The following is a 72,089-nucleotide window of genomic DNA, read 5'->3' as shown; positions in this document are numbered from 1 at the left end:
TCAAAGAAAACTGACACGTTATAATTCTTGAGTTACAAAATACAAAGATAAGTGTACAAACTAAGATTTGCAATTCCTTGGATGGGAATGACAGCATTTTCATTTAAAAAAAGAAAATTCCTGTTTTTAATTAAGGAAAAGTAATATAATTACATAATGCAACAATGATTTTGCACAGTGTTGTATTGTTGTGTGACTTTCCCTGTTCGCTGAATTTCTGAAAATGGTATTTAAAATTTGCTTGCTTGTTGTTTAAAGGGGCGTAATATCTAAGGTCATCGACCCTATTTTAAAATTTAACAGGTGTCCGGTGATAATAGGTAGCCTCTAAATAGCGAGAGGGAGTTTCATCACGAGTGAGGACATAGACATTTACTATCCAAGATTAAAGTACAACAACAACAACAACAACAACAACAACGTAAATGTATGTACCAGGTAGATATATAGTATGCGTTTAAATAAATAACCTCATTGATTTTATTCCCGGTAAGCATGATTGGATTGTTGGTGGGTATATCAGATAATTTAAATCCTAGCAACCACAAGCCACAGCTTATCCATCTTAACACCGTATTAGACCTGTTTCTAAAGCACTTCTTAAATTATAATAGTGAAATTTGTAGTTCATTACGTACATTATAAAAATATTTGTGCTCTTTATTGTATCCGGGCAAAAGACATGAACTTCAATAAACATAAATAACGTATTCCTTACAAAGTCAATTGAGAATGACGTGGATTTCCGTCCTCTTTCTTTCATTGTTTTCTGCCTCCATTTCTAACTCGTGTATCGCCGCAGTGGTCGAGAGTGACTGGGAGAACTTTGCCCAACCTTCACGGCCTGTGACGTAGCCACGTCACTGTGATTGAACAGCAAACGCTGCGCTCATCGCCTGCCAGTCCGCACACTTGCAGTGCTGGGCGCCCGCGGGATGGATCTTCCCTAGGAAATGCTACATCATCTGTAACCTCAGCGCTCTATATTCATCGCACGATGTATCACACTATTCAAAATTACTACGGAATACTTTATGTTGCAATAACTTGTCAAATTTGTCGTTTAATCAAGCAATCACGATGTATCACATAATTTAAAACTAATACCTGATGTTGAAGTAACTTGTCCAATTTGTCAGTTGATCAAGATTATTTCTCTTCTCCTTTATAATCATTTTGTCACATATGATTGATAACGGTTGAGTTCAAAACAATGAGAAATTTTCTATCGATATGCCACAAAGGAATTTTTCTACTGTATGGGCTGATAGATTCCTGCATTTATAGTTTATAAAAGGAACTCGATTTAGCGTTCCTCAAAACATCGGCTTCTTCGCTGTGTGGTCAGTGTACTGGTCTTCATTTTAGTGAGCCCCAGGTTCGGTTCCAAACCAGCTGGATATTTTAAATGATTATAGTTAATTCATGAAACCTTCGTGGCTCAGGCGGCAGTGCGTCGGCCTCTCACCGCTGGGTTCCGTGCTTCAAATCCCGGTCACTCCATGTGAAATGTGTGCTGGACAAAGCGGAGGTGGGACAGGATTTTCTCCGGGTACTCCGGTTTTCCCTGTCATCTTTCATTCCGGCAACACTCTCCATTATCATTTCATTTCATTCATCAGTCATTAATCATTACACCAGAAGAATGCGACAGGCCTCGGCAACCGGTACAATTCCTGTCCTCGGCGGTAGATGGGGGCTTCATTCATTCCATCTCTGACCCGGTCAATGACTGGTGAACAGGTTGTAGGTTTTATAGTTAATTCGTGTGGCTCCGGCTCTTTGGCTGAATGATCAGCATAGCGATCTTCGGCTCGTAGGGAGCCGGGCTCGATTCCTAGCTGCACCGGGGATCTTAACCATGTTTGATGAATGGGTGATTTGATTGTGCCTGTTTTATCACACACCTTCATTTACACACAACATATCACACCACCCGAACACGCAAAAGTGATTATATCGCTCCATATACAGTAGACTACGGTACACGTCAGGAAAGACATCTGGCCGCAGAACTAGGTTTAATGCACGTAAGTGCCAACCCCAGCTAGCTGGAAAAAATGCCAGGGAAGAAGAACGGGTCGGGGACTGGGTGTTAGTCTTCATCTTAATACATTTATCTTCTCTACCTACCAACCACGACACAGACATCTTCTCATAGGGTGGCGTCAGGAAGGGCATCCGGCCATAAAATGGGACAAATCCACAACAAGTATCGACCCCAATAAATTGGAAAGAGGCCAGTATGAAGAAGAATGATGATAATAGATGTTTCAGGATTATATGGATTGCAAAATTTTCAATTTTTATACATTTCTTGGAGCGGGCTGCCTAGCCGTTGCTATCGCGTGTTCCATTCACTCGGGAGGTTATTCAATTCCCCGTCAAGAATTCGCAAAGTTTATAAATGTCACTTCACTTCTGAATAACCACACGTCTTTGTGGTTCACTCAGACTACAATAGAAATGAGTACTAGGTTAATTCTTGGGGCCAAGGCAGCCAGACATAGAACTAGCCACTCTATTCTACTTATTTCTGAGGTTACCTTCCACTCCTCCAAGGGCCTGTAAAGTCTATACTGAGTGTTTGAGAGATAAATACAAATAATAATCTTAAGGAAGGTAGGAATATCTTCAGTTCTTAAAATATGATTTTAAATTTAGCAATGGTTTGTCCGAGGGAGGAGCTGTAGTAGAGTGCGATGTTTGTGTGTTAGGCAGTAACTTCGTTTTGCCCCTCGGCTTATACCACCCACCATACTGTACTTGCTTCAGGCAATATGCATGCGTAATATTGTGTAAGCAGCAATAAATAGGCCTACATCACTGCACTACAGCTGTATTACTCGCGCAACTTTTACTGATACCTGGGCTCCCTAGTGCTGAATCGGTAAACCTCGTTTATCTTCAAGATTCGTATTGGCAACCTTTGAAACACAAACTATGAATCGGTTATGCATCGCCGTGAGGCATCTGGCATACACTTTACGAACTAGTACTGTTGTTGTTTACACAGCAAAGCCAAACTGTAGAATTCATGCTAGGAACAGGATTTGCTTCGAGAAATGTTATATAATGGTATATAATGTGTGTGTGTGACACAGTTGTTGTCTTAAGGTAATAAAGGTTTAGAAAATTCATATCGATCATATCATCGATTCAATTCAGATTTCATTTCCATTCAGTTGGCAGTGTTACCGGAACCGGGAGAGCTTCCTCCTTCCTCCTCACTCCCACCTGGTATCACTAAAAGTTGCGCGAGTAATACACATCACGGCAGCTTCATGGCATATTCTGTCTGCTTACTTACTTATGGTTTGGCTTTTAGTGCCGAGAGTGTCCGAGGACATGTTCGGCTCGTCTGTTGCATATCTTTCTATTTGACACCTATGGACGACGTGCGCGCCTGGATATGGGATGATGACGACGACAATGAGGTAAAGAGAGTGTCGGCACGTAGCCTGCTCCTGTCGAATAACACCAAGAGATCTGCTCAAAGCTGTATGTCTCCATCCGACGGACTATCACCATCAATAACGTTATATTCCGTCACTCCATATGAACACTGTGGAAATGAAATGGCGTATGGCTTTTTGTGCCGGGAGTGTCCGGGAACAAGTTCGGCTCGCCAGATGCAGGGCTTTTCATTTGACGCCCATAGTCGACCTGCGCGTCGTGATGAGGATGAAATGATGATTAAGACGACACATATACCCAGCCCCCGTGTCAGCGAAATTAACCAATTATGGTCAAAATTCTCGACCCTGCCGGGAATTGAACCCGGGACCCCTGTGAACAAAGGCTAGCATGTTAACCAGTTAGCCATGGAGCCGGACGACACTGTGGAGAGGTTTGGAATTGAATGCAGACTTTTGGTACGCAATCAAGTGATTGTACACCACCACCTCTCCTGCCCGCCAACATTCACATAGTGAATTTTTTTTACCAGTGGCTCACCACGATATCAGACCATGTGGACTTGACGTCCTAATGATCATGGCCACCAGGCTGGCTTCTTCTTACGTAATGCGTAGTAATAATAATAATAATAATAGTGGCGTGTGGCCTCCGGAGGGGCCTGGTGCAAGTTTTACGAATTGACGCCATATAGGTGACCTGCACTTATGTGAGGGTGGAGCCCTACCTAGGATGAATTCTATTTATGACGAAACAAATACCGAGTCCCCGAGCCATAGGAATTAACTAATGAAAGTTGAAATTCCCGACTCTTGACGGGAATCGAACCCGGGTTCCCTTGAACCAAAGGCCGGCATGATAAGCATTTATCCATCGAGCCGAGCACGTAACGAGTAAGAAGCAATTTTAAGTAGACCACTGCACTGCAGATGCAGGTAGTATGTTAAATAATAATGTTACTGGGTTTACGTCTCACTAACTACTTTTAAGCTTTTCGGAGACGACGAGGTGCCGGAATATAGTCCAGCAGGAGTTCTTTTACGTGCCAGTAGATCTACCAACACGAGGCTGACGTATTTAAGCACCTTCAAATACCATCGGACTGAGCCAGGATCGAACTTGCCAAGTTGGGATCAGAAGGCCAGCACCTCAACCATCTGAGCCACTCAGCCCGGGAGATACTGTAGTATGTATGCGTAAGTTGTATGAAAACATTCTACGTACAAGAAGCGAACGTTTTCACACTGGAAAATATTGCAATGTACTATATGTCAGCAAAGCCGTAAGGCGTTCATCATTAAGTACTATCTGAGCGATAAGAATTTCATACTGGTCCGTATTGAACTGAGATTACATTAAAATTAAGTATAGTTTATGGTTCCACCTTTTCAATACTAATTATTTTGTAAGGTGAGTTACACAGGTACTAGTTTCGACTCCAGATCTGGGTCAACATCAGCCGATAACACAAATAGTACAAGGTACTAAAAATTACAAAACCAATGTACAAACACATAACAAGAAACATGGGAGAAATAAAATGCTTAGTTAAAAAGATAAGCTTGTCTGTGATGTAAGTTCAAAGTGATGCTAAAACTTTCGAACATACGTATAATACAATAGAATGTGGCATTTAAAAGCCATACAAATGTTTGTGGGATTTATTTATCTTGGTGCGAAGAGAATTGAAATAAATCGCCAGTATCTATAATAATAAAAGGAAGTGATGAATAAAAAGGAGTGGAGTTCTGCAATAGATATCAATACAGTTGACATTCGACAGTGTCTTTGACATTTATGTTGAAGTGCTGGCGGAGTTTTCATGTGAAGGTCAAAATGTTCTAAAACATAGAGCCTCACTGTACGTCAAGCTTTTCATTTCACTGCGCATGGTCAACCATGGTTCCGCATTGAACTAGGAACTTACGCCATCTATGTATTTGTATTGAACAGGTAGAACCATAAAATACACTTTATTTTAATGTACTACCTGAGCTACAAACATACAATTTTCAACAATTTGTACATTTTCAGCATTTCATGTAAGAATAAGAATTTAAAAGTTTTTATAAAATCTGTGCATATAAGTAACATGAGGTACAATGTATATTAATACATACAGAGTAGTTTTGTATTGAATCAACTTATCTACTATCTCCTATGTGCTATCTAGTATCTTATCTACTATCTACTTCACCTGACACTTATTCGTCTACTGATGTCGTTCAACGCCATCTCTCCACTGAGAGAGCGGAACATACCACTTAGTCGAGCAGCTCTTCTCTTTTTTCCCAAGTCTTCCCTGGGATCTATTATGAGTTCACCTGAATGACCCAAAACACTGTTCATTTCTTTTTTCCCTGCCTTCCTAAGATTCTCTATGACTGTCCAGAAAGGTTTCCCTGCTGCTTGACCTAGCCTTTCCATATTATTACCAAAATATTCCCACGACTTCTTTCTGGATTCAACAACTATTTGTTTCACTCTGTTTCTTTCATATATCCACAATTCCCTGTCTGCATCAGCCCTTGTTGGGAGCCAATTCTGATAAGCCTTCTTTTTAAGTTTACAAGCTGCTCTCACTTCATCATTCCACCAAGATGTTCGCTTTTCGCCATCTTTACACACAGTTGTTCCTAGGCATTCCCTTGCTGTTGCTACTACAGCATCCCTATACGCCACCCATTCTCTTTCTGTGTCCTGAACCTGCTTACTGTCCACTGTTCGGAACTTCTCACTAATTATACCCATGTGCTTCTGACTAATTTCCTCGTCCTGGAAATTTTCTACCCTTATTCGTTTGCAGAAAGATTTCACTTTCTCTACCCTAGGCCTAGAGATACTTAGTTCACTACAGATCAGATAGTGGTCTGTATCATCGAAAAATCCCCGAAAAACCCGTACATTCCTAACAGATTTCCTGAATTCAAAGTCGGTTAAGATATAGTCCATTATAGATCTAGTACCCCTACCCTTCCACGTGTAGCAGTGAATAGCTTTATGCTTGAAGAATGTATTCGTAACTGCTAAACCCATACTAGCACAGACGTCAAGCAGACGCTTCCCATTCCTATTAGCTTCCATATCTTCCCCATATTTACCAATAACATTTTCGTACCCTTCAGTTCTGTTTCCAACTCTCGCATTAAAATCGCCCATTAGCACTATCCTACTCTTGCTGTTGACCCAGCTGAGCTGAGTAATAATAATAATAGTAATAATAATAATAATAATAATAATAATAATAATAATAATAATAATAATCGTATGGCCTCAGCTACCGTGTGCAGACATTTCAATTTGACGCCATCTGGCTGTCTGCTCGTCAATTTCGACGTTCCGTTTTACTCTAGGCCCCCACTAGATGGCAGACCGAGTAAACCGAAACTCTCTTGGGCGTCTATGGCTGAGATTTAATGAATTTTGTCGGGTAAACACCAAATGTGTCACCAGAGATCTTTTACATGCCAACATCGTACGACATGGTGTGTCGAATGGACTTTTTTCCGCCCTTCAAAAATCCGACTACCTCTGCCGGGTTTGAACCCGCTATCTTGGGATCCGGAGGCCGACACTCTACCGCTGATCCACAGAGGCAGCTGAGTGGCTCAGACGGTTGAGGCGTTGCACTTCTGATCCCAACTTGGCAGGTTCGATCCTCGCTCAGTCCGGTGGTATTTGAAAGTGCTCAAATACGTCAGTCTCGTGTCGGTAGACTTATTGGCACGCAAAATAACTCCTGCGGGACTAAATTCCGGCACCTCGGTGTCTCCGTAAACCGTAAAAGTAGTTAGTGTGACGTAAATCCAATAACATTATTATTATTATTATTATTATTATTATTATTATTATTATTATTATTATTATTATTATTATTATTATTATTATTATTATTATTATTATTATTGTTATTATTGCTGTTGACCCTGACTGCGATGTCACTTAATGCTTTATCCTCATCTGTACCCTCACATGGTGAATACACTGAGACAATTCTCGTCCTAATTCCTCCAACGGCCAAATCTACCCACATCATTCGCTCGTTTACGTGCCAAAGAGAAACCATGTTGCGTGCAATAGTATTCCTGATGAACAGTCCTATCCCAGACTCTGCCCTTCCCTTTTTAACACCCTTCAAGTTCACTTTATAATCTCCTATCTCTTCCTCGTTATCTCCCCTTGCCCGAATATCACTTACTCACCCGAATATCACTTACTCCTAGCACATCCAGATGCATCCTCTTTGCTGACTCAGCCAGTTCTACTTTCTTTCTTCCACAAGCCCCATTAATATGAAATATGATTAAAAATAATACAATATGAATAAAGTGAAATAATTGCCTCACACTTGGGAGTCATTTGTAGTGTATATGATATGTGAATAAATAAAATATCTCAAATAACTCAATAAAATAATTAATCGAAATATCCGTAATATGGGCACTAGAGTTCACATAAGTTGATCCCTCGAATTTTAATGCAGCATGATAGATCTTTCTCTCAGGTCGTGTACATAAAGCTGCGTACCTGTACATCTACTTCAGGCTTTACCCGACCTTCTGAAAACGACTCAGTAGGTAGGAACTTCACCTAGGTTCATCAATAACTCCACTGTTTCTAAAATAACTATGTTCTGAATAACATCCGTGCATGAGCACTGCATCAACACACCAAAATATACAAAAAAATACACTCAAACAATACTACTGGAAGACTCCATATTTACAGAATTATCGAACAACAAGAACAAACCAGTGGGAAACCGGAAACGAGGAGCAAGCTACCATTTGTGGTTAGCCCGATGGGCACTAATTACAAAACACACACATATATATAGGGCCGATGGATAAATACCCTTCACTGTCTCTGTGTATCAATACAACCTGCAGATGCTCATCATTGGCACTTGTTATATGGCATCGATACTATACCTTTATACTGTAATTCTGGTTCACTTGGTTTAAAGAAACTTTCATTTGAGCAACACGCGCTTGTTTTTCCAGACCACAAATTATGGAAAGTCTGAAATACAGTACGCCATTGCTTTTACCAACATATAAGACACTAAGCCGCCACAAGTGATGTAATACCAAGTGCCTAAGCACTCCGCAATTTGTACGTCAGCACCACACTTCACATTGCACAAAAAATTCAAGTCAACCACATTCCACAAAAGTTTTAAGTCAAGTCACCTGCAGTTTTCTCACATGCCTATATGGACCTCAGCTTCCTTCCACTCTCTCCTGGTACGTCTATGTTGGTCCTGAATGTCATCCAATCAGGAGTTGAAGATCCTCTTGCCATTCCAAGACCACGCCCCGAATCTATTCCGGGTCCCAAGACAGTAACAACAAGGCCACGTCATCGAACTCTGGGCTATTCCATATGACTCACGGAAACTTTCCGAGTTGTAAATAGCACTGTTTTCCCATCCGCTTGTACAAAACAAATTTCTCATATCACATATCCAATCCTTTCAGTTTAAAATATGAAGAATAAATATACAAATTAAATAATAGTAATAATAATGGGAATAATGACAAAAATAATATCTCTTAGTTGTGAATACAGTGCGAAGGTGTGATATATGAACTATCATAACTATTTGTTCATTACACACTTACCTTAAAATGGCTAATTCCAACCTATACAGAATTTAGTCACAAAGATACCAGACAATGTTTCACCAACAATTTTATATGCCATATGAGTCCTTTCCATTTCCTTTATCTTTTGCCTAACAATAATTTAGACGAGTAGATAAACTACTCTACTCTAAACTGCTGTAGTTTTTGCTTGATGATGGAAAAGACAGACAGACAGACAGACAGACAGACAGACAGACAGACAGACAGACAGACAGACAGACAGACAGACAGACAGACAGACAGACAGACAGACAGACAGACAGACAGACAGACAGACAGACAGACAGATTGACAAGAAACTCATCTTGTGAGACAGATTTAAGGCTACACTCCCCTTCGACGGTATTCGACAGACCGCTCCCGAGGTCAGCGAACATTTCTCAGGGGGTTCCCCTCCAGAAGAGGAGTTAATATCGGAACTATCACCAAAGTGTTCTCAATTATGTAAAGCGCAGCTAATTCATTCATGGATTTGTTTTTACTGTAGTAGGGGGCACTTCAGGCAGAAATTCCCGTGAGAGATCAAAGAAGCACCACTTTCACTTATGTAGAACAAGTCGATCTCACACACTAGGTATGAGAACTCTTTCAAAACGCAAAGAACAATATGTTGTCGTAAATTATATTTTAACCTTTTCTTTCTTTCACATTTCTCGTTAAATCCAATATTAGGGGAGTTAGGCTATATACAATTTATAATTTCGTATTTCCTTATAACTGCTTTAATCCTTCTAGTATTTTTTTTTGCTAGGGGCTTTACGTCGCACCGCCTTCTAGTATTAAAGGGCAGCCTGGCTCTAAAGAAAATTAAAATAATTTCAGTAATTTTTGCTTGATGGTGGAACAGACAGACAGACAGACAGACAGACAGACAGACAAAAATGAATAAATGTTATGTGGCTATCTTCCCTAAATGTACATAAAACGTGTCTGTTGTACAATTGTAAGGCTGCATTCCCAAGAGGATTTACTTGGCTTTTAATACCGAAGATAAGTTAGTATTTATGGCTATGAAACCAGATCAGTCCATGTAGTGGTCACTTATAACATTAAATGTGAGAGAATAGACGATTAATGCATTCAGATTAAGGACTTCCCGGTAATCCCTCCGCTATTATCCTCGTTATCAGTGATGTCATTATTTGACCACTTGAGAGAGCTAATTATGTTCTGATATTAAAGTATAAGTACAGGTCGTGGTACAATGGACTGCATATTGTTAGCGCGTCAACATGGGTGAGTACTGTTTTAGATCACTTCCGTGTTATTGACTCTTGTTCTTCATTCCCACGTGTTCAAATGAGAGAAGTCTATCAGCTTGCATCGATGTACTTAGCATTCTAGATGAAAAGGAGAGAGAGATGCAGAAGAGGAACGTATCATATTCATTTCAGCTAATGATCTTTAATTTGGATGTTTTAATGAACACAAGCAATATTCAGTATTGCATTATGTCATGGATTCACGTTTCCAGAAAAATGTAAATGGCGTTGGGAGGATATTCACTATACATTCTGTCATGGCTTTTTCCCTAAAGAAGGCGAAGGCTGCACGGGAGATATTTTCTATATATTTAATCACGCTTTGAAGTTTTCGTAAAAATACATAGGGTGTATGGAAAATATTCTCTACACACGGTATTCTATTCTTTACGGTTTTCGTAAAAAGGCGAATAATAATAATAATAATAATAATAATAATAATAATAATAATAATAATAATAATAATAATAATAATAATTTCGTGTGGATATTTCTAGCCAAGTGCAGCACTTGTAAGCCAGACCCTCCGATGAGGGTGGGCGGCATCTGCCATGTGTAGGTAACTGCGTGTTATTGTGGTGGAGGATAGTGTTATGTGTGGTGTGTGAGTTGCAGGGATGTTGGGGACAGCACAAACACCCATCCCCCGGGCCACTGGAATTAACCAATGCAGGTTAAAATCCCCGATCCGGCCGGGAATCGAACCCGGGACCCTCTGAACCGAAGGCCAGTACGCTGACCATTCAGCCAACGAGTCGGACAGGGCGAATGATGCAGGAAGGATACTCATTCAATCACGGCTTAAAGTTTTCTTTTACCGAGCTCGATAGCTCCAGTCGCTTAATTGCGGCCAGTGTCCAGTATTCGGGAGATAGTAGGTTCGAACCCCACTATCGACAGCCCTGAAAATGGTTTTCCGTGGTTTCCCATTTTCACACCAGGCAAATGCTGGGGCTGTACCTTAATTAAGGCCACGGCCGATTCCTTCCCACTCCTAGCCCTATCCTGTCCCATCGTCGCCATAAGACCTATCTGAGTCGGTGCGACGTAAAGCAAAAAAAAAAAAAAGTTTTTTTATGGTTCAAAGATTTTGTAAAAAGGCAAAGTGTGCTGGGAGGATATTCATGACATATTCAGTCAAGTTTTCATAAAAAGGTGAAGGGTGTAAGGAGGATATTATCTATATATTATGTCATGGTTTAAGGTTTCCTCAAAAAGACGGAAGCTGGAAGAAGGATATTCAACATATATTCCTAAAAAGGCGAAGGCTGCACGTACGATATTCAACATATATTTTGTCATGTTTTAAAGTTTTCGCATTTTATTTTATTCTTGCTGTTGGTTTTACGTCGCACCAAAAAAAAAGACAGGTCTCATGGCGACGATGGTGTGGGAAAAGACTAGGATTGGGAAGGAAGTGACCGTGACCTAAATTAAGATTCCTGGGTGAAAATGTGAAACCACGGAAATCCATCTTCAGACTGCCGATGATGGGGTTCGAACCCTCCATCTCCCGCATGCTAAGTGGGTCAAACTACGCGACCAACTCGCTCGCTAGTTTTCGTAAAAGGGTGAAAGGGTGCAAATAGGGTGTTCATTGTACATAATGCCATGGTTTAAATTTTCCAAAAGACTATGACAGATTCTAAATGGACAATCACCAAATCTTTCACAAAATATGAATGATATAAATAGGTCATGTCTTCGTCAGGTATCATCATTCAGTAACGCATGTAATTTTATAAGATGCTCCTTCTGGGGGCTATGATCTCGAAGTCATGCCTCTTGAAACAACAATAATGATTATGTAATGATTAGAGCTAGGTATAGTTTCTATATTTCTATATTTATTTTCCTGGCATGTTGAAAGAACCTTCTGTCATTTCACGGCAGATAAATTAGTTGTATGAAATTACTGAAATCCGTTTTGTGATATGTACTCTTGTTTGCAATTCAATTGCAATTCATTAGGGGAAATATTCCGTGGCTCAGACGGCACCGCTGGATACCATGGTTCAAATCCCGGTCACTCCATGTGAGATTTGTTCTGGACAAAGCGGAGGCGGGACAAGTTTTTCTCCGGGTACTCCGGTTTTCCCTGTCATCTTTCATTCCAGGAACACTCTCCATTCTCATTTCAGAGCATCTATCAGTCATTAATAAATCACTTTGGGAGTAGGGACTCCATCGTACTAATAGCCTATGTATGCTTCATTCATTACAGCCCTGACCCCGTCAATGACTGGAAAACAGGTTGTAGGTTTTTATTTTTTCTTAGGGGAAATATATAGTTGTGCATCGCTCTTGATATGAACGACTGCACATGTGACAAATTAAAACCAGTTTTCTTTCTTCTTCTTCTTAATCTGTTTACCCTCCAGGCTTGGTTTTTCCCTCGGACTCAGCGAGGGATCCCACCTCTACCGCCTCAAGGGCAGTGTCCTGGAGCTTCAGACTCTGGGTCGGGGGATACAACTGGGGAGAATGACCAGTACCTCGCCCAGGCGGCCTCGCCTGCTATGCTCAACAGGGGCCTTGTGGAGGGATGGGTAGATTGGATGGGACAGATAAGGAAGAGGGAAGGAAGTGGCCGTGGCCTTAAGTTAGGTACCATCCCGGCATTTGCCTGGAGGAGAAGTGGGAAATCACGGAAAACCACTTCTAGGATGGTTGAGGTGGGAATCAAACCAACCTCCCGAGGCTGAGTGGATCCCGTTCTAGCCCTCGTACCACTTTTCAAATTTCTTGGCAGAGCTCGGAATCGAACCCGGACCCCTGGGGGTGGGAGCTAATAACACTAACCACTACACCACAGAGGCGGACACCAGTTTTCTTTCTTAAGTAAAATGCGTGTATTTATGTTTGTACAGTAGTCACAAAACATTGATCTCATACTGTCGATGAAACTAGATTCACCTGTCGGGTAATAATAATAATTTTGTGTAGCTATTTCTAGCCGAGTGCAGCCCTTGTAAGGCAGACTCTCCGATGAGGGTGGGCGGCATCTGCCATATGTAGGTAACTGCGTGTTATTGTGGTGGAAGATAGTGTTATGTGTGGTGTGCGAATTGCAATGATGTTGGGGACAGCACAAACACCCAGCCCCAGGGTCACTGGAATTAACCAATGAAGGTTAAAATTCCCGACCCGGCCGGGAATCGAACCCGGGACCCTCTGAACCGATGGCCAGTACGTGCCTTCAGCCAACGAGTCGGACACCTGTCGGGTGATAGAGTACGATTTCCTGCTCTCGTACTTCTGTTTAAAATAATTATTGTATAGATATATCCCACGGGGGAGATAATTCCTTACAGTAGTTTTTCTAACTAGTGGCAGTCGAAGTCGGAGGTCTGTGGTATTTGACTATCTGGACGGTGTGTTACCAGGTAGAATGCTAGTAGCATTCGAGCTCATACAGTTTATATGTGGTGCTCCTTCCAGCCAGCTTGCTCGCACAACACTGACATCACTAAACCATATGACAAGGCTATTTTCTGCGACCTTTCAATATGATACATTAAGACAAGGATCGATAACGCTTGGGATTAATGGTGATGTAGAAACAATATAATTGCCCTTTCAATCCGTGTGAATAAATCTAATCTAATCTTTAGGTTTCTGTAACAGTACTTCCTGTAATACTTTTTTCAGGTTATATACTGGCTACGTCTAAGTGTTTTACTTCAACAAGGTTCATTTTAATGCTAAAACTAAACAAGATTCTGGTCCCTCGATGGGTTAATAACAAACTCGTGTCCTCGTGTTCCTTCATGGAATGCAGTTTTTTTCGGGCACAGCTGAGTGTGCCTTCTTAACCATAAACCATATTAAATCTCTAGCAGTGCCGGGAATCGAATCCGAGCCTCCGAGGATGACAGCTAATAGCATTCACTACGGATGCAGGCCTACAGGATAAGGTTCCTCCTTAGAACACAACCAAATGTTTCTATTTCAAGAATTAGTCCAGCACTTTAGGCCCCCCGTATAGACGCAATAATTTTCCTTTCTTTAAAATATCAAGAATTAGCCCAGTACTTTATGCCCCCGTATAGACGGAATAAGTATGCTTTCTTTAAAATAATGAATACAAAATTAACTGTGCTCAAAGCTACTATCGAACTAGAATTGAAAAAAAAAAAACTGTGTAAATAAGAAGCTCAATTGTGAAATCTTTCATCAGATAGTTGTCATTAACGAAGTAATTAGAACGCTAATGTATTGGGCAAAATAAACTGAAATTACAATTAATCAAACAGACATGAAACATAAACACCATGGACGCGTTGATCGTATTCCATACCTGTTATAGGTATAAGTGGAGTGAATTATGTACAATGGAATGGCAATTTCCATTTCACTGGTTCACCAGCCAGTGGGAGAGGCATCCAGGAGCAATTGATTGTTGCTATATTCTGCTTCATTCCACGATCTCAGCACAGCTAATTGTCGCATTGGATCTAATTCGAAAACGTGAGATATTCTGCGTTCTGCAGCCTGCCGGTAGAGACACTGAGAAGTACCTGTTACGTGCGCTGCTGATAGTTGTGTATGGGACACAAGTGTGTCTGCCATCGGAGTGTTACTGGTAAACTAAATTGCAGGGAGTGAATTTTTTCACATTATTTACGTCTGGGTGGAATGAGAGAACATCCCAAGGAAAGAACACCTCAAGACATTTCAGAGTAGCTTTCTGAAAGGACGACTTTTTGACGCAGAATATGCCTATGACTTTGTTCCAGTAATGGATCCGTCGGTAAAAATCCGTAGTACCAGAAAAATAAAAGCGTACACTAGACTTCATTCAATAATTTCAGAACCGAGTAAATGGCTGTGCGGAGTGGGTCACGTAGCTATCAGCTTACATTCCGGAGATAGTGAGTTCGAACCCCACTGTCGGCAGCCCTAAGAATGGTTTTTCGTAGTTTCCCATTTTCACACCAGGCAAATGCTGGGGGTGTACCTTAATTAAGGACACGGTCGCTTCCTTCCCACTCCTAGCTCTTTCCTATGCCATCGTCGCCATAAGACTTATCTCGCCATGAATCCGTTAGTACAAGAATCTTTCAATAGCGATAATTAGTAGTCTATAGTGAGTATTATTATCGTTGTATTGTCGTTGATATTATTACTCCTTAACAGGGACGGTGCGTGGTATTGTTGTAGTGTTGCAGAACTCCCACTAATTTTTCACTTCATTTGTCATCTATTCTTTTAATGTTTTAGTTAAATAAACGTAACATATATTTGAAAATATGTTAAAATCAACCATCCTTAGTCGTTCGGTGTACTAATACTCCGGAACGGACCAACAAACGCTGCTGGCTTCGAATCAACTCAGTGGGTTTGCATTCCTATGGCAACTCCCCACGTCCCTAGCGGACAGCGCGGCGCAATGTACCTCAGCAGGGACGAGCCTAAGCCTGTATAGCTTGCCAGTATCGGTCTCAGGGAGTTGCACGAGACTAGTAAGTCCCCTACCGAGAAACAGTTCCAAATGCCTCCGATAGATTGCGCCACTCTGCGGAGATTACTTCATTCCTACTTTCTCTCCTCTCGCAAAGGTAATTCATTTCCATTTTTAAATGTATAAATTTCATTTACGTTGCACCGACGCAGATAGGTCTTACGGCGACGATTGGATAGGAAAGGGCTAGGAGTTGGAAGGAAGCGACCGTGGCTTTAATTAAGGAACAGCCACAGCATTTGCCTGATGCAAAATGGGAAACCACGGAAAACCATCTTCAGGGCTTCCGACAGGGGTGTTCGAACCCACTGTACCCCGAATGCAAGCTCACAGCTACGCGACCCTAACCGCACGGCCAACTTCCTGGGTAATTTCTTTTCCACGCCATACCAGAGCACTCAGAATATTACCAACATCTTGCTTCAATGAAAAGCAGGACGGCAAATTTTCAATTCAAGTGAGGAAAAAGTAACTGTGGCAGGTTGAAGGGCTCAGACGGTTGAGGTGCTGACCTTCTGACCCCAACGTGGCAGGTTCGATCCTGGCTTAGTCCGGTGGTATTTGAAGGTGCTCAAATACATCAGCCTCGTGCCAGTAGGTTTACTGGCGTGTAAAAGAAATTCGGCACCTCTGCGTCTCCGGAAAGAGTAAAAAGTCGTTATTGGGACGTAAAGCCAATAACATTATTATTAAGAGTAATTGTAGTTACAGTGTCCCCACGCAGGCTCCGGCCATTTTTTGACAGTGGCTTAACCTCGCACTAACACTAATAGGTTATCGGCGATAGTTAAGCGGCAGTGGCCTTAATTAAGGTACAGCCCTAGAACTTTTTCGGTGTGAAAATGGGGAAACCACGGAAAAACCATCTATCTCTTGAATGCAAGCTCACATTTGCACGCCCTAACCGCATGGCCAACTCGCTCGGTTTCGTAAGTTTCGTTCAGTGATTTCCAGTCAACAGCCGACCAAGATAGTACAGTGCGTTCAAGCTCTGGAGAGTAAGCTCATGAACTTGATTGACAGGGAAGGTTTAACTTTCAACAACAGAACTCTGAAAAGCATGAAATGGAGGTAAATTCTGAGATACCACATTTCTGTAAAAACTAACGCCATTTCCTTTCCAACCCCAACTTCAATGATAAAAATACACATGTAATTGTATACATAGCAATATTACACAGCATTACACAGTTATTAAGGACACATGAGTGGTGACAAAGATATTTCGAAATTCTAAAATGAAATAACTGTATGTAATAACCGAGAACGATTTTTTTAAATAAAAACAAAACATGTTTTAATGTATTATCTACCGGGCGAGTTAGCCGTGCGCGTAGAGGCGCGCGGCTGTGAGCTTGCATCCGGGAGATAGTAGGTTCGAATCCTACTATCGGCAGCCCTGAAGATGGTTTTCCGTGGTTTCCCATTTTCACACCAGACAAATGCTGGGGCTGTACCTTAATTAAGGCCGCGGCCGCTTCCTTCCAACTCCTAGGCCTTTCCTATCCCATCGTCGCCATAAGACCTATCTGTGTCGGTGCGACGTAAAGCCCCTAGCAAAATATACATATATACTATATATATTATCTATTGCGGACGTTATAGCTGAGTGATGACATCGCTCGCTTCTCACCAAAGCGGGCGTTGATCGTACCCCGGGATTTTGAAATGAAAGTCACGTGATTAAAGTTGAGTGTGTCCGCGGCCGTACACCGCTTCTGTGTCATGAAGTTCTCCGTGAGGCATGCGGGCTTGCAGGGATTCAGGGTTGTGCCAAACTGTGGCCGTGGGTCACTGACGGACGACAGCGTGTGGCCAGGTTGCCTTTGTTTCAGTAATGACGGGGCGCAGCTTGTTGGTATTTTGCTGGCAACGAATACAACCCAGATTGTTCGAGAGTTGATTTGATACGAAAGATGAAGGAACCACTTCCTGGCATCCACTTCCGAACGGTTCCCGAATCTCCGCGCTCCATGCGCACCATCCAGAGAACAGATGCTGCTATAGGGATACTACAGCTTCCACTTCGCTGGTAAAGGGTTCTACAAAATGGTGGGGATTACGACGAGGGACTGTAGACGTTTTATATTGGTTGTAATTAATAGTTATCACTATGAAATAAACAGCCCTAGTTTAAAATTTCTTTAAAATTCCATTGTGTAGTGTTACCTTATAATACAGTTTCATTTTCTATTAGAGTTAAAATGCATTTCTGGTTTATTTTCAGGTCTCGAGTACGATAAACATGGCGCCGACTTTGAGATGGCTTTATCTCAAACCGGTAAGTTATGATATTACTATCTTACCAAACTTTCTCGTATATTACATCACGGGGTGTGGAATGTTATTTAATTTCAATAATTATTTCTAGGTGCTTAACTTTTACGTCATTTGATAATGACTGTTGAGACAACAAACCAAAGTTTGGTTCACGCCTCTTCGGAGCCTATCCTGAGTCAGTTTTCTATTAATATAATAGCCAGTTACTTTCATCCTACAGTTCGTGGTCATTGCTTACTTTCTGACACTCACAGATTCACGGACTACTGTATATCTTATGTGTGAAGTTTCATTGACGAGATATTGCAGTGCATTTAATACCTCCGTAACTGCCAGGAGCCTTATTATTTGGGTGTAGGACTACTGAAATCCTAACATGAAACGGGTTGTTTAACGTATGTGCAAATATACTGAGACAGGTCCGTCACATTTAAACACCCTTAAATTCAGACTATGTATCGGAGTTCAATTTGTGCAATAACTTGGTGGTAACCAGCTGCATTGTTAATTCGTTAAGGAATATTAGCTACGTTTAACCATTAAAGGCCAAATTAATCTATTATATTTTAAATTTTTAGAGGAATATCAGGATGGCTGCATATAGACAACCAAAATTTATAAACTAAAATCATTCTTCATCTTATCCCAAAAAATACAAACTATTTTGTAAAATTATGTACTTAGTTGTATCATCCTTAAAATAGGACACTAGATCTTAAAACGTTATGTATTTTAATAAATACATAAATCTCTATTAATTTCTATTGCCAGCCCCATGGTATAGTGGTAGCGTACCTGCCTCTTACGCGGAGCTCCTGGGTACCATTCCCGGCCAGCACAGGGGTTTTTGTTTTGGACTGAGGGCTGGGACAAGAGTCACTCAGTCTTGTGAGACCGTCTGAGGAGCTGTTTGATGCAAGAGGCAGCAAACCCATTTGCGCAATGTGGCGGGGATGTCTTCACGTTAACCACGTGCCCTCCAATATCTGCAGGCCATCTGGCTGGGCAGCAGTCGTCTTGCAAGACAAGGTCCAAGAATGGACTGTATGTACCCCAATTGTATTATACACATTTCTATTAATATCGAAATATTTTGAGGATACTATTATTAGTTTATGTTTGGAGGCACAGACCATATTTATATGCATGATGACTTAAAAGAGAAAACTATAAAATATGCTTCAACATAGCAAATTGTTTTGTACTTTTGGGGGTATAGGCGATGTAGTAAGAGTCCAGCTTTTTACTGAGAAACAAGCATATTTCTAGCCATTTACAGGATTCAGTAATACATTTACTAACTGAGACCTAGACATTATTTTAAAAATGGGATTACATCACTGTCTTCAAAGTGAAACACTGGACCTCAGTGAGTTAAGTTCAGTTTATGTGTGTACCTTAATTCCTTCATGCTCCTAGGGTTTGGTAAATTCCACTACATGTTACTGGCGCTCTGCGGGATGATCTACATGGACACTGCTATAGGCATCACACTCTTGTCATTCGTACTTCCGGCGGCTCAATGTGACTTCGACATGACGTCAGAGGACAAGGGCTGGCTCACTGCGGCCCCCATGCTTGGTGAGTACAGACAAGATATTGAAACTATTTGTAATAGTACTTTTCTCATATTATCATCGCTTGTATATCATCCGCACTACTCTAGAGCAGGGCCTCTCAAACGCCCAAAATCTCACGCGTGTAAACTGAGGCGCAGAGGTCCCACTCGCCTTGGCTCGGACCAGCGCATCGTCTCGGGGCGACTCGGCTTAGCTCGGCTCAACTCGGCTAGGATTTGGAGCGCTACGGAGGAAGTGAGAGAGACAGGCGTAAGGGAAGAGAGAGAAAGAGCTATTGCTCCAAATCGAGGAGTGGGGAGTCTGCACTCTGGTCAATTAAGCGAAGTCGTCTTTTGCACCGTGCACCGCGCAATGCACTGGTGCATACACCCTGGGAGGCCCTGCTCTAGAGTATCATTCTTAAGAACTAAACTGATATACCCGTACACATGACAATGAATTCAAGGAAAAACGTTGAATGCATATATATATAACCAATGTAATGGATATGTTATTTAGTATGTATCTATTACGCAGGATGTGACAACAATGTACGGGCAAGCTTTCACATTCCTCACACGTAGAAGAAGGAAATGTGTAATATGGATATGGGTCAGTAAAGGCTTTATTTCCATATTAGAACTTAATTTCTACAACTCTCCATAGTAGGCTACATTAATTATGGGGAACATCGTATTCACAAAGCCGCACACATGAGATGCTGTGTATTGTGTACACTGTTTTGTTTACAAACTATATACACCTTATTAGTGAACCACCATCTTGAACTCAATCAATTAGCAGGTCAACCAACTACGGAACACAACATAACCACTTCAACGGCAAAACCACAACATAAGTTCACATACTTAACTCGACTAATGATTCTCGTTATCAATTCAACTCAACTCCCAAGACCGCCCTTGTATATACCTTGGCTGGCCAGGCTTACAGAAAAGTATGACACAACACGCTTTCTAGTATCTTCTCGAGTCTCCAATAACCTATGTATAAATGAATAGAACATTCTGTAAAACTCGAGTGACAAAGGTGCCTGGTTCTAGAATCTTACCCTGTGTTCCACAACATTACATCGTATTTATACATCATATTTACAGGTAATCATAAATTATATACTGTTAATTACGTGTTCTTACATTAATTAAAGTCGTATTAATAAACATACAGCAAAGTATCGTGACATAACCTCACATGTCCTTTTACACAAGACAGATCATGTCTGTCTGTTACGTCATCAGCCCAGAGGCTGGTTGGATCCTCAAATAGCACCACCAAAGGTTATGCGGTTATAAGGAAACCCCCCAAAAAACAATGGCAGCACCAAAATGAGGCGTACTAGGCAAGATGAGGAGTGAGGTAGTTTGCCATTGCTTTCCTCACTGGGTCAGAAAGTACTATTGCAGCACGACTGACCCTATGAGCAGCACCTTTCATAACACTCAGATGAACTAGTCATGCTCTGAATGTCATTACTCAGCACTACCCATACCCCAGCAACTTCCATATTGTCACAGCCATGGATGTTGACTGGGACTTCGGTGGAAGCTACAAGACAGATCATGCAACACAAAAATAATAAATAATACGACCACAATTTATACCGAACAAGGTCCGCACTGACAACCTGTCGTACATAACTTCGTAAATAATAATAATAATAATAATAATAATAATAATAATAATAATAATAATAATAATAATAATAATAATAATAATAATAATAATAATAATAATAATAGACGTAAACAACTTCATAGCCACACCTCACGAGGCATACTACTACTACTACTACTACTACTACTACTACTGCTGCTGCTAATAATAATAATAATAATAATAATAATAATAATAATACCTACTAAACGCCAATGGCCGTAGCCGTGTTGAAACATCGGATCCCGTGAGATCTCCAAAGTTAAGCAACGTTGGGCTTTGTCAAGATCTGGATGGTTTGCCACGCGCTGTTGGTGGGGGTAAGGGAATCGGGGAGCGGAAAGGAACTGGCCACCCTACCGTGCGCAAACCCCGGCTCAGGCACACCTCTGCGAAGCTTCGGACCTGCCTTCGGGCAGAATATCCTTACCTACCTACTAATCGAGCTCGATATTTTCACTATTTACCCATGGGTTTAGAGAATTATTCCAAGTTATACTAGTCCATTATACACTTGTATCAACACACAAGTACAGAATTTACCAGTATATCACATGAAATGTTCAAAATGTCCTCCGTTAGCATTACTACAAGCATCAGCCCGCTGTCAGATTGAATCCCGGATGCACTGATGTAGATCTGGAGTACTGTGCTTGTGTGGTCTCTTGGTTCCGTCTGGTTATGTTGTAACAGATGGATAGGTAGAGGTGCTAGGCTGCACGCTCTCCGGATTTTAACCCACGAGACTTTTATTTTTGGGGACATTTGAAAGCTCTTGTGTAAGCTCTTAAGCAGAAACGGCTAAATGTCAGCCTGAACGTGTCCTCTATTCTTGACAGTTTATTGAGGGATTTCGCATGGTTTTACAAAAGTCGAGAGTCGAGTAACATTGTCACTGAATTCTCATTAAAGCGGCTGCGGTTCGAATATTAGCCAATGAGTGTGGAATTTTTGAAAAGAAACGAATATCCACCTCCCTGTGGTTCGGATTCCACGTACAACAAGAAGTTCCGTGGTTCTGATCACGATATGAACAGTCACGTAAACCTGCAGGCTTGCTTTTCTTCTTGGTTAATATGAAAGACAGGAATGCATTTTAATATTCAGCGGACATGAAATCATGGATATTTCATTATGTTAAGTTTGGTAAAATTCGAGTTGTGCTAATATATCAGGATATGTTATGTATAGTATGTATGTATGTATGTAATGTATTTTGTAATGCTCTTTGTAGTGTTTTATTAATTCATCCTTGGTACTTTATCACAGTTTTATAACTTTTTCCATTAAAATAGGTATTTGTTTTGTCTTACAAATCCGTAAATGTTATAGTTATAGTTTTCTAAAATCAGGCGTGCCCTAATGACCTCATGAATGTAAGGCCCTATCTGTAAAATATGTAAATATGTAAATGTTACTATATGTAGTTTAATAATGTCAATTATTTACGGAGATTTAGTTTTATTTATTTAATTAATTAATTAATTTAAGATGTTTTAAATATGCATACATAAAGACCTCTAGATTTAGTTTGAACTTGGTTATTATTTTAGGAAATTAGTGTTATTTATTTAAGGTGTATTTGTTGTATAATATGTTTTATTGAACCGTCTTTAATTGGGAAATTAACCTGTTGATGATAAATAGTTGTTTTTTTTGTTTGGTTTTTTTTGCTGGTTGCTTTACGTCGCACGTCGCACCGACACAGATATGTCTTATGCCGACGATGGGACAGGGAAGGTCTAGGAGTGGGAAGGAAGCGGCCGTGGCCTTAATTAAGGTACAGCCCCAGCATTTGCCTGGTGTGAAAATGGGAAACCACGGAAAACCATCTTCCGGGCTGCCGACAGTGGGGTTCGAACCTACTATCTCCCGAATACTGGATACTGGCCGCACTTAAGCGACTGCAGCTATCGAGCTCGGTGATGATAAATAGATCTCTCTGTCTATGTATCTAGCCAGCCTTAACTACATTTGTGGTTTCTGGAGAAGCTGAAATTCTTTAATGTGACGGTAAATCTACCGACACAAGACTGGTTTATTAAAACACCTTCAAACACTTTCGCACCGAACCGGAGTCAAAACTGCCGACTTGGGTACAGGAGGCCAGCAGCGCTCTATCGGGTAACCAACTCCGGCCGGCTGGTGTATTATTATTGTTAGTAGTAGAAAACAAGTTTGACCTTGTCCCAGGGTGTTGCAGCTCATTTTAGGCACACCATCAATGGAACTGAGTTGCATGTACTATTTTCACCATATACCAGCTCTCCTGCCATTGTTAAATCTCTGCCCCCGACGATGGCAGATAACAGTGCTAACCGTTATGCTAGAGAAGGGGACTTGTAGTGGTAGGAAAGAAGAAGAAGAAGAAGAAGAAGAAGAAGAAAATGTTACAGTTTTGGTGTAAAACTCTTCCCTTTGCGCTCTAATGATGCGATATAGTCTATTTCGGCTGCACTTTGTATCCCATAACTAATATTTTCCTTCCGAAATGTCAACTGTGATATCATCTATTGACTGGTAGCTGTAAAGATATAGATTGGTTCTAACTGGATATTCCATTCCCAGCAATGTCCACTTTTCCTGATACGGCTAACAAGGCCGGAGCTTTCCTGCTCCCATTACTGCGGGTGTATACAGTAAACGAGCTATCGCCGAACCAACTCAGCTGAGTACATGGTAGGGCGAAATTTTTCAGGAGATATAGTTCCACAAAACTATGGCAGGAGTGACTGCATCCTCGGTATGACATTAGTCCTTTTGTCCTCCAAGCTTCACTCTTACTACATCAGAGATCAATCCTACGCAGACTCCTACTCGTATTACTAACGAATTGAAGCCTTGGACTGAAATACAATTGGAGATAATGGCCGGTATTTCGCAGTGACAGTGAATGGAAGCGTAAGTTGATGAACTGAACCGAAAATGTTGGGCGAAAAATGAACATTGTAAAGAAGGTAATTTACATCCAAAATATGTATTGGCCAATGAGTGTAGGCTGTTTTAGAAGAAACAAATATTCACCTCCCTGTGGCTCGAATTTCACGCACAACTAGAAGTCCCGCGGTAATGATCACGTAAGACTCTTTGAAAGAGCTAGACTTAGTAGGTAACAGGTCCAATAATTAATTGTTGACGTACGTTTGGAAATCTAACCATAAGAAGTTCAAGGTTTATTTTGGAGAGGGTATTGAAGAATTTAGAGCCTCCGTGGCGCAGGTGGCAGCGCGCCGGCCTCTCACCGCTGGGTTCCGTGGTTCAAATCCCGGTCACTCAATGTGAGGTTTGTGCTGGACAATGCGGAGGGGGGACGGGTTTTTCTCCGTGTACTCCGGTTTTCCCTGTCATATTTCATTCCAGCAACACTCTCCAGTATCATTTCATTTCATCTGTCAGTCATTAATCACTGCCCCAGAGGAGCGCGACAGGCTTCGGCAGCCAGCACAATTCCTATCCTCGCCGCTAGATGGGGCTTCATTCATTCCATTCCTAACCCGGTCGAATGACTGGAAACAGGCTGTCGATTTTCATTTTATTAAAGAATTTATATTTTCATTGCCTGTTTATTCTGGATTCACAGCAATCATTCGATGAATATTCAAAGAGGAAATAACAGATCTGAAGACAAGTAGAAAAATAAAATACAAGTTTTGTGAAGTGTTTTCTGCTATGTGCTTTACGTCGCACCGACACAGAGAGGTCGCATGGCGACGATGGGATAAGAAAGGGCTAGCACTGGGAAGGAAGCGGTCGTGGCCTTAATTAAGCTACAGCCTAGTGTGAAAGTGAGAAACAACGGAAAACCATTTTCAGGGCTGCCCACAGTGGGGTTCGAACACACTATCTTCTGGATGCAAGCTCACAGCTGCGCGCCCCTAACCGCACCGCCAACTCGCCCGGTAAAGTGTTTTCTTATACAGGTTTGTTTGCTATGGGAATTTATACTCGGCTACTTCTGAAATGGCAATTAAAATACTATTGGCATTCCTGATGACACATTTATGTGAATTTTGCTTCTCGAACGTGTTCTGAACCTAAAACATTGAAGAAAAAATCTACTTGGGTAACATTGTCAACGATATCAATGCATACCTTTTACCTGTATTCATCAAGGCAGGTTCAAGTTCGTATCTGATACAACTTAGTGAATATACTGTATATGTAAGAATGTTTAGTTTTGAATAATAATAATAATAATAATAATAATAATAATAATAATAATAATAATAATAATAATAATAATAATAATAATAATCGTCATAATAATAATAATAATGGACAATTGACAGCGGAAGTAATTCAAATTAATTATCTAGACAAGGAAACAGATAAATGAAGAGCAAGGAAATTGGAACAGCTTACCAGCTGACCAAGGATACCTAGAACAGGATGATGATGATGATGATGATGATGATGATGATGATGATGCTTGTTGTTTAAAGGGGCCTAACATCTAAGGTCATCGGCCCTACCTATAACGTCGGGCTGAGTGGCTCGGACGGTTGAGGCGCTGGCCTTCTGACCCCAACTTGGCAGTTTCGATCCTGGCTCAGTCCGGTGGTATTTGAAGGTGTTCAAATACGTCAGCCTCGTGTCGGTAGATTTACTGGCACGTAAAAGAACTCCCGCGGGACTAAATTCCCGCACCTCGGTGTCTCCGAAGACCTTAAAATAGTAGTTAGTGGGACGTAAAGCAAATAACATTATTATTATTATTATTATTATTATTATTATTATTATTATTATTATTATTATTATTATTATTATTATTCCTACCTATAACAGGAAGAGTCTCTCCATCAAAACTAAAATCAGGCACTACAGCACAGTAATTAAACCAGAATGTTTCTATGCTACGGAGTGTATGTTCTGTATGAAATTAGGAGAAATGCATGAGCTAGAGAAAAATTCTAAGAAACATCTAGGGCCCATCCGAAAATGGGGAGTTGAAACACAAGAAGAATGAAATAATGTTATTGTATTTACGTCCCACTAACTACTTTTATGGTTATCGGAGAGGAAGAATGAAGACCTCTACAATAATCTGAAAGAAAGTCGGATACGATCAGGAAGAGGGGAGTTAAGTTCTTTGGTCACATGTGGATGGATAATGCCAGACTCACGACAGGCAGAGGATACCGTGGGTGTAATTTTCGTCTGCGTCCCCCACCCACAGGGGGTAAAGAGAGAGAAAAAAGAAGTTTACCAAAGTTTAATGAACTTGATAGCATGAGTAGATACTGCAACAGTCTGCCTTCCTTTTCTACATATTTCCACGTTAAATAATCTGAATTTCAAGGCTACAATAGGCCACATTATGTTCTACCTTCCAGATAATGCGATTTTAGCTCTTATAGAATTTGATTTTAATTACCGCATTATTTAACTTATGACTCGCGGGACTTAGGATGGAATAAATCACTACAAAGTTCAGAGGTTTGGTAATTATATCTTTCAGATATGTAAGATCATTTGCTTTTGCTTAATAATACTGTAATATTCTTTTTGGAATTACGATATCTGTAATTTATTGCAATGTGCAAATATGGAGTATTCACTTCATCACAGAATGTACATCATGGTGTTCTTACAGGTATGGTGGTGGGTTCGTACTTCTGGGGATGTCTTGCCGACACTCAAGGTCGGAAGTACGTTCTGGTTGCTGCCCTTGTCCTGGATGCTGTATGCGGCATCGCTTCCAGTATTTCGCAGTATTTCGGTCTCTTCATGTTCTTCCGCTTCTTCAATGGCTTCGGGTAAGACGTGATCATATTTACTATTCTAGTCTTCATTGTTTAAGGAAGCAATGAGCATTTCATGGGAACGCCGAGTGACATTACGATAGGCTATCCGCTCAACACCTACATAGTGTTTTAAAGGCCGAGAGCAATATTGCTTTCCGTCTAATAATAATAATAATAATAATAATAATAATAATAATAATAATAATAATAATAATAATAATAATCATCATCTGTTTACCCTCCAGGTTCGGTTTTCCCCTCGGACTCTGCGAGGGATCCCACCTCTACCGCCTCAAGGGCAGTGTCCTGGAGCTTCAGACTCTTGGTCGGGGGGTACAACTGGGGAGAATGACCAGTACCTCGCCCAGGCGGCCTCACCTGCTATGCTGAACAGGGGCCTTGTAGAGGGATGGGAAGATTGGAAGGGATATACAAGGAAGAGGGAAGGAAGCGGCCGTGGCCTTAAGTTAGGTACCATCCCGGCATTCGCCTGGAGGAGAAGTGGGAAACCACGGAAAACCACTTCGAGGATGGCTGAGGTGGGAATCGAACCCACATCTACTCAGTTGACCTCCCGAGGCTGAGTGGACCCCGTTCCAGCCCTCGTACCACTTTTCAAATTTTCGTGGCAGAGCCGGGAATCGAACCCGGACCTCCGGGGGTAGCAGCTAATCACGCTAACCACTACACCACAGAGGCGGCATAATAATAATAATAATAATAATAATAATAATAATAATAATAATAATAATAATAATAATACTGTAATAATAATGTTGGTTTTACGTTTAATGAAAGAATTTTAGCGCGTGCTGCTAGTTGTTAGCAGATGCAGTACTTTTCGCAGAGGAAAATAATACCTTCTACCGTAGTCTCAATGTAATTTGTGATTGTGACAATATGGACGCTGCTGAGGTATGAATGGTGCAGATTAATGACATATTGAGCACAACTCGTATGTGTGGATGTTATGAAATGTTATTTGCTTTACGTCCCACTAACTAATTTCTTACGGCTTTCGGAGACGCAGGTGGCGAAATTTAGTCCCGCACTTCTTTTACGTGCCAGTAAATCTAGCGACACGAGGCTGGCGTATTTTAGCACCTTCAAATACCACCGGACTGAGCCAGGATCGATGATGATGATTATGATGCTTGTTGTTTAAAGGGGCCTAACATCGAGGTCATCCGCCCCTAATGGTACGAAATGAAATGACAAACAAAAAGGTTAAAATCATCCACTGGCCAAAATAAAAAAATGTCATGAAGAGTGAATGGGTGGACATGAACCCAAAAAAGGAAAAAAAAGTGGATCCGACTCAAAAAAAGATCATAAATAATAGTATTACTGACCAAGGGACCACTTATAAAGCACAATCCTGAATCGAGGATGCTTTATGACTAAAGGGGTCCAAAATCCAGGTTAAAGGCCCCTCAGAATGGTACTTATCGCCAGTAAAGTAGAAACATGGTATTTGTCATGTCGGGGTACTAATCAAAAGTAGCGAAGACTCACGGTGTTCCACACATGATGGTACTACTCACAAGTATTGTACGTCGCATAGGTAACGCAGACCTATGGTGTTTCTCACACAATGGCGCCACTCATAGCCAACGCAAACCGATGAGTTTCCACACCTAGGTGCACTAGTCACGGGCGCCGGTACTCCCGTGGTGTTCCTCACATAGTGGGTACTAATCACAGGCAACGCAGACCCACGGTGTCGCTCATATAGTGGTACAACTCACAGGCAACGCCCAGACTCGCGGTCTTGTACACATGGGTACGACTCACGGGTACTGGACACCCACAGGGAAACCAACTCTCTGCTGATACTAATCACAAACCTATTTCGTACCTAATATAGGGGTACTACTCGCAAGTACAGGCGACCCATGGTGTTCCCCGTGTGATGGTACTAATCAAAAGTAGTTTCATGGTTCTAAGACAATCATCCCTTGGTCGCCCCCTTTAGTCGCCTCTCACGACAGGCAGGGGATACCGTGGGTGTATTTTTCGTCTGCGTCCCCCACCCACAGGGGGTAAAGAGAGAGAAAAAAATAATAATAAGAAGAAGAAGAGATCCGTCACTTCGAAAAATGAAGTAACGAACGAAGAAAGGCAAGGGCCACGAAGGGCGTGAAAATGAAAGACTCCCTAGGCCTCGAATGCTCTAATACCGTCGGGGTCGGAAAAGAACAAGAGTTGACCAAGGGAGGTCGGACAGGATAGAAGAAAGTGAGGAGCCTGGCACAAGTAAGTGGAAGCAGTTGCAAGACTCAGTTAAGGGCCCCGTGGTCGCCAATCCACACTCTCGAGTTGAGAGCCCCTTGGGTCCCTTTTAGTCGCCTCTTACGACAGTCAGGGGATACCGCGGGTGTATTCTACATGTGCGTCCCCCACCCGCAGGGGGTAGTGTGTTTGGTCCGCGAGAGGTACTTTATTTCACTCAAGTCCGCCGGCAAGCCGGTTAGGACCCCCATCTCCGCCACCTGGGACGCGCCACGTGAGAGTATCACCTCTCCCCCTGCTACGCCAGCGTAGTAGGTTGGTGGTGAGCCAGGATCGAACCTGTCAAGTTGGGTTCAGAAGGCCAGCGCGTCAACCGTCTGAGCCACTCAGGATGTTATGAAAGACACTAGGCCTACTCACAGGACCAGTCCTGCTGCAATAGCACTTTCTGTCCCCTCGTCATGTCTCGTTTTAGCGCCACATTAGTTTTTGTAGTTGTTTCCCTATAATCGCTAAACCTGTGCTGGTGTTATTTAGGGATTCAACGAGCCTCCGGGCTGATGACCTAACAGACAAAACTACTTTTACGATTTTCAGAGACACTGAGATGCCGGAATTTTGTCTATAAGAGTTCTTCCAAGGGCCAGTACATTTATCGACACAACGCTGACATATCTGAGGACCTTCAAACATCATTGGCGTCATCCAGATTGCTTTTTGTTTTACAAGTTGCTTTATGTCGAACCGACACAGATAGGTCTTATGGCGACGATCGGATAAAAAAGGGCTAGGAATGGGAAGGAAGCAACCGTGGCCTTAATTAAGGTACAGCACCATTACTTGTCTGGTGTGAAAGTGGGAAACCACGGAAAACGATCTTCAGGCTGTCGATAGTGTGGTATGAAACCCACTATCTCCGAATACTGAATACTGGCAGCCAGAACTGAACCCGCCAATTTGAGTTCAGAAGGTCGTACTCAACCCGTTGAATGTTTTTAATTTTTAAGAATGCGCAAATAGGATATGGGAGCGGTCAGGCGGCGCTGTTGTCGATGTGTAGTGTGCATTTGTCGGGCATCCAGTTGGGAGTGTTGTTGCTGTGTGGCGTTGAAGTGAAGAGTGTCGATTTTGCCGCTTTAAAGCATGTTTTCAAAAGGTGATCTGCGTTCGTGGATTAAAATCGAGGTTGCCCGTGGTAAAAATGCATCGTAATGTTATAGAGGATTACGTGAAGCCTGTGGTCAGAATGCGTTACCGTATAGAACGTGTGGGTCGGAATAAGACTGCGGATTTGCACCGCACAGGTCGGCCGTTCATTCCTCAAGATCAGATTGACATCGTGTGTGGTCTCATTCCGTGAGAATCGATGGACTGTCCAGGAATTATCCGTAGGGTTTGGTCTCAGTCATCAAACGGTGTGGCGCATACTGACGAAATGTTTTAACATGAGGAAAATTGTGTCCCGCTGGGTTCCACATCAACTCACCGACGTAGAGAAATGGCACCAGTATGCACAGGCTGACATCCACCTAGACATATACCGCAACAAAGGAGACGCATTTCTGCAGCGTATTGTCGACGTGGGCACGAGCCTGAATTAAAGCGTCAGTCGAATGAATGGCATGATTCAGGTTCGCCGCGTCCACAGAAATCTCGACAGGAACCCGGTCAGGTGAACTGTGGCATACGACTAAGAGGGAGTTATTCTTACACTCGCTGTGCATGAAGAACAAACAATGACTACTACTGCCGATTTCTGGAGCGACATCTGCTTCCCGCCATGCGGCGCAAACGTCCAAGTTTAATGCGATGCGATCGCCCTAAAGGGTTGCATGACACGTTGTCATGCCGCAACCAATGTCAAGCTCTGATTGCAACGGTGGCATTGGGAGATCTTGGAACACCCTCCGTACTCACCAGACATGAGTCCTTGTGACTTCGACTTGTTTCCGAAGTTGAAGGAGCCCCTCCGAAGCCGCCGATTTCCTGACATGGCATCTAGTACTCCGCGCAATAGAGCGCTTCGTCGCTGACATCGAGACAGAACAACTTGCCAACGGTCCCCAATGGCTTCCCGACATTTGCCAAAAGGTAATAGACTTTGCAGGCGACTACATTGAAAGAATGTAATGCATTTGTACTTGTTAGTTCATTAAATATTGCGTTCTATCAATACTTTATTTACGGCCCTCGTATATAAAAATAATGACTCTTTAAATAAGATAATTTATTTCTTCTAAACCGAGCATTAGAACATGTATTTGTAAAGCTGGACGTGAAAATTCAAGATAACTTCACATTTTGGTTTTATTACTTCGCTGAATAGAGCTAGAAAGCAAACTAAACCCCATAGCGCAACAGTCCCTAAGGACCATGGCGTACAAAGCGACCGCTGCTCAGCCTGAAGGTCTGCAGATTACGAGGTGTCGTCTGGACGGCACTCGAATCCTCTACACCTGGGCCGCTATGTCACTGTCAGATGGATAGAGTAACCTTTACTGAATGCTAAATGTATCATATGAATGTCTTTTTGTTTCGAAAGTGTAGGCTACTTTAAATAGCTATTTAAATGTGATGGTACCACTGCCGCTCCTCCTCAGCTGTCAGCTAACATTACAGTTTTGGAAGTGGAATTTTTTTAAAATCTTTAGATATCTGCACTTTCCTCAGGAACCGTAAGAGCTGGAGCTATCAGACTCGGCACTACTATTCTTTACTGCGTAGTTCACCTCTGTAACGTAACAGTTAGTACGATTAGCTGCCGTGCTCGGCACTGCTCATTCCCGATACTGCCAGAGATTTAAGAATGGCTGGAGGGCTGGTCATATGCTTAAAATTGTACATGCTACTCACTTCCATTTGGGGGGGGGGGGGAGTGCCTAAAATAGAGCTGCACCACCTCGGGAAGAGGATACGAATTTGTCCGGCTCCATAACTACATGGTTAGCACTCCGGCCTTTGGTCCAAGGGCTCCCGGGTTTGATACCCGGCTGAGTCAGAGAGTTTTAACTTTCATTAATTCCTACGGCTCTGGAGCTGGGTGCCTTTGCTATGTTCACCTTTAGAAGTCATCTTAGGTAAGGCCCCATCCTCACAGACGCATCAGCTCGAAAGACTTGAACCAGGACCCTATGGAGGCTACACGCCGTTAATAATTAATTCATAAAAGCTACAAGTAAGACATTTAAAATGTATATATTTTTACCAAAATATATGTAATAAGGCACTGACCACTTCCATTTTTGGTGGAGTGGTGATCTTTTCGTTTTTTAAGAATCAATTTTAGTGGGCTAAAATACTTCTCGAATACACTTTGCAGATCTTCATTGAAGGTACTAGAGCTGTGCAAAACGACATGTAGACTTGCTCGAACTCATTTACAGGAAATGGGTCCCTCTCAGACTAGGTTCGTTTAGAACTTCCTGCTCGAGCACCCTGTTCAGTGAATATTTGGAAGGACAAAGGGACTGAAGAAATGAGTCTACCGAACTGTCCTTGCTATCTCATCACAATGCGCAGAAACGTGTCTGGACAGATCGAGCAGCTCGGAAACTTCAAGTGACTCACTCATTGACACACCGCTACCACATGCATTGGCTCTCCGAACATCTTGTACAGCCACTACATTCGTAATGCACACATGTGAAGCAAAAACAAGGCAACAACTCGTAGTTTGATAACTCATTGAGGGACTGGACAACTGAGTGGTGTGGTATATGGAGCCCGTTATCGAGTTTAGAGTTTACGTTGACTCACACTGCTCACTGTTCCAATGTCACCCATTTCGGCCGAGCAGCAGTGAGTGTTGTTCGAGCCTGTACTCACTCGTTCTCTGTTCGTTCTAGCAGCAGGCTCGCTCTGTGAACAAACGAGCTGAGTAGAGGTAAAACCTGATGGAATGAGCTCAAGACTCGCTCACTGCACAGCTCTAGTAGTAACTAGTATTATTAACTTCCACAAAAAGAATTCATCTTCTTCTCTTCATGTTCTTTTCCCAGTTTTTGGGACGAGCAATTGATATGTCTCAGTCTTACGGTCGGATGCCCTTACCTACGCCAACCTAATGTGAAGGAACATATCGCTACCGTGTGTTTCTGTGTTGGTTAGTGAAATGAAATGGCGTATGGCTTTTATTGCCGGCCGAGGACAAGTTCGGCTCGCCAGATGTGTAGGTCTTTTGAATAGTAATGTGAAGTGTTGTATGTATGTTGGGTATTCAGCCCGAGGGCTGGTTTCATCCTCTACAGCGCCACCAACAGCTGTCATAGAGAGGCTAGGTGTCACTGAAGAAGCATGCTACGGAAATGAGGAGTGAGACAGTTTCCCGTTGCTTTCCTCACTGAGCCAGAAGTTGCCATTACAAATCAGTCTGCCAAGCCTACTGAAATGCGTGAGGTGTTGTGTGTGTATGAATAGAAGTATTTTAAGATGCACACAAACATCTAGTCCCCGAACCAGTGAAATTAATCGTACGCAGTTAAAATTCTCAGCCCGGCCGGGAATCGAACCCAGAGCTCTCTGAACTGAAGATAAATACACTTACTATTCAGAAAAGAAGCTGGACTTGCACAAAATGAATTATAACTCACAAAGCAATATCATCTGTAAACATTTTACCTACAAATTTGATTTAAATTTGAATGTTCAAATGTGATCTGTTTAGCTGTTTGCATCCTGTTATTGAACTAAGGGAGGTAGAGAGATGAATTTATTTTGCTTGCCGGGCTGAGTGGCTGAGATGGTTGAGGCGCTGGCCCTCTAACCCCAACGTAGCAGGCTTGAAGGTGCTCAGATACGTCAGTCTCGTCTCAGTAGACCCACTGGCACGTAAAAGAACTCCTGCGGAACAAAAATTCTGCAACATTGGCGTCCCAGAAAACGGTAAAAGTAGGTAATGGTACGTAAAGCCATTAAAATTATTATTATTATTATTATTATTATTATTATTATTATTATTATTATTATTATTATTAATTTTTCTCTAGTTGATGTTAAATGTTGGCCAATGGTTGTCAGTTTTGGAACAAATAATGGTTTCTTAAATATGAACCTGTAAAATGTGCCTTAAAACAAGCAGGTTTCACGTCTAGGAACCCTTAAATAAGATCACCATAGCTGACATCTATTAAGTAGTGATGATAAAAGTTTTTACGGGGTTGAATCAGTTTCACTATTGTTTTAATAATGGTAAATTAATTTCTTCAATAGAGCATTTTCAATTAGTTTCAGCGTGGCCCTTTTCAGCAACTGGCTAGCGAGACGGGAGAACTTGAAACTTTTTGTCCGTTACTAAGCTTATGGTTAAAAAGCAGTTTTGAGTTATGTTGTCATGCCATATCACCTGAATTATGCGATTTATTTTCAGGTTGACAGGAGCCATGGGCATATGCTATCCGTACCTGGGCGAGTTCCAGGCAACCAAGTATCGGGAGAAGATTCTGTGTTGGATGGAGATGTTCTGGACAATAGGAGTCATTATCCTACCAGGTAATCTTCATCTTCACCGATATGCGTTAATATATTTTATGTTTAGGATTTACATGCGAATTTGTGCTTTGCTAATTCTTTAGTAAAAATTGATTCTCTTTGAATATGAAGGCTGCCCCATAAAATAAAATTATGAGGATACCAATATGTTAATGGTAATATTATTGTTGTATACAAGGAACTTGGTATACAGTAACACAACATAAAGTTTATTGCTTCAATAGTTTTATACAGTATTTACAAGAAATATAACTAAACTTTTCTTGAAGCTTGATTAATTGCATGTAGTTAATGCTGATATTGCAAGGTAGACTGAAGGTCTGTGGCGTATATACATTTATACAAAGTGAGAGTCCTATATACACATTCAATCCTATCTTGATGAGATAGTCTGTTCCAATGAGAATGTCCTTGGATAGTCGAAAACTATCTGCTGAGTAATAACGAGTGTAACTCGCAGCGAGTTGGTATTAACGGGAAGCTAGTATTAGGCTTAGACTTGCAAGGAACTTGCATTAATATTCTTAATTAGTAGAATGCTAAGATTGACGTCGGAGCACTGGTGAGGACTTGAGGGAGTAGCTGAATGCTTGACTTGGGGCTCGACGTGGCTACGGGGATCAGGGAAAGTGAGGCAATGTCCAGAGGTGAGACCTCACGGCCAGAAATCAGTCCACCTGTTCAAACACATTTTAAAGAGGATGCCTCCGTGTCTGACTTGCGGTGTGGTCTGTTCGTTGGACACTGGGGTAGTCCTGGAGAGGCGAGGAACGTTGCTCCTTATATAGCGCTGGCTGACGTCACAGACGAGCATGCCAGGCGCAGTGCAGTCACCTCGTAGTCTCTGGAAACATCGGTGATGCGGCGGGCTGCGGAGCTTGTAGGCGCGGAGCTTCAGGTGCGGAGGACACACACAACAGTTATATAATATATATTTCTGCATTATCTTTGGCATTTCAACTCTTTACTGTAACTACAACGTGGTGTTCACACTATTTTGTTTATTTTTTTAAAATTATTTAATCCGTTTACCCTCCAGGGTTGGCTTTTCCCCAGGACTCAGCGAAAGATCGCACCACTACCGGCTCAAGGGCAGTGTCCTCGAACGTGAGACTTTTTTTTACAACTTGCTTTACGTCGCGCCAACACAGATAGGTCTTACGGCGACGATGATATAGGAAAGGCCTAGGAGTGAGGAGAAAGCGGCCGTGGCCTTATTTAAGGTACAGTCCCAGCATTTGCCTGGCATGAAAATGGGAAACCACGGAAAATCGTCAGGGTTGCCGACAGTGGGGTTCGAACCCACTATCTCCCGGATGGAAGCTCACAGCTGTGCGGCCCTAACCGCAAGGCCAACTCACCCGGTACGTGAGACATTTGGTCGGAGATAAAACTGGGGAGAAGGACTAGTACATCGTCCAGGCGGCCTCACCTAGTATACTGAACAGGGGCTTTGTGGGGATTGGAAAATTGCAAGGGATAGTCAAGGAAGAGGAAAGGAAGCGGCCATGACCTTAAGTTAGGTACCATTCCGACATTTGTCTGGAGAGGAAGTGGGAAACCACGGAAAACAATTTCGAGGATGCCCGAGGTGGAAATCGTGACCCTTCTACTAAGTTGACTTTCCGAGGCGGAGTGGATCCCGTTCCAGTCCTCGTACCACTTATCAAATTTCGTGACAGAGCTGGGAATCGAACCCAGGCTTCCGAGGGGTGGCGGCTAATCACACTAACTAGTACACCATAGAAGCCGTCAACAAATAAAACATAAGTTAAATATCTTGCGGGTTAAATGTCGTTTCTCATTCTGGGACAAAATTGACTGAAGACTAGAGAAAATACATAATTTTCATTAGTAATAGGAGGAGAATTCCAGAATTTATCTTGAGACAGTTTGAAGTTCGAGTTGAATTTATTTATTTATTTATTTATTTATTTATTTATTTATTTATTTATTTATTTATTTATTTATTTATTCTTCTTCTCCTCCTCCGTCGTCGTCTTCTTCTTATACCTGGCCTTCCCTCCATTTTATTGGGGTCGGCACTTTATGTAGATTTGACCCAGTTTTATGGCTGGATGCACTCTCTGCCGCCAACCCTATGTATACCGGATTGATCACTGATTCATGAACGAAATAGTCACCATAAAGGCAAGTACTAGTTGTAAAATATTTCATATCACAGACGTAATGACTTTTTGAGATGTTTTAAGTGGAAAAGTGGGTTAAGTATAATGACATTTTCATACTGGATGACTTTTTAATTATCAGTATAATACATTGACAATGACACTACCTGTATATTTAAATGTGAAAGTAATATATAAACAAATCATTGACTACTTTGATGGACAAGATATTCTTATGGCGTGTGAAATAGACAAGCTCACATTTAGTGACGAGTTTGCTCTAGTTCCTCAGATGTGGCTGTTCTAATAATTTTAATGATATTGAGTTTATTCGGATCACCTGCTATATTTACTACCTAACAGCTATTGTACTTATCTTCGGTAGGCTTTGAGTGCTATTTCTGAAAGAAATTTTGTATCTAGGCTGGATTGTTTTGTGGCCGAGTTTAGTAAAGATCATGATTGGTCAGGATATGACCTAGAGACTCAAAATCTGATGCTGTTCACGCCCCTTATATACCCTGCCAGGTCTGGGGACAACACTAAACACGGACAACACTAATGCACTCTGCTGGCCGTTCTACCTGTCACAGAGAATTGCAACTCTAACCATTTGCATACTAGGTAGTATAGTACTGTAACCGTACGTATGTACGATCCCCAAATTTTTAGGTTAGGAAATTTTCGTATATAGTTGGTAATGTTAAAATCATGTAATTTTGTTTATTTACAATGTATAAACGTAATATTATAAGAAGAAATTTATACAAAATATAATGATGAACATATGCAATATTCCCTAACTATACATTCTTCTTATAATATTACGTTTTTACATTGTAAATAAACAAAATTACATGATTTTAACCTTGAAAACTATATACGAAAATTTTCTAACCTAAAAACTCGGGGATCGTACATGCGTACGGTTACAGTACCGACAGAGAAATGCCCGCTTTTAAAAAGTACAGACAAAACTTATTTTATAGATTTCTCGACATTAACTTGTTGATGGCGGTGTGTTGACTGAAAGTCAGTGCGCTCAATCTTAGGTAGGTGTCGACACGCTGTTGGTTGACGGAGATGTGGAAAGGAAATGATCGTCCTACTACAAGTTAACACCAGTTCTGATGGTTTATCTGGGTAATTCGTTTGTAGCAGAAAAAAGTACAGATTTATATAATATTCTAAACCCTTCTGAAGACCAGGATCCAACCACTTATGGGTCACCTTAGTTTATCCATGAGGATTGATTGGATCTTCGGACCTTTGCATTTATTATTATCAGAACCTGCTATACTCTATGGATAGAGTTGTTGCACATTGTATTCGTATATTTTTCCCTCAGTGTTAAAGTTGTCACTTCCACTTGTCTTAGGTCTGGCTTGGCTGTTGATCCCGCTGCAGGTGCGCTTCGAGTCGGAAGAATTCATTTTCGACTCGTGGAACTTATTCGTCTTGATCTGTTCGCTACCCAGTCTTCTGCTCGCGCTCTGGCTCCTCTTCTTCCCCGAGAGCCCCAAGTTTCTATTCGAGAATGGCTGTCCTGAAGAGGCAATCAAGATACTTCAGCACATCTACGCTGTCAACACCGGCGACGCTCCTGCAGGTTTCCCGGTAAGTTCAGTGTTTTCATTTTAAACCTGGCCTATACAATGACTTTTAATAATAACACTTACTATCTCATTTTATTGAAAGGTTCCTCCTTCTACTAGCCTGCTGCACTACTTTCGACAGATGAGGAGTCTGTAGAGCAGATATCCAAAAGGAACAATAACGCTTCTCAAAGAACTTGAGTGAGTGCTGAGTGAACGTTCAGCGGATTAGTCAAGTACCAGGCACAAAACGTAAATTTATGTAGAAAGGGGTTAAAATAGTTTCCTGCAGGGTGCTCACGGTTTACAAAAAACTATAGTCTATATTAAAGTAACAATCCGATACACAATTCAACATAGTTTGAGAATAATTTTTAGACAAGTGTAGCTCAGTGCTTACTATGCTATAAAATATTATATGTTCAGGAATTTCATTTAGATTGACTTTAAAAAATACACTGATTTACCAGTAAGGCCATTTCGTGAATAATATGCGACCCGCCTATATAGGTATATTTACTTCGCGATTATGGCTAATTTTGTGAAATATTGCCTACTTTAAGCGGCGAGTTAAACAAAAGTTAAATAATAATGATTCAATTGATTGTAATATTATTAACAAGAACAAATTTTCTCATAGCAATCAGCCACCAAGTAATACATTACTTCGAAGAAATGTACTGGAGTGCGGCTTACTGACTAATTTAAGGTTAAACAACGTATTGTGTAGTATCTAACTGAACACAATATACAGTAATTAAACAACACAACAAACAAAAAGTCCAACAATAATCTTTAATGGCGTGTGGGCTCCGAAGAGGCCTGTTGTAGGTCTATTGAGTTGACACCGTGTAGGCGACCTGCGTGTTTGTGAGAATGGGGCGCTGTCTAGATGCATTGTAATGACGAAGAAGACACACACTGCCGGTCCCCCAGACATCGGAATTATCCAATGACAGTTTAAATCTCCGAGGAGCCACGAATCGAACTCGAGAACCCATGGACCAAAGGTCAGCACGCTAACCATTTAGCCATGGAGTTGGACAATCCAGCAATGAAAATTTGAGCTCCATGGAACATTAGCAAATAATATTAGAAACAACCATAAAGCCAGAAAAAAATAAAACCTATAAAGAAAATGCCGGGTGAAAATGAAATCATTGACCAGAATATATCCAGAAAAGGCCAACCGTTCTAGGCCGAGAATTATGTTGATACACAGTTCAAGAAAATTAGGGGAACATGTTTTTGAACGTATGCCATGCTCCACAAAGCAATACCTCACACCCAGGTATATTACCAACTAAACTTTTATTCTTTACCGTTGAAGTATACAAAAGAACATCGACGGATTCGCATTCATTTTCAGAACTCAAACGGAAGTGTCCAAATAGGAGCGAAAACAAAGTGATAACAGTCCTCCAGGGTGGATTTTTTTATCACAGTTGGAGAGCTTCAGTATGGTGTATGTCCTCCACGAACATTTATCACAGCTTGGCACCTACGTGGCATGCTCCGTATAAGTCGACGGAGGTCACGTTGCGGTATCACATCCCATTCTTCAATGAGAGCCTGCTCGAGGTCTTGGAGAGTCTGTGGTAGAACAGGACGCCCATGAACACTTCTGTCAAGTCTGTCCCACACATGCTCGATAGGATTAACGTCAAGACTCATTGCTGGCCATTCCATCTCTTGAATGTCCAGTTCTCGCAAGACATCTCCAGTGATGCGCGCTACTTGACCCCTGGCATTGTCGTGCATGAGTACTAATTTAGGGCCAACACCATATGCAGCAACCAAAAAATGCTGTAGCAGTATCTGCTCGATGTATCCCGCAGCGGTAAGATTACCACGGACGACGATAAGATCCGTACGGCCATCAATACTGATGCCACCCCAAACTATCACCGAAACTTGTCCGAATCGTTTGCCTTCCTGGAAAATCTGATCCTGACAGCCCCTCTGTGGTCTGAAACCAAACTGGATTTCATCCAACTTCCTCTCAACCGTTGGATCGCAACCTCCCATCCAAATTGGCAGTGAATAGTTTGCCTGGTATACTAATCAAAGAGATACCTCGATAGTTGTTGCAATCCTTCCTGTTCCCTTGCTTATAGATAGGTGCAATTACTGCTTTTGTTCAATCTGAAGGTACCTTACCAACACTCCATGCTAATCTTACTACTCTATGAAGCCATTTCATCCCTGCCTTCCCACTATACTTCACCATTTCAGGTCTAATTTCATCTATTCCTGCTGCTTTATGAAAATGGAGTTTACTTACCATCCTTTCCACTTCCTCAAGCGTAATTTCACCAACATCATTTTCCTCCTCCCCATGAGCTTGGCTGTTTGCAACACCACCAGGATGATTTCCTTTTACATTGAGAAGATGTTCAAAATATTCCCTCCACCACTCCAGTGATTGCCTGGGATCTATTACGAGTTCACCTGAATTACTCAAAACACTGTTCATTTCCTTTTTTCCTGCTTTCCTAAGATTCTTTATTACTGTCCAGAAAGGTTTCCTTGCTGCTTGACCTAGCCTTTCCCGGTCATTACCAAAATCTTCCCACGATTTCTTTTTGGATTCAACAACTATTTGTTTCACTCTGTTTCTTTCATCTACGTGCAATTGTTGCCCTTGTTTGGAGCCATTTCTGATAAGCCTTCATTTTACGTTTACAAGCTGCTCTCACTTCATCAGTTCACTACAAGGTACACTATTCCCTCCCTTTACACACAGTTGTTGCTATGCATACCTTTCAGCAGATGATCCATATAAACTACGAACAGCAAAGGTGAAAGATTGCAGCCTTGTCTAACCCCTGTAAGTACCCTGAACCAAGAACTCATTCTACCATCAATTCTCACTGAAGCCCAATTGTCAACATAAATGCCTTTGATTGCTTTTAATAATCTGCCTTTAATTCCATAGTCCCCCAGTATAGCGAACATCTTTTCCCTCGGTACTCTGTCATATGCTTTCTCTAGATCTACTAAACATAAACACAACTGCCTATTCCTCTTGTAGCATTTTTCAAGTACCTGGCGCATACTGAGAATCTGATCCTGACAGCCCCTCTGTGGTCTGAAACCACACTGGATTTCATCCAACTTCCTCTCAACCGTTGGATCGCACACTCCCATCCAAATTGGCAGTGAATACTTTGCCTGGTATACTAATCAAAGAGATACCTCGATAGTTGGTGCAATCCTTTCTGTTCGCTTGCTTATATATAGGTGCAATTACTGCTTTTGTCCAATCTGAAGGTACCTTACCAACACTCCACGCTAATGGTACTACTCCATGAACCTATTTCATCCTTGCCCTCCCGCTATACTTCATCATTTCAGGTCTAATTTCATCTATTCCTGCTGCTTTATGACAATTGAGTTTATTTACCACCCTTTCCACTTCCTCAAGCGTAATTTCACCAACATCATTGTCCTCTCCAGCCCCCCCACCCCCTCCATGACCTCGGTTGTAAGCGACCCCACCAGGAAAATTACTTTTTAAGTTGCGAAGATTTTAAAAATATTCCCTCCACCTGTCAAGAGATTTCCTGGGATCTATTATAAGTTCACCTGAATTACCCAAAACACTGCTCATTTCCTTTTTTCCTGCCTTCCTAAGATTCTTTATTACTGCCCAGAAAGGTTTCCTTGCTGCTTGACCTAGCCTTTCATGGTCATTACCAAAATCTTCCCACGATTACTTTTTGGATTCAACAACTATTTGTTTCACTCTGTTTCTTTCATCTACGTGCAATTTTTGCCCTTGTTTGGAGCCATTTCTGATAAGCTTTCATTTTAGGTTTACAAGCTGCTCTCACTTCATCAGTCCACTACGATGTTCACTATTCCCTCCCTTTACACACAGTTGTTGCTATGCATTCCCTTGCTGTTTCAACCACAGCATCTCTGTATGCCACCCATTCTCTTTCTATATCCTGAAACTGCTTACTGTCCACTGTTCGGAACTTTTCACTAATCATATCCATGTACTTCTCTCTAATTTCCTCGCCCCGGAGATTTTCTACCCTTCTTCGTTTGTAGACAGATTTTACTTTCTTTATCCTAGGCCTGGAGATACTTAGTTCACTGTGGATCAGATATTGGTCTGTATCATCGAAAAATCCCCGAAAAATCCGTACATTCCTAACAGATTTCCTGAATTCGAAGTCGGTTAAGATATAGTTTATTATGGATCCGGTACCCCTACCCTCCCATGTGTAGCGGTGAATAACCTTATGTTTGAAGAACATATTCGTAACTGCTAAAGCCATACTAGCACAGAAGTCCAGCAAGCGCTTCCCATTCCTCTTGGCTTTCATATCTTCTCCACATTTACCAATCACCCTTTCGTATCCTTCAGTTCTATTTCCAGCTCTCTCAATGAAATCGCCCATTAGCACTATCCTATCCTTGCCGTTGATCCTGACTACGATGTCAGTCAATGCTTCATAAAACTTGTCAACATCCTGAACTGCACCCTCACATGGTGAATAAACTGAGACAATACTCGTCCTAATTCTTCAAACTGCCAATTCTACTCACATCATTCTCTCATTTACGTGCCTAACAGAAAGTATGTTGCGCGCAATAGTATTCCTGATGAATGGCTCTACACTCTGCCCTTCCCTTTCTAACACCCGTCAAGTACACTTTATAATCTCCTATCTCTTCCTCGTTATCTCCCCTTGCCCGAATATTACTTGCTCCTAGCACATCGAGAGGCATCCTCTTTGCTGACTCAGCCAGTTCACTTTCTTTCTCCATAAGCCCCATTAATATTGATAGCTCCCCGTCGAATTCCATTTCATTCGCCAAGATCTTTCCAAGAAGTCCCTCGCTTGTAAAATGAGAGTAGAACTCCGTTAGTCCCATAGGTCCGAAGCTTGCTTAAAATGTTCTGAGCTCGGTAAATTCATGAAGCAGGATGCTACCCTACTTACACATAGTCCAAACGAGGATCTCCCCTCTAACGGGTGAGGGACCACCGGTGGATTGTAGTCCTAGCAGCCTGAGCACAAGGAATGCCTTGACGCAGAATATGTCCGAGATGCCCACTCCCATTCCATAGCAACTGGTATTCTGAATCTCAGGACCACTTAGTAGGCCACTCAGCCGTTGCCCATGGTTCACGACTACAGTAATACACACTATGAGCCATTCTTTCTTACATTAAATTTTCAAAATGCCCTCCGTTAGCATTGATACATGCATGAGCCCGGCATCAGCGCATTCTTCGTTCGTGAACCGCAAAAGCACAAGTTAACCATTCGACACCACGTTCCAGAAACCGGGCATCAGAACATTATTTCATTTTGCACATGTGATCATTACGGCCAAGACAAAGCACAATTCATCATTGAAGAAGGCATTATTCCATTCACTGATCGAGCGTGACCATTCCCGACAGCATGATAGCTTCACACGTCAATGACGTGGGGAGAATGGAACATTGTCCGGTTCCATGGCTAAATACTTAGCGTTCTGGTCTTTGGCCAGGGTGTTCTGGGTTTGGGTCTCGGCCGAGAAGGGGATTTTAACCTTAATTTGTTTAATTCGTCTGGCTCGGGGGCTGGTTATGTTTGTTCTGCCTTCATAATTATAAATCATCATAGCTAGGGCCCCATCCTCACATATATTCCCCAAAAAACAGTTTGAAGTGCGAAGTTGTCTTTTTATAATAAGGTTATTATTTTATAACCTAGGTTTCAGATATTTATTATATATATCAAAAGTGAGCGGTGGTCTGGATCCGCGGGTGCACCGGAGCCATAACCCCAAGCTGTCATAATTACAGGGGAGAGTCTTAGCCGGTTTGTTTAAAAGTAGATTATTGACCCCTGCTATGCAGCTTGCCGATTTCACAGGCGCTACCCTCAATTTCATCCTATTACTTGAAAAACCTCTCTCACTGTCCACTCTCCTGTTTTCCCTAATTTTATGTCCCACTAACTACTTTTATGGTTTTTGGACAGGACAAGGTGCCAGAATTTTGTCCTGCGGGAGTTCTTTTACGTGCCGATAAATCTACCGACACGGGGCTGACGTAGTTGAGCACCTTCAATACCGCCGGACTGAGCTAGGATCGAACCTGCCAGCTAGGGCTCAGAAATCCAGCGCCTTAACCATCTGAGCCACTCAGCCTCGTTTCCACATTTCCATTCAAATCCACATCGCACCCGCGACCCCACAGACTTGGGATAAGCGGCAGAAGATATGAAATACGGAATCAGTGCACGATATTAATTATGGGATCAATTGTACGCGAAAACTTAACAGTAGGATCGCTATTAGTAGTTTAAATGGGGGTTGACTTTGAAAATCATATTATTCAGTTCTCCGAAAACGTTTCAAGCACGAAGTTAAACTTTTATACGAAGGCTGTCTTCCATGTCCTAGGTGTTACATAAGAACATTCATTCCTCCATTACTGTTTGACGTACGAAGTTAAAATTTCATAAATTGGTTGCATCTACACTCTAGATGTTAAATAGAAAGTATTTTATAACATTCCAGTTGTATTGGGTACAAATGAGGGTGAGAACCGAAAATATATAATATTTTTTTCAAAAGCGTTTGACGTACGAACTGAGGATGTATTTTATAGTTGGTCGAGCTTAAGCAAGCAGAGACAGCGCATGTGCTGAGCGGCTAGTGTCGAGACATGGGCATTTCAGTGGAATAATATCGAGCGGTAATTGGAAGATCGCAGAAGAGTATGAAGAGAAAAGTGATTAGGAGAACGGAGAGTTTATTTTACAAGTTGCAGATAGGTCTTATGGCGACGATGGCATAGGAAAGGGCCAGGAGTGGGAAGGAAATGACCGTGGCCTTAATTAAGGTACAGCCCCAGCATTTGTCTGGTGTGAAAATGGGAAACCACAGAAACCATATTCAGGGCTGTCGACAGTGGGGTTCGAACCCACTATCTCCCGAATACTTGATACTCTCCGCACTTAAGCTACTAGAGCTATCGAGCTCGATGAGAACGGACAGTAAGGATGGTATAAAAAGTATGAGGGAAGTGGAACTGCTGGCAGCAGTGGTGGCAGTTCTATTAATCATTGGGGACGTGGAAATGAATCCAGGCCCTGGTCCAGGTGACGCCATCGGTTGAGTTGATGTTGAAGCGATTAACGAGGTGGTTAAAGAGGCTTTCCAAATGGACCAAGTTAAGGAAATGATAAGGGACCAGTCGAAGGAGATAAATGATATGAAGAGGTGGATACAAGAAAAAATGGGAGAGACGACGTCGGAGGTGGAAAGTAATGTGGAAAAACTAGTGATATTAAGAAAGAAGGTGAAAAATTTAGAGGAGGAGTTGTGTAAGATGAAGAGAAATGAAGTAAATAATAGTCAGGAACGTTCGAGGAAATGCATCTTTGTTTATGGTGTTCAAGACGGAGCGAAAGAGAATAAAGTGGATTTTGTGTATAAAGTGGTGGAGGTGATCGAAAATAAAATGATTAACTTCAGTAAAGTGGACATTGACGATGTGAAAAGAGTAGGAAAAGTGAAAGGCATAGGCCAATAAAGGCCGGGTTATTATCTACCTTAATGGGCGATATTGTGGCGAGAAACGCAAGGAATTTACAAGGTGAGAAAGTGAGGGCGAGAAGATACATGGAGAGTGAAGGAAGTAAAAGAATTAGAATTTTAAGGAAGCACTTAGTGGCAGGTGGGACTCAAAGACTGAGAGCATACATCAGGGACCAACAACTGGTGGTGGGGAATGGAAGATGGACTAGAACGTGGTCAGTGGCTGGTTACAGCAAATAAATGCAAAATATAAACAGGAAAGGTGTCTGGTGATGAGGCAGAGTGAAAGGAACGTGGCAGAGCGGACGGATGGCTATGGCAAGGCACGAAGCTGCAGCACGGGAGAGGATAAAGTCCAGGACAGCGCAAGTGCAGATACGAGAGGTCAGCAGTCACAAGTGGTAGGGGAAAGTGATGAATCGGCGAGTGTTGTGGGAGGCGTCTAGGTACATGGAAGAGTACAGGGAGAACGAGAAAAACATAAAAAGAAGTGAGGTATTAGGTAGAGAAAGAAGATTGAATTTAAAAGATCTGTGGGAAAAAATAAAGGTCAGGAGTAAAAAAAGGATAAAGAGTGTCCTAAAATTCCTAAAAACATGGAATGAAAGTGGAAAGGGAGAGTGCGATAATAACAAGAAGTAAATCAAGCAATGTGGCAGAGGGGGGTAAAAATAAGAGAGGAAGGGGAGAGGCTGGTGAAGGGACCATATAACTAGATTGGAAGATAAGTTTTGTAAACATTGAAGACTTGTTAATTAAGTAAGATGGGGAACAAGAAAGTGATACATTTAATAGAGAGTTTCGATATTACGGCCTTATTAGAGACGTGGTTAGAAATAGGGAAATTGTTAACGTGAAGGGAGTTTGTGGTTAAGAATAAAACAAAAAAGAAAGAGGGGGTGAGGGTTAGGAATCCAGGGGGTGTAGCGGTTTTAATGAAGGAAGGAATTAGTGAATTGATTGATGACATTGATAATGAGATGGAGGAGGTGGTTTGCATCAGTTTTAATTTGGGGAGGGAGAGAAGATGGTATGTTGGCCTTCCTATATAATCATCCTAAGGTTCACCGTACGCTAATGAATTTTTTAGAAACTATTATCGGAAATATGAAGAAGACAGGATGTTTTTGTCAGGTGACTGGAATGCTAGAATAGGCAACTTACGCCCAATATATAGCAAAGAGTTTAGGATGATGATGAGGGGAGTGAAGCGTAGCGAAGATAAAGAAAGAAATAGTTATGGGTTAAAATGGCTGTATATTTTGAATGGATGGTGGTGTGGGGATTGGGAACTGACCTACATTACATCTCACGGGAGGGTGGGGGTGGGGGGTGTTCGAGACTTGGTAGTTAGTTCGAAGGATATGTTGGATAGAATAAAGAGGTTCGAAATAGGTGACTGGATTGAATCCCATCATGCCCCGATATATGTTAAGCTGGGAAGAAGAGAGAGAGAGAGAGAGAGAGAGAGAGAGGGGAAGAGGAAAGAGGTAGGAGGGACATATAGACGGGTAGAGGCTATATTAAATATAAATGGTCAGAAGAAGTAAAATTGGAATTAGACACTCTTATAGAAAATTACTTGCAAATTATTAAGTCAGGATGTGAGGTAGCTTTAAGTGAGGATAATGTTAATTGGGCGGTGGAGTTAATTGGATACCCAATAATGAGGGTGGCTGAGATAGCTAGTATTAAGAAATAAAGAATGTAGGGGAAGACGGGCGGTGTAATAACGAGTGCAAGGAATTGAGGAAAGTAGTCATGAGGGTTTTTATAGAAAGCACGGAGGGAATGGAAAAAGAGAAGGGTTTTGTAGATTAAGGAAAGACTATAAGGGGTAAAATTGCAGAGAGAAAGAAATTATGGCTGAGGTAGCAAGCAGAGGCTCGTCGGTAGGTGTTTTACAAGCGAAAACTTCACACGTCAGCTAAGCTCTATTGGATTTCGCATACAGGAGGTGGTTCTTTCGAGACCAACCAGATGCAGAGAGTCGTATGAATGAACCGATTGGCTTGAAACCGGTGCATTTTATATTCCTATCAGGATCTCATCCCGTATTTCCAATATCAAAACGAATGACGCATTCCTTCATGTTGCTGCAATTTCCATTTTCCATAAAGCTATATTTTCACACCGTTCAATACGGGAACTGGATACACAAGGAACGGCTGATACCCCAGTTATTAATACTTCCACATTATCAAAACCTATACTTGTAAATATATTAACGATTACAGAAAACTTGATTCTATGTTTAAAATGTTATTCCGCAGATAGAAACTCTTAAGGAGAAGTCCCGTCACAACAGCTCGTGGTCTGTGAACTCACAGAAGAGCTTGCGCAGTATCCGCAGTTTTGGAGATCTACAGAACCTGCTGCGAGAGATCTGGGAGCAAACCAAATCCCTCTGCAGCGCTCCGCATCTGAGGAATACGCTACTGACTTGTTTTATCCAGTTCGGACTCACAAGCAGGTAAGAAAATCTACAAACGCATACGTAAGGTGTTATTTTCGAACTCTGATAGACAAATTCAGTTGTGTATTTCTTATGTACTTCAAGTTTCCGCTGTCGACCAGATGGAGGCTCTGTATTTTTACCAGAGCCTTACCCCACAACCCCCGCTCAAGAGCCTTGGCTGTAGTAGATCCATGTCAATTTTGCTCCGCCTGATGAATTTTCATTAGCATACTATTTGGACGAGGTCTTCTACATCCTAATGCTTTTATTTGAAAGTAACATACTCAGAAGTCCATGGATGACTTCACGGGAATTTTACCGAAGTAGTACTATTTCCTTTTCTTCTTGCTCCAAAGGTTAGTAGCAGAAGCATGTACAAAAGTTGGGTCTGTCTAAAACAAGAGATTTAACTTCGATGAACTACGGCCAAAATAGTAGTCAGAGATGTCATTTACAGGTTTGGTTACATGACACGCTGTTGTCTTTTGTTTATAGTGCGAGACACAATAACCATAAATCCGCCGTGAGAATGTTGCTTAACGTTCTAAACTCCATCATTTTAATTGTTACGGTCTTTCACCTACGATTTGTTTCAGTAATTATAATAGATACACGTCGTCACACATGTGAATTTTGTCACCAGCCAGGTAGTGTTCATACCACTTCATTCTGTTCATTGTCCATTTAGCAATGAATCGATTCAGTGTCTTTCTTTCTTTCTTTTTTCTTTCTTTATTTCTTTCTTTTTTTACTCTTTGTTTTACATCGCACCGACACACAGGTGATATGGCGACGATGAGCGATGGAATAGGAAGGAAACGACCGTGGGCTTAATCCTGTACAGTGTGGAGTCAGTAAGACTTAGCTTTTGCCTGGTGTGAAAACTACGACAAACCATCTTGAATGTTGCCGACAGTAGGGTTTGAACCCACTATCTCCCGAATGATTCAAATTGCGTAACCACTCGCGCAATAGTTCAATATCTTTATAGCATTCATCTTGGTTAACACCTCCGTTTTAAAATGTTGTTTGCGGATTCTAGATACAATTTCACTTATTTATAGAGGCTTTGCGTCGCTGGTTTGCGGATAAAAACGCCTTGATCGCTACTGGAGGACGATAAGTAGCTGATCGTCGATGGGGTTTTCTCTAATTTCTGAAATTAGGGTAATTCAAGATTATCTCGTTTTATGTATAACACAGGAAATGTACGAAAATTACTGCCGAATAATCCCGGGACGCGATTAAGGGCATAAGGTCAATTAAAGTGAGGTTAGTAGCCAGACTTCTAAGCCACAACTTTCATTCAGAGTCAACTGGCAAAGTGGTGGTGATGATTATTGTTTTAAGACAAGTAAAACTAGGCAGTTATCCTCCATTAACACTAATCAGAAGGAATACGAAAACGGAAGTGGGGGTGTGATTATCTGGGGGCTTAGCTGTTCGCTTCACACACACGGAAGGCTGAAGTTCGAATTCCAATCGATTCTGGATCGAAATTTTCATTTCAGCAATCACGTGACGTCAGGAAAGGCATCCGGTCTTAAATTCCCGGCCAAAACCAAAATGAGCCTGCGTGGCTCCAGCGGCTGTAGAAAGCTGAAGGAAGAAGGAAAATGGAAGAGGTCGATACTTGGAAGAATGAAAGCAGCGACAAAATATAGGGAAAGGCCATGAAATGCGTGTCAATGAAATGCGTCGCAAATCTAGTACCGCTGGGGTTGGAAGATTTGACCAAGTGTTGTCGGATAGGAACGATAAAGGTGAGGAACCTGACACAAGTAGGGACCTATGGTCGCTAATCCTCGTTCGCGGTCCCTCTTACGACAGGGAATGTATTCCACTAGCAGGTTGGAGAGGATGAATCCTCCACACACGCACACTCGCTTAGGAAACAAACACACTACCCGCGGCAGAGAGATTGGCTAGAGTGTAAGCGAAATTAAATTTAAGGAGGTTAGGAAGGAAAAGGAAGAAATTGAATTGAAGAAAAAGCACAGAGACTTATCAGGCAACTCGGGGGATACCTTGTTAGTCTGGGTCACCTCCGATGCCAATTCAGCATGTGTAACTGTGAACTGGTACAGCCCTCTTATGAATGAACACACCGAAGTCACGTTAATGGTGTCCCTAGAGTGGGGTCAAATGACGGAAATTAACTAAATAAATCTGCGGCCATTATTTACTAGCCGAGAGTCTCCACGGTCTTCTTCTTAGTCCCAGTAGGGTTTGTCTGCTAGGTCAGGCCTGGCCGCTACGGGAGGGTTGCGACAAGCATGGCAGTCGCCTGGTGCTGATGTAGAGTACGTTGTGCTGTCCGCGCAGAACACCTTCAAATACTGTGTACAAAAATTATAACAACATTTTCGCTCGTATTTAAATAGCACATTGAGTTTACGTAGAAAGTGTGATAATAAAGATCCTTATCGTATAAACGACTTCCCCTCAAATAATTACAAAAATGCGTAAATAGCAGAATTGTTATATTCTTGTGGAAAATGAGACGAGAAAGAGAGAACTTGTGTGTTGAAGTTGGCTACACACTTTAGGTCACGTAGCTGTGAGCTTGCATTTAGGAGATAGTGGATTCGAACCCCACAGTCGGCAGCTCTGAATATGGTATTTCTATGGTTTTCCAGTTTCGGACAAGGAAAATGCTGGGGATGTACCTTAATTAAAACTACGGTCGCTTCCTTCTCATTCCTAGCCCAGTCCTAGCTTTTACTATCCCATCGTCGCCATAAAACCTGTCTCTGTCGATACGACCTAAAACGGATATTTTGAAAACAGCTAGAGAGCTGAGAGAGTTGCGCGCCGGTGCACTGTCTGGCACACTGCTGGCGCGCTGTTGTGCTGGGGGCACCATTTGGGCAGCTCTGTTGTACTGTAGAAGAAGCCTCATTAGACATTGAGCATTAAGGAGACGCTTACCTCATTTACAGCCAGTCCTATGATGTAGCGGTATTGTTCTTTTCTGTGTTGATGGGAGGGGTAAATGATAGTTTTGTATTTCAGCTGCATTGACTTCCAGAAGTACTGAATATTTCAATTTTAGTGTGTTCTGTGCAGCTATTATACGCTGATGGTGTGGTTCCCGGAGCTGTTCACGAGATTTGAAGAGTTTGAGGTTCTCTATCCTGGTCAGACAGCCTCAGTGTGTGAGGTGTCCTCTGTGAAGTTCGCCAACATCACATCAGAAGAAGAACTGTGTTCAGCATCTATAGAGGAGACCGTTTATCTTAATACTTTAATCATCGGGCTGGCTTGTATCCCCACCAGCATCTGGCTACCCTTGTGTGTGCACCGCCTCGGAACCAAGTTCTTCCTGGGTGAGTACGTTCTTCTCTAACTTTAATATACAGTACATGACATAGACAGGAGTACCATCGTAATTCATTCACACTTTTGTTATTTAGGGCAATAGTTTGACAACAGAATTACTAGAAGACTCCTTTTATGTAAATTATAAAGTCTGTTCAGCTCCTTGGCTGTAGGTCAGCGTACTGACTTTCGGTTCATAGGGTCCTGGGTTCGATTCCTAATCATTACTGCGTATGGTTAATTCCTCTGGCTCGGTGACTGTGTATTTGTGATCGTCCTAAAAGGCCTACACCTCCACATGTCCACCACACTACCAACCGTCACAGACATTCCCAATAGTGAATACTCCGAGCGAGTTGGCCGCGCGGTTAGAGTCACGCAGTTGTGAGCTTGCATTCGGGAGAGTTCGAACCAAACTGTCGGAAGCCCTGAAGAAGGTTTTCCGTGGTTTTCTATTTTCCCACCAGGTAAATTCTGGAGCAGTACCTTAATTCATGCCACAGCCACTTTCTCCCTACTCCCCTTTCCTATCCCATCGTCGCCATAAGACCTATCTGTGTCGGTGCGACGTTACACAAATTGTAAAACAAACAAGAAACAAAATACATTTCTCCGTATAAAGCTGGAGCTAAAAAGGGCATCCGGTCGTAAAAACGGGCTAATCAACATGAAGGACCGGTTCTCCTTTCGCTTTCAGGAATGTAGACAAGTAACTGAAGAAGTTGTACAGTTTCTGATAATTAATACTTTCAAATAAAGTTGTTCTTTTACTGAATCGAATTTATTTTGATAACCTATATAGAGTTTATATTATTACAAGCATTATTTATGCTATTATTACAGTGATAATAGTCTATGGTTTACATATTTTACCAAAAGCCAGAAGAGCTAGAACTAGTGTAAAAATCCGTTGACATGATTTAATTGTAATCAAACTCGACAAATATTTAGAATAGCCAATAATAACAGTAACAAATCACATTTAAAATATTAATTAATACCTTCTTTAGCACATTAGATCATCAGATCTACTGTGGCTCATTTAGAGTTCACGCTGATTGTTCGAGGCCGGATTCCCTTCCAGACGTCTCTTGATATTTTAGGAAAAAAATTTACTCCTAAATCAACCGGAATTCAAACCTTGGTCGTCTGGATTGAAATTCAGATTCTAAACCACTGTGCTACTGACGTCCAACCAAATTTAAAACAAAAGCAAACTTGTGGATTTATGTTACTGCTGATATCATGATCATGGCACGAACCTCCTGTTTAACGCGGAATCTGAAACGCCGGGGAACCCATTTTCATTTCAGTTACATACCCCTGTAGTTTTTCGTGACCCTGATACTGTGATCATGGCCACGGAAGCTCCAGTTTTATGAGGAATGCGAACCACAGGTACGTGACATTTCATTTCAAACAGATGTATTGGTCCTAAATCGAACTGCGTGCAATTATTAAGCTAGCTCCCTACACGCTCAAAACACATTGCCTACACATGATGGGCCGCAGGTTTACCGACAGACTTTACACAGGCTGAGTACATAAATGTTCCTGGTCTCTACGTTAAAAAAACAACATCCAGAAGGTGATTTTTTTCTGCTATTTGCTTTACGTCGCACCGACACAGATAAGTCATATGGCGACGATGGGATAGGAAAAGCCTAGGAGTTGGGAGGAAGTGGCCGTGGCCTTAATTAAGGTACTGCCCCAGCATTTGCCTGGTGTGAAAATGGGAAACCACGGAAAACCATCTTCAGGGCTGACGACAGTGGGATTCGAACCCACTATCTCCCGAATGCAAGGAATTTATTAGGCGAATTTTTATTTTTTAGGGTAAGTATATGAACTTTTATATTTGATATTGTTGCACTATGCTTCTAAGTCAGTACGTTCAATTTTATCCTTCCCGTGGTCCGGCGTGTCACAAAGAATAGATTTGGTCCTCTGAGGGTTAACGTATTAAATCACAAGTGGAATGTAGCTTCTTCTGTGGGTCATTGATGCAGTCTAGGCCTACACCTCCGGATCCTAAGAATGCAGGTTCAAAACCAGCAGGAAGTCGAAATTTGAAGGGCGGCAAACGGTCTATTCGATACTCCATGTCGTACGATTTCGGCATGTAAAAGATCTCTGGTGATATGACTGGCGTTTAACTGTCCAAAGTAATTATTAAATACTCAGCCACCGGGCGAGTTGGCCGCGCGCGTAGAGGCGCGCGGCTGTGAGCTTGCATCCGGGAGATAGTAGGTTCGAATCCCACTATCGGCAGCCCTGAAAATGGTTTTCCGTGGTTTCCCATTTTCACACCAGGCAAATGCTGGGGCTGTACCTTAATTAAGGCCACGGCCGCTTCCTTCCAACTTCTAGGCCTTTCCTCTCCCATCGTCGCCATAAGACCTATCTGTGTCGGTGCGACGTAAAGCCCATAGCAAAAAAAAAAAAACAAAATACTCAGGCCTAATCTATCGTCTGGTAAAGTAGAACGTCGAAATTGGCACGCAGGTAGCCTGAAATGCCTGCCCATGGTGGCTGAGGACATACGATTATTATTATTATTATTATTATTATTATTATTATTATTATTATTATTATTATTATTATTATTATTATTATTATTATTATTATTATTATTGTATGTTTCAGTGTTCAGCCTCGTTGTAGCGGGAGGAGTGACGCTGGGGTTCTACTTCGTGCAGAACGCCACTGAGAATCTCATCCTGTCGTGTATCTTCGAAGCTCTCACCAGTCTCGGCATCAGCACGGTCTACTGTGTCATTGTGGATCTATTCCCCACCAACCTGCGGGTCACGGCGGCAGCACTGTCTCTCACGTTCGGTCGAGGGGGCGCTCTACTGGGAAACCTCGTATTCGGCTTCCTCATAGACCTCAACTGTATAGTACCGGTCATCCTCTTCGCTGCTCTTCTAATTGGTGAGTTAATACTTGTTCCTCCTCCTCTTCACTGTTGTTCTTATTTGTGGCTAAACACTTGCACTTCATCAACTACGAGGGCTGTAAATAAAGTTTTTTTTTTTTTTGCCAGTTGCTTTACGTCGCACCGACACAGATAGGTCTTATGGCGACGATGGGACAGGGAAGGGCTAGGAGTGGGAAGGAAGTGGCCGTGGACTTAATTAAGGTACAGCCCCAGCATTTGCCTGGTGTGAAAATAGGAAACCACGGAAAACCATCTTCAGGGCTGCCGACAGTGGGGTTCGAACCTACTATCTCCCGAATACTGGATACTGGCCGCAGCTATCGAGCTCGGTAAAATAAAGTAGACCAAAGCACTCCACACACTCGCAGGAGATCGGGCATGCGCAAATGGGATATGGGAGCGGTCAGGTGGCGCTATTGTCGATGTGAAGTATGCCTTTCACATGCATCCAGTTAGGGTGTGTTGTTGCTGTGTGGCGTTGAAGTGAAGAGTGTCGATCTCACCGCTTTAAATCAAATTTCCAAAATATGATTAGCGTTCGTGGATTGAAATCGAGATTGCCCGTGATTAAAAAAATGCATCATAACATTATCGAGGATTACGTGAAGCCTATGGCGAGAATGTATTACTGAATAGGACGGTTGCACGATTGGTTCAAGGCGTTTCTTGCGGGTCGGAATGAGGCTGTGGATTTGCACCGCACAGGTCGGCCGTCCATTCCTCAAGATCAGATTGATATCGTGAGTGGTCTCGTTTGCGTAGACCATCGATGGACTGTCCGAGAATTATCGGTAAGAGGTTGGTCTTAGTCATCAGGCGGTGTGACACATATTAACGAAATGTCTTAACATGAGGAAAATTATGTGCCGTTGGGTTCCATATCAACTCGCCGACGTACAGAAATGGCACCGGTGTGCACTGGCTGGCATCCACCTGGACAGACGCCGCAACGAAGGAGACGCATTTCAGCGGTATATTGTCGCCATCCATGAGACATGGGCACGAGCCTAAGAGCCGGAATTAAAGCGCCAGTTCAATGAATAGTGTCACCAAGGTTCGCCACGTCCACAGAAATGTCGACAGGAACCCAGCTGGGTGAAACTTATGCTGATTGTAACATACAACTACAAGAGTTTTATTCTTACGCATACTGTGCCTGAGGGTCAGTGAGTACTATTGCCGATATCTGAAGCGGCATCTGCGTCCGGCCATGCGGCGCAGGCGTCCACGTTTATTGCCCTATCGTGTTACATGACAACGCAACTTGTCATGTCGCACGTTGTCATGTAGCAGATAATGCCATGCTCTTATTGCAACAGGAGCATTGGGAGGTCTTGGAATACCCTCCGTACTCACCTGACATGAGTCCTTGTGACTTCGACTCTAAAGTTGAAGGAACTCCTCCGAGGGCGCCGATTTCCTGACGTGCCATCTGTACTCCGCGCAGTAGGGGTACTGTCGCTGTTATCAACAGAGAACGGCTTGCCAACGGTCCCCAGCGGCTTCTCGACATTTCGCATACTTTGCGGGTGCCTATTTTGAAGGAATGCATTTGTACTTGTTAGTTCATTAAAGATAGCATCCTATCAATATTGAAACTACTTTATTTACATCCCTCGTGTACAGTACCAGTGATCCACTTCGCTGCTCTTCTGATTGGTCAGCAAACCTTCGTACATCTAACAGACCTAAACTATACCGGATGATCCACCAGCCCATCATAATACTTCATCGCGGGCAACCAATCCAGCTATATCTTTAAGGAAGTTATCATTCCCCACCTTGAGGGGTTGGGGCGAGCCACCTAGAGGACAACACCCTCTCTCTGGTCAAGAGAACAGATGATATAAAAATGTAGAAAATAGTAAGATGGGAGCATGTTTGTAATTTCAGTACTGCTTGCTTTGCCATACACTACTAAATATGTACCTACCTATATTTCTCAAAGTACCCAGTGAACAGTGTTAAAACTTGGTCAGTGTTTGATCACTATTAATGTGTCACTAAATCAAAATCGTACGAGATACACTCGCACATATATCTATAATATTTATTTCGCTAAAAATAATGCTCTCAGTCAGAGATTACCAGATTAGATTCACGGCCTTGAAACTATGAATGTAGCGACCTGCATGCAGCGCGCGCTGTAACTGTCTCTATTTCGCTTGTGCTATAATGTCCACACACACACGCACGCACACACACACACACACACACATCGTTAATTATCGTTCGGATCTGTTTCAGGTACTAAGAAACTGAAGCAAGTTGACTAGTACGTTATGACGCTGAAATACTGTGTGTTTTTTACATTAGAACACACAACGCAATACAGACAGGTACCCTGCGTGCTACGTGATGGTTGCCAACCTGTTCACCCCTGCTCTGTATAAAAAGAAGTGTCACCAATCTTAAGTAAAGGTCACTTGACTTGTTCAGTGAAGATACACTGGCAGAAAAAGAAATCCTAACACCAAGAAGGCATTAGTTTAGAGGAATGCAATTTAGGGTGAGCAATTGTCTAGGTAACATATTTATTTGACTAAAGTTTCCAAATCACAGGTCTAAGTATGCATGAGAAGACAATTGACATGGTGGTCAAATTAATAGCCGCTGTAGTCGCCATGATAATGAATGCAAGTATGCAATGCAAACGTGCAGACATTGTGTCGTAAAGATGCTCTATGTCATTTTATGGGAAGGAGTCCCTCTCCTGTTTTACTTGGTCAGTCAAATCAGCAACGGTTAATGCTGGTATTGGATGACGCTGGATTTGTCGTCGCACAATGTCCCATGCGTGCTCAATGGGCGACAGGTGTGGTGATCTCGCAGGCGAAGACACTCTGTAGAGCACGTTGGGTGACAGCAGCAGTATGAGGTCAAGCGTCGTCCTGTTGGAAAACACCTTCTTAAATACTGCGAATGACTGGCAGAAAAACCGATCAACCACCAGTTTGACGAACATAGCCGCTGTCAAGGTTTTTGGGATAACGACGAGTGTGCTCCTGATGTCAAAGGAAATCGCTCCCCAGTCCACAAGTCTTGGTGTGTCAACGTCACACGCACCTTCGTTCCAAGCGGTCGCTTGGTCAACCTACGGCAGTCACTGGCATCTCAAGACAGAAACGGCTTTCATCCGAGAACACACCAGATCTCCGGTCCGCTCTTCACTGAGCTGTAGTTTGACACTACTGAAGCCGCAGATCGCAGTGACATGAACACTACAGGACGCCTGACACGGGGCTGTCTATCAAGTGATTGACTGTTTACAGTTCGCTGGGTCACTCTGGTGCCAACTGAGGCTCTAATGGGTGCTGCAGTTGCAGTACGATCCACCACAGCCATGCGGCGAATACGGAGGCCGTGTGCGGCTGGACTCCCGTCTTCTTAAGACAGTGCCTTCCCGTGACAATTGCTGCCAACACCGATGCACTGTGAATACATCCCTCCCAATATTTCGGAAAGAACATCCACCTTCTCGTAGTCCTATTGCACGTCCTCGTTAAAACTCATTGAGCTGCTGACACTGCCTTCTCCATCTCCTTAAAGGCGTGTTTGACTCACACCTACCTCACAACATCAGCACCGGACAATGACTAACGCTCACGAACTTGAATTTGCATTACGTCGCGCAGACACAGGTAGATTTTATGGCAACGAAGGGATAGGAAATGGCTAGGAGTTGGAAGGAAGCGTCCGTTGCCTTAATTAAGGTACAGCCCCAGCATGTGTCTGGTGTGAAATTGTGGAAAACACGGAAAATCCTCTTTAGGATTGGCGACAGTGGGGTTCAAACCCACTATCTTCTGAATGCTCACCAACTACTACCCCTACTACTACTACTACTACTACTACTACTACTAAACAAGTTTTCATCCAGTCCTTGAAGGGGACGGCGGACCTCCCAGACGGTAACGCCGTCTCTCCGGCCAGGGAGATATGATACGGTGAAAGAGAATTTCGGAGAAGATGAGAGGGGTGGCGGCCGTAGCCAATAATAGGAACTGCCGCGGTATTCCCCTTAGTGCAGGAGAATAGACAAACCACGGAAAACCATTCTCAGGACAGCCGACGATATGGACCAGCCCCTCTCCGTCTCCCGAAAACAGAGGCATAGAGCCACGGTGGAGCCGTGGCCACCGTTCCTCTGCTCGGTTGGTCGGTGGGAGTGCTGAGATGTCGGGCCACGGACCGGACCAGTTGTGGCCACTACCTTGCAACCGCCGACCCGCTCACCAAGTGTACAGCGCGTCTGTCAGATGTGCAAACACGCCTCCTGAATTTCGTTTATCTAGCACAACTCCTTTTTGGTGTTGGGATGTCATTTCCTGCCGGTGTAAAATAGATGATGAATACAGATCTACATGTTTCCAAAGTTCCTGCTGGACGAGTTTCAGATGTGCAGGGAAGTAAACAGGGACGTGTTAATAGTGGTAGGACAGGGCATTTCATTTTCCTTAACACGAGGATGAATTACATCATACAATACTGCACAACATTTGTCCGGCTCCTTGGCTGAGTGGTCAGCGTCTTGCCTTTGGTTCAGAAGGCCGCGAGTTCGATATCCGACCGGGCCGGAGATTTTAACTGTGTATGGTTAATTCCTACGGCGTGGGGACTGAGTGTTTGTGTTTCTCCCATCATATTACTCTACAAACCACTGAATACTTCCCTCCACATTGTGTCGGCGTCAAGAAGGGCATCCGGCTGTAAAACCGGGACATATCCACATGTGACCGAGCTCGATAGCAGAAGTCGCTGAAGTGTGGCCAGTAACCAGTATTCGGGAGATAGTGGGTTCGAAACCGACGGTCGACAACCCTGAAGTTAATTTTCTGAGGTTTCCCAATTTGCACCAGCCAAATGCTGGGACTGTAATTTATTGAAGGTCACGGCCGCTTCCTTCCCACTCCTAGCCCTTTCTTGTCCCATCGTCGCCATAAGACCTATGTATGTCGGTGCGACGTAAAGCAACTTGTTAACAAATAATATTAATCAGACCAACATGTATGACACAGTTCGCACCCGTAACCCCACTAGTGTGGGAAAAGCGGTAGAAGTGTATTGAATAACATTTGAATGAATGCAGTATTTAAAACTGTATTATTCAATTTGTACTCTATTATTATTATTATTATTATTATTATTATTATTATTATTATTATTATTATTATTATTATTATTATTTCTGTTTCAGCTAGCGGCATAGCATGCTTCTTCCTGCCCAGTACTGGCAAGACTGAACTGGACTAAAGAGACCATATCTGGCAGCTGAAATGAAAGTATCCAAAACGAAGAATAGAAATGGACTTAACTACGGACCAGAAGAACTTCTGGTTTACCAGCATACCCCGATCTAAAGACGTGAAGTGCTATAGATCATGTGACGTCTGAGTTGCAGATTTGTTTTGAATTCCGATAAAGTGTCTGAGATTTCCATGAGGTTTACTACCTATTCGTTATCAGACACATTCGGATGTCTGGAATTCCAGATGTCTTCCATATTACATGGCTTTATGTTATGGTTATGGCTTGACTGGACAGCATCAACAACGTCATTGTCTGGACGACAATCAGCTGTAACCTGAGGATCTACTGAGATCCATTTATCTGGCCGTGGTAGCTATCCGCAGCGTGGTTTGACAGTGACCCTCACAAGAGCAGCACTTGTAGGAGCGGAGACCGTGCGAGGATCATCACGAATGTCAGGCTTGCATTATCGTGAGCCCACTGCCTACGTTAAGTGAAGATACGTAAACTGAGTCTTCAGAGGAACTCCCAGTCAATCATCACAACAACTAGGAGGGAATATATGATATATGTAAATACATTAACCCCTTGTTTACTGGCTCTGCTGTTTACGGTGTACACTTGCTCGTTGAATGTAAGCTACTGTAATGTTCTCCATTAGGCAAGGTGACACCCCTCCTGTTAGAATACTCTTGTCACCAGAACCACTGATTCAAGTGCAAACCCCAAACTTCATGGTGCAACAGCCCCTAAGGGCCATGGCCTACCAAGCAACTGCTGCTTAGACTGAAGGCCTGTAGATTATGAGACCTCGTGTGATCAGCACGACGAATTCTCTCGGCCGCTCTTGGCTTTCTGAACCGGGGCCGCTATCTCAGCGTCAGGTAGCGCCTCCATTGTAATCACTAGAGTCTGGATTTAAAAGCAGTAAAGGTTAGAATGCAATCTTACTGAGGCGACTAGCACGTGTACTCCAACCGCACAACAGTCCTGCTATGAGATTTGCATAAACGTTAGGGGTACGGCCTATTAGAACGCCTAAAATTTATGTTACTCTTGCTACATTTCGCAACAACGGGCTGGACGACATTTCCTAACAACCAAATTAGTTTGCGTTCTAATCTATTATTGCCTAAAACTCCGAGCCCTAGTAATCACGTAGGGTGAACTGAGCTTGAATGAGCCCTCAGATCCAGGTAAAAGAAATCGCGCGAGTACATTTTGTCTGCTACAGGGGAAAGCGTGTAATCATGGATACGTTTTTGGGCTTAGAAGACGAGAGAGCGGGTACAGATTCTTAGTAGCCTCTTACGACATGCAGGAGTACGTATACTGCATCCTTTGACTCTACTTACAGTAGAGACAAAGAGTTCCGTTAAATCGAAAGAAAAAATTAGTGTATCCAGAAAAGGGTAAAGCTCATGAAATGTGGGGAAAAATGAAAGACATTCTACACCTCGTAAATGTTTATTATTATTATTATTATTATTATTATTATTATTATTATTATTATTATTATTATTATTATTATTATTATTATTATTAATAGGCAGCCCTGTGGTGTAGAGGTAGTGTGCTTTGCTCTTATTCCAAGGCCCTGGGTTCATTTTCCAGCCTTTAATTTTTTCCTCAAGTTCCATGAACTTTACATCAGATCAGATCAATGCACACCAACCTATAAACGTAATTTAATAATTCCAAGTTGGTTTTGAAGTACTGTACTTTATTCTTATCAAGATCAAAGTTGTCGAAAATGTTGATATCTTTAATGGTTTAATGCTTTTCCTGGGAAACTTATCTTGTAAAAGAATTAAATCGACGTTAGTGTGATATTTTTCACCCAAAACGTAAGTTAGAGCTACCTTAAGCTAGATTAGTACCTTCACGTGTTTTAATATATACTTCGTCAAAATGAAATGGCTACCTCGCATTTTTATTTATTAGTTGCGCTAAGTAACTGGCATGGTCTAACGGCTAAGATATTATCCTCCTTACTTGAAGAAACGTGGCTGAGAATTAAGTTACCCGGTTATTTCCATCATCCAACTCAGAAGGCCTTTTGACCAAATGAAAACAACCATCATGTCAGGGTTTACTACATGTAACAAAATCATAATGGGAGACAGTGCTATTCTCTTTTGAGGATCGGTGATCAGTTTCTAAGACGTCAGTCCTTTTTCTGTATCAAATCTTCACACACTATTATGATTTGTTAGGAGAGATAGCCTATGCCAAAGACACTTTCTTTGCGTCCACTGTGGCCTGTGAGGCGCTCGTGAGTGTATTAAACTAAATGCATTCAGAGAGGATTGTGACCGAGCTCGATGGCTGCAGTCGCTTAAGTGCGGCCAGTATCCACTATTGGGAAGATAGTGGGTTTGAACCCCACTGTCGGCAGCCCTGAAAATGGATTTCCGTAGTTTCATATTTTCATACCAGACAAATGCTGGGGTTGTACCTTAATTAAGGCCACGGTCATTTCCTTCCCACTCCCAGCCCTTTCCTATCCTATCGTCGCCGTGAGACTTATCTGTGTCGGTGAAACGTAAAGCAACTTGTAAAAATAAAAGATTGTGGAGCGGCGGGGCTAAAACTTCAATATATATGAACTCTTTTTCACTTCATCGTAGACCTTAGAAAAACATACTGTTAATCGTCGCTCATTCCTTGAACTTTTCTAGCAGGGAATCGCATATACATTCTTAACTATGTTCACACTGTAAATAACACAGCCAGTAAACACAGATAGTATCACAAAATTCTATGTATGTTCATTAATCCCAACTTATTTCTTGTAAACAGCACAGAAATTACACTCAAGCAGTGAATATCTGAAATGTACAGTGCATTGTGATAATGACGGTAGAGCAGGGCGTCTGTATCGTTTCCATACATTATTTGTGGATAATGTTACAAGAGTTTTGCATTCAAGTATCATCTTAATGTATGTTTGGAGATTTGATGGTGATAGTACAATAAGACTCTCCTTACAGTGTTGTTCCAATCCCATGCATATGATATCAGTTTATTTCTTTACAACTGTGTATGCGACAAGATAGTTTGGAATACTCTGAATAACTGGAGGGGTCAAGTCAAAAACCAACGAAGTGCCAGAATGATTAAATTTGATTTTTCATCCAAAAGGTACGCTAACATTCAAGGCTAATATTATGATGGGGAGGGCCCGATGCCAATTCTGGAGGCAATATGACTCCTTCATGGATGGCAATACAGTTATCTCCAACAAATTGTTTTCCTCAAATACCAGGTTAAGTGCCATCTTCAAGCGTTATTTATTTTTACTTTTCATATGAATAGTATGGATCCAGAGCAATAAAGTAAGAGGAGGAAAGGCGAAGGCTCAATTAGAAATGAGAAGTGAAGATTTATTGGGTTGAATTGCAGAACACTGATTTAATTCCTGGGTGACAAGTACCGTACAAGCATTTATGAATTAAGTGTAATCATTATGAAAAGAAGATAAAGACAATATATCTTGTATGTGAAGATTTTCGGGGCGTGATTAGCGTAAAGGATTAGCTGCTGGGCTTTCAGCCGGACGGCTGAGGTCCGATTCCCAGTCAATCGCGTGTTGTCAAGAAGATCATCATCCGACTCTAAACCCCCCGGACAAAACGTGCATTGAGTCAGATGACTCCAGAGAACCTATAGATACCTGGGATAAGCTGAAAAATATTTGTATATTTACGCATACGTTGCTTTAGAATCTCATATCTTGTTCTTATTAAATAAAAACTAAAATGTTTAATTGGAATGCAATATATCTGCTATTTCAGTAAGATTTCTAAAAGTTTAAAAACAGTTATCTGAATTTATATTGGCACCTGACAGTTTTTGTATCAACAAGTTAGAAAAATCCATGTTCTCTTCTTTTCACGATTGCTGTGTTTCACACGCTTGTAAAACTGACCTATTAATAAACAATCCTTTATATCTCACTTAATGCATTCGTTATGAATCAAACTTTTGCTCACTTCTTTCAAACACATCTGAAAAGTAAGAAAGTTATTTAGTTTTTCTGGCAAACTGAGAGATGACACTTTGTTGGTTTTTGAGTTGACTCCTTAAATTAGACTTTTCCCTATTAGTATATTGGAAGGATGGGATTGAAGTATTCTACTTGTTCCTACACTGAAGAATTATGATGATATGTTTAGTGATAGTTAAAAAAGAAAGGTTTTACGGACATGTGTTTGTGATTGTTTATACTGTTGTACGAGATATGGTTCTTGCTACGATGAGTGCTGACGCAAGAAGTACATCTTATGAGGGGTGTACTTCAACGGCCAGAGATACATTGTACTATTATTGTTATTGTGTAAGTGCTACTTGTGTACGGAGGAACCACTATTGTAATGTGTCAAGTTCAGAATCTAAATGTTAACGTGACCACCAGTTGAATCCTAGCCTGTTAAATGTGCGTGTTATCGTATTCTTAGGTCCTAGAGACAAAACTCAGTATTAGAATAACATAGCATAGTGACGTGATGTCGAATTTCAGTTAATCGAATGACGTTTACCAATGGATACACACAGAGCGATATTAATTAACCTGTAAAGACGTGAAGGAAAGAACAATGGATGGTGTTCGTGATGCATCATGACATTGTACTGATCTCATTAGTGAGATGATCTGTGAGTATGACCAATACTGACTCCGAATATTAATAACAGATATTGTATTTCAGTGGGAGGAAGTAATCACTATAATATAATTGCATATAATTTGTCAAATAAATCACTCTTTATCTAATAATTTGTCATATTATTTTAACAAGGATCCTATTTCCCAATACATGTAGACTGCTACAAGATTATTCAGACTCAAATTTATAAATATACCAAGTACGCTACAGTCTAGAGTAACTTCGCAACAACATATGCCCAAATTTTCTAAAAACAAAGTACAATCAAACAAGAAAACTGAACCAATGGATACACACAGAGCGATATTAATTACCTATAAAGACGAGAAGAAAACAAACAATGGATGGTGTTCGTGATCCACCATGACATTGTACTGATCTCACTAGTGAGATGATCTGTGAGTATGACCAATACTGACTCCGAAGATTAATAACAGATATTGTAGTTCAGTGGGAGGAAGTAATATTAATTAACACATTACTACGTACAATAGCGTTATTCCTATTTCTTTAAAAGAGAAGTTACAGGAGGCTCAAGTCACGATTTCTTCCTACTATCCACAGAGACTCTGAGGTGGAGATTATGAACTATATTTTCGTTACCATTAATGCTTTCATGGCTAGTAATTGTAGACATAATATAGGCTTTTTGGGCTTTATATCATGTCAAGAAAATAAGGTGAAACGCAGTTAGGCGTTTTCATGTTTCAGAATGGACAGCTTGGAGATGGGGCAAATTTTTCAACCTTCAGGCATTTTTGTCCAAAAAGCTGGGAGTTCTAGAAGGAAAAATGTCAGTACCATAAGAGGACACTAGATTAGTGGAAGGGATTTAAAGGAATCCCTTTCATGCCGCTGCTATTTTTAATTTCGCCTTATTTTCTTGCCACGGCATAAGCCCAAAAAGCCTATATCGTCTACAACTATATTTTCTTTTAAAACTTTGGAATGTATATCTGCAAATGATATCGTAATTAATAAGACTCTAAATGTATTTATATTATTACATTTTAATTCTAAAATTTATATGTGTATCTTTGTGAATACTTTGCCTTTATTTTAAAACTTAGGTAGAGCCTAACACTCTACGAGATACTAACGTCACAATTTCTATCTGAGACTTTGTAATTGACTGCTCGACATGGCTCCACAAAGTGGTGAAACAACTAAAGAAAGTTTAATACGAACTGTGACTGAACTTCGTTTATGGCCATCCGATGCAGCTAGGCGTTTCCATGTTTAAGAATGGACAGATCGGAGACGGGTGTAAAATTATCAATGTTCAGGCATTTTTCCCCGAAAAGGTGCGAGTGGTAGAAAGAAAATTTCAGTGCAGCAACAGGACACCACATTAGTGGCAGAGATTTAAAGGAAACCCTTTCATTCCACTGCTATTTTCAAGGCAATATAAATAAAGTTGCGGGGGTCCGCTGTCTGTAATTTCGTTTATTTTGTCAAGTTTTCAGATATTTACCCGTTTTATGTCAATTCAAGACTGTATCAGTGGTTTTTAGCTTCCGTATCTGTTTGTCTGTTCCACCATCATGGCGAAACAGCTAGATAGATCTTCACCAAACTTCATATTTAGAGTATACTCAACCAGTAGCAGGTTTTAATATGCATATGATTTAATAATCACGGATAGACTGGGGTTTAATAGGACGATCAGACGAGTTATTTTATATTTTCTCATGCACTATTGATTTCCTGTAAAATATGTAAATTATACGTGAAATGTCCTTTAATTTTAAATAATTTCTGTTAACTACATAATTTCGTTTACTCTTCAAACGACGGAAGAGTACAAGTTTCTATGGTTTTGCTGGCAAGGGGACTGGGTGGATGTGTCGTCTTCGTCATCACTTCATCCTCATCATGACGCGCAGGTCCCCTACGGCGTCGAATCAAAATACTTGAGTGACGGACACCCTCGCAGACCGACAACGATTCTGGCTCTGGCTCTGCCAACAGGGAAGTAACGTAATGCCATTTTCGTCATAATTCCTGTAAACTCGTGATTGTTCGTCAGCTGGAAGGTGAAAGAGACGTGCGGGATATTTGCGGAATACCTTTAGAGGTTACAATCGTCTTCGAATAGTGCTGAAATAGCGTATGGCTTTTAGTGCCGGGATGTGTCCGAGAACATGTTCGGCTCGCCAGGTGCAAGTCTTTTGATTTGACGGCGGTGGGCGACCTGCGCATCATGATGAGGATGAAGTGATGATGACAACACATACACTCAGCTCCTTTGCCAGGGAATTTAACCAATAATGGTTAAAATTTCCGACTCTGCCTGGAATCGAGTCCGGGACCCCTGTGACCAAAGGCCAGTACGGTAACCATTTAGCCATGGAGCCGGACTAGAATAGTGCTAAGGGTGTCTCTTAATATTTCAACAGTACCGTGGATTGGAACCCATTATTTCACACCGTAAGGTGTTTTCTGGCATTTACTACAATTTTTACTGTGTTTCTCTTCTACCTCCGCTGTCTGCTTTAATTTCTTGCCTCTGCCGTGCCTCTTTAGGCGTAAGTAATAAATCCATGTCATCTTTTAATCCGAATGCCTAAGATTCCCTGCACCTAAATGTCTTCTCTGTTATTACTTTCTTAAATCCGTAACTCATTTCATCACAATTTGGTGAATAACCTTTACTTTTCCAATATATCCACATAGCATTTACATATTTGTTCTTCAATTTCTCCGTAGCCATGTGAGTGCCAATCTCGAAACCTGGACTCTCTTTCCTTTGAGTGATACCATACACTATTTATTTCGTGCATTTTTTCCTTCGCAGTCTATGATTTAGCCAATTAATTCACATAACGTACCGTTAACTGGAACTTATTTAGAGTCAGTAGATAGGTTGTGAAACCTTTGAGAGTTGGTGCCTATTTCTATAGCAACTATAAACCGAGGTGCCAATGGAAAATCTCCGTTGAAAGCCTAAACACATCACTCCACGTCTAGGGCATCTGAGAATGCTTCTGAAGGTTAGGCCGGTTTGAATGTGGTCAGATTATGGTGGACTTCATAAAATGTATGATGGTTTACTAATATCGAACTTGATATACACTGCTACTAAACTAGATATGGTCCGAGATATAGTATAAATATAGCAAATATTAAAAGCGTCAGCGGCATATAAGAAAGTATAGCACGTCAGTAATCAACGCAAACCGTAAGACTAGCAATTAGGCAAATATATAAATTGTGATAATATAGAAACGCAGAGTCCATAAAAAGGAAGCGCGCAGCTAGTAAACAAGAACTACGCAGAGGGAGTGAAAAGGGAAAGAGAAAAAATAATATATAAACAAGGCAATATATATGCACATATATATTAACAATCAACAAGTGGAACAATTTAACATCTGTGATAAGATACAAGATACCCAAAGTCTATTGCCTAGGAATAGCAAGATAAGCTCGAGAAGCGACCTAAAATATGCCACATTTACAATGGTTGAAGAATATATATGCTTGAAGAGGAGAATAAGAACTAGAAATATTAAAATTACAATATAGTGAAATCGAAAGAACTCCAAAGTAAGATAAGGATAAAAATAAAGCAGAGGACAGGAAAATGGAAACAAGGATGAAATATGGGAAAGATTCCCTTCGCCGGGGTAGTAGGCTATGTCGTAAAAGTCTCAGATTCGTGGAATAGTAATTCACTTCAAAAAGACCGTGCGAATATGCAGGAAACAGTTCTCATAGTCCTGGGTAAAATCCGTATTTAACAGACAGAAAAGTGGAGTCTGTTAGCATAATGTCAACACTGGTGTAAGCTGGCAAGAATAAAGACAAGTAGAGGCCAGATAGCCTGATAAATGTGAAGTTGAAGTAATAAGTTCATAGTTCTTGCTCACCAAAGAAACAGCAGATGTTATGCAGATATATGGTGCTCCACCACTCTGATGCGAGAAGAGTCTCAATTTGTGAGGGGTGGAGCCCGTGAATATAAAGGAGCAAGGAAAAGTCTAGAACTTTGCAGAAATAAAATCCAGCATGTTCGAGAAACGGCACGTCACAATCACGTGCCCAGAGAGATGTGTAGCAGCACGCATGGCAATAGGCGGCGAATGTGGCAACGTCAGAAGGAGATGACATCATGGTCACACGTTGAAGAGAGCCGGAGAGCAGCAATATAGAGAGACGATGGCGGCGAAGCGGTCGAAGAAAATACGGCAGGCGAAGGTAGGATAAAGTGCAGAATAAATAGTGGGAATCGTTACAATATTCCCACGTGCCGGCGAAAAGCGAAGAGAGGATGAAAGTGCAGCGATGATAGCGAGTCGGTCTTCTCAAGGGCGCCAACTTGGAAGAGCGAAGACCAAACCGGAAGAAGAAAGCCGACAGACGAGAGAGACGATGTACCCAAAACGAACGGGGGGGAGGGGGGGAGAAGAAAGGAAGAAATGGAAAGTGAACAAAATGGAACAAATGGAGGAAGTAGGAGCAAACTGGAGAAAACTGGACCGGTCCAAGAAACAAGGAGATACAAATGAAAGGGGGAATTTCAAAAGTACAGTGGTTGTGCAAATATATACAAATACAATCTATATAAATAAAGTTGCAGGGGGTCCGCTGTCTGTAATTTCGTTTGTTTGCCAATGTTTCAGATATTTATCCGTTTTGGGTCAACTAAAGACAGAATCGGTGGTTTTTACTTTTCGTGTTTGTCTGTCTGTTTGTCTGTTACACCATCACGTCGAAACGGCTTGATAGATCTCAACCAAACTTCATATTTAGAGTATACGCATCCCGGGGAAGGTTTCGATATGCATATCATTTTAAAATCTTTGAATAGACGGGGGGTTTATAGGAAAAGCAGAACGGTTTTCCTCCATTTTCTCTTATACTATTGATTTTCTATAAACTCCGTGGACCGTACGTGAAACGTCTCTTCAATATAAATAACTTTCGTTATGTTCATAATTTACCTTACTCTTCACATGACGGAGAAATTTACTATTTTATGCGGGTGCATTGAGTGACCGACAGACCGACAACGAACCTACAGGTTGCTATGGCAACGTCTCTGACTGCTTGCCAGCAGGGAAGTAACGTATTGCCATTTTCCTCGTGATGCTTTTAAATTCGTGGTTGTTCCTTGGGTAGAAGGCAAGAGAGGCGTCAATCGGCCTATCTGCAGGATATTGGCGGAATATCGTTGGAAGTTATAACCACCGTCGAATAGATTAAGTAATAACACCATTAGTCACCTTCTTATCTGTTTACCTAAGAATCCCTGCGCCTAAATTTCTCCTCTGTTACCGCTTTATTATATCCGTAACTCACACCAGCATAATTTATTGAGGGGCATTTGATTTTCCAATACATTCACTTGGCATTTACATATTTGTCGTTATACAGCTGTCCTCAGTTATAATCCATTTTATATTAATTTCAACTTTCTTAACTGTATTATTTTTTCCTTAGTTACTCCATATGTACGCGAGTGCTAGAATCTACTGGATATATTTCCACCTAACTTCATATTTAGAATCCACCTGTCCTTCGGTAGGTCTTAGGGCAAATATTGTTTCTAAATCCCTGAACTAACTGGGGGTTTATACGAAACCGAAACCGTGATTTTGCACTCCCACAAAATATATACATCATCATCATCATCTGTTTACCCTCCAGGTTCGGTTTTTCCCTCGGACTTAGCGAGGGATCCCACCTCTACCGCCTCAAGGGCAGTGTCCTGGAGCTTCAGACTCTTGGTCTGGGGATACAACTGGGGAATATGACCAGTACCTCGCCCAGGCGGCCTCACCTGCTATGCTGAACAGGGGCCTTGTGGAGGGATGGGAAGATTGGAAGGGATAGACAAGGAAGAGGGAAGGAAGCGGCTGTGGCCTTAAGTTAGGTACCATCCCGGCATTTGCCTGGAGGAGAAGTGGGAAACCACGGAAAACCACTTCCAGGATGGCTGAGGTGGGAATCGAACCCACCTCTACTCAGTTGACCTCCCGAGTCTGAGTGGACCCCGTTCCAGCCCTCGTACCACTTTTCAAATTTCGTGGCAGAGCCGGGAATCGAACCTGGGCCTCCGGGGGTGGCAGCTAATCACGCTAACCACTACACCACAGAGGCGGACTAAAATATATACAACCAAACTTAATGGAAATCTACCTGCCGTAATGGAGATTAATTTCTAAACCTTTTTTCTCATGTGCATCATTTCGATACGAGAATTAATAAGGGAGATATAATTAACGGACCGTTTTTCGGTACAAGTCCCATCGGACTTAACTCAGGAGCGGGTGCGTGTAAAGCGTATTTCTTACAACTTGAAAACTACTGAAGATATTCGAACCAAACTTTAGATTTAGCATCCACCTGTCCAATGGTAGGTTTTAAAGGTCTATAACATTTCATGTTCCCGGAATGGACTGGTGGTTTATAGGGAACCGAAATGGTGATTCTCAACCTGACTGGAAATCGACCAAACGTGATGGAATTCCATCTCTAGAACTTTTTTCATGTGCATTTTTTCTTCAGGAGGATTAATAAGGGAGATATCATGAATGGTCAGTTTTGCAGGTTAAGTCCAGCGGACATAGCCCAAAAGGTGTTGTACGTGGAGCAGATTCCTTATCTATCTATATAAATAAAATCGTAACGACTGTGTGCCTATACATTGACTATTTTGGCGAAATTTTCGCACAGCTACCCAAATAAGGGGTAATAATGGCCAACTGCATATTTTTTTGGTTTAGTTTCCTGAAAGTCCTAATTTTTACCCTGCTCGCCCAAAATCCAGATTGAGGCATAATCTGCCAGACGAAAAAGAAAATTGAAATTTGACAAAATTATACGTTTTAGCCCGTAACGGACGGAAAACTTCCAAGATCTTTATATTTTTCACTTTTTATCCCCGAAAAATATCGAAATATGGAGGCAATTTTAATGGTGGTGCAGACCTTCGGGAAGTCCTATCACATAACGGATTGCACAATCTCCGTTCAATTTGGAATGATCTACAACCTTGGTCTTATGACCTTTTTGTCGTATCTGTATCCTTTTTACGTTTGATTTTTCTCTGTTAATCGATGTTAAGTAAATTTGGACTTTTCACATGCATAATTCATACTTTCAATCACTTATAGGAAATATAGAATCGTCAAACTCTTCACGAAAATTGGCCCACCCAGTAACCATATGTGAATCAAATGCTATGCATATAGCTGTCACATAATTATCCGAAGAGTAATGCAATGTGAGATAATCTTACAAGAACTTTACCCTGTTCAACGTTTCTAACTCAATCTGACCCAAGAATAGATGAGATATCATAGGACCAGCCATTTAGGCCACTAAATCCGGCGTCTTATGGTACAATCCTTTGTCGATATGACGTACGTTTAGCAACAGTTATCTGTAAATGAAGGTCTG

The 72,089-nt window shown here is 41.8% G+C and overlaps 1 protein-coding gene across 2 annotated transcripts; it reads left to right on the top strand.

The window, feature by feature from the left end:
• Window positions 1-18,003: 18,003 nt before the first annotated feature.
• On the top strand, window positions 18,004-63,882 carry LOC136878770 (synaptic vesicle glycoprotein 2B). 2 transcript variants are annotated; one of them, XM_067152238.2, is made up of 9 exons: window positions 18,004-18,072; window positions 19,491-19,652; window positions 26,898-27,060; window positions 34,646-34,767; window positions 38,275-38,513; window positions 48,319-48,518; window positions 51,573-51,832; window positions 54,471-54,758; window positions 59,963-63,882. In XM_067152238.2, exons 1-9 carry the CDS (start codon window positions 18,054-18,056, stop codon window positions 60,016-60,018), a joined length of 1,509 nt encoding a protein of 502 aa, XP_067008339.2. In that variant the 5' UTR covers window positions 18,004-18,053; the 3' UTR covers window positions 60,019-63,882. The 2 variants fall into 2 exon arrangements, with proteins under 2 accessions (XP_067008339.2, XP_067008347.2); XM_067152246.2 differs by lacking the exon at window positions 18,004-18,072 and adding an exon at window positions 19,000-19,115.
• The last annotated feature ends 8,207 nt before the right edge of the window (window positions 63,883-72,089 follow it).

This window comes from Anabrus simplex, chromosome 1 (assembly GCF_040414725.1).
Source record: "Anabrus simplex isolate iqAnaSimp1 chromosome 1, ASM4041472v1, whole genome shotgun sequence".
NCBI classification, from domain to species: Eukaryota; Metazoa; Arthropoda; class Insecta; order Orthoptera; family Tettigoniidae; genus Anabrus; species Anabrus simplex.
This window is presented reverse-complemented; position numbering and strand designations above follow the sequence as displayed.

Excerpts from the sequence above, each read along its gene's own strand:
- LOC136878770 (XM_067152238.2), top strand. Across the intron at positions 19,653-26,897 it reads CACTGCGGCCCCCATGCTTG|GTATGGTGGTGGGTTCGTAC; the intron begins GTGAGTACAGAC and ends GTGTTCTTACAG. Across the intron at positions 54,759-59,962 it reads CTTCGCTGCTCTTCTAATTG|CTAGCGGCATAGCATGCTTC; the intron begins GTGAGTTAATAC and ends TTTCTGTTTCAG.